The 72,089-nt window shown below is 43.4% G+C and overlaps 1 protein-coding gene across 2 annotated transcripts; it reads right to left on the bottom strand.

Annotated features, from left to right (window-relative positions):
* Nucleotides 1-15,121: 15,121 nt before the first annotated feature.
* On the bottom strand, nt 15,122-69,250 carry LOC147447827 (protein LOL2-like). 2 transcript variants are annotated; one of them, XM_086523547.1, is made up of 8 exons: nt 69,004-69,250; nt 68,607-68,772; nt 67,978-68,091; nt 17,671-17,784; nt 17,466-17,575; nt 15,737-15,823; nt 15,569-15,634; nt 15,122-15,494 (listed from the first exon to the last, which is right to left on the bottom strand). In XM_086523547.1, the coding sequence occupies exons 2-8, from the start codon at nt 68,665-68,667 to the stop codon at nt 15,453-15,455; spliced, it is 594 nt and encodes a 197-aa protein (XP_086379673.1). In that variant the 5' UTR covers nt 68,668-68,772; nt 69,004-69,250; the 3' UTR covers nt 15,122-15,452. The 2 variants fall into 2 exon arrangements, with proteins under 2 accessions (XP_086379673.1, XP_086379672.1); XM_086523546.1 differs by having other exon boundaries at nt 68,607-68,756; nt 69,004-69,246.
* Between the last annotated feature and the right edge of the window lie 2,839 nt (nt 69,251-72,089).

Raw genomic sequence — 72,089 nt, 5'->3', positions numbered from 1 at the left:
CAACTGATTTGCCCGCAGGTGAGTAGTGCCTTTTTTAACCACAACTGTGAAGTCCAATTTGAGTAAGATGATAAACCATCTTACTATCCTACCTGTATTGCATGGTTTATTCACCAAATAGAGTAAGGCTTGATGGTCTACAAAAAAGATGAACTTACAATGTGTCTTCTTACGATGTAAAGGTCTCATTATAGGTGTATAGTCTCTGTCTTCTTGGCTTAACATCATCTCTCATAGGGATAGTGTGCTGACATATGGCAGGATTTCCCCCATTAAGATCCTTGTATGAACAAGCAAAAACATCCTTGTATTCTTTTAAGGTTCTTATGAAAATCTCCTTTCTTCTTGCAACCGATCCTTAGCTATGTATGCAGGCAATGGCTCTTGTCCAGGATCTGCAAGGTCAATTTGTTTGGCGTTCTCCGGCCCTTCATAGGACTTGCCTGATCTTGCGGTCTTGCAAAGGGTATTTTTTATAATAAGTTGAAATAGTGATTTTTCCCGGTTTGTCACTATTCGATTCCATTTCTGTGGTCTACACTTCTTTCAAAGTCCATTTCAGCTCTTTGTATTTTTCTTTTTGCTCTATTTTTGTCATTAGAGGTTCTTTCCCTTTGGTTTTATCTGGCTTAATTAACTTTGGTTTTGTTTGGTTTTGTCTCTTTGCATGCTCTACATTTAGATACCTTCTAGTTATCTTGTCTTTTATACAGTCTGCTACATTCACTTTCATCAAGAATTAAGTTTTGGTTTCCAATGGCCATTTTGTAGTTTTATTTCTTAAGTTATGATCTTGTTTCTTTTGGTATCTTTGTTGGAATCTTTGATGTTGGTTTGGAAACTCAAAAAATATTTCTTTCCCTCCTCTGAGTAGAAGCTTGGCACTTACCTGCTCTTTTTCAGGATCCGATCCCTCTGTTGTAATTGGTGCTTCTGCCCACTCATCCGTAGCATCATAATTGTGATCAGAGGAGACATGTTGCTGCTCGATCATCTCAATAGATACCATTTGGGTTGGGACTATATCATAGTCCTCTTCATCACAAAAGTGAGTAGGTGTAGATTCATTAACACATACATCCATGGTGGCCAGGATCTAAGTCCATTCAAAGGGTTTGAACAAGTGTTGAGGGAATGGTTCTGGTATATAATATGCATCATTCACATCTCTGTCTAAAACGTAGTCTTCCCTTAGTAAAATACCCGACTGAGAAGCCCCACACATTCAAATTGGAGTTTCTTTATGTATCCATGACGGCAGTTCAGTCTCTGCATAACTTTTCGAGTCCAATTCCTGTATTGGTGTCCTCAAGAAATCCTTGTAAGAATGGTCTTTCAAGTTCATTCGAAGTGATTGTCCCTACTTGTTTTAGGTAGAGATAATCATTGCCCCAATCTTGGATTAATTGTAATTGTCTCATGAACGGTCTTCCCAAGATGATTTCATAATTAAGTTTCTTCCCAAAGTCTACAATGGCAAAAGTGTGTTGGTAGTCAATCCCACAGATGGAGACTATCACATTGTTGGCTTTCCCCACGCTTCCCAGACAGCTTTGGTTTCTATGGCAATGTATGCTCCACTATCTTAAATAGCCCTAGTTGTTCCATCATTGTATTGTACTAGAAGGGCTGTGTTTCCCTCATTCCCTTCACAATATTCCTGACCTTATTCATAGGTATCAACTTGACAAGTCTAGTTTGTATCTCCTCGTTTTGCAATTTTTATAGGTTCATTTGAGATGCTCCTTTGAATCCCATCTTTCCCATGGTGGTTTGTATATCTCCCCATAGATGTGGTCTCAACTTCAATAGCTCACCCAAAGTCATTGTGCATTGAATTGGAGATTAGCCACATACAAGGTCTGTTTTGGCCTTTCTAGTTTTATTGTTTTACAGACCATTGACTTCTCTTCACTCTTGCCTAAGTAAGACGATAGTGTTTGCAAGGTTTTAGCTTTTGTAGAGCCTGACTGCTCCGATCCCCAATCTTCGTACAATGAATGTTCATCTAGTTTCATGGGTGGTCTGTCAAACCAAAATCCTTTGATGGGTGCTAATTTTAGAGTCAAGCTCCCATCTTTTGCTTCCCTTACTCATTCCCACAGATAGTTTGGCCAATCGTCTTCAACTATTGGCACCCCATCCCATCCTTCTTCTCTATCAGGAGCTTCCAATTTAGGTGGTTGTGTTCCATTATTTTTCCAATTTTTTGACCCACCCTTTTCTTGAGATTTTCTCTCATAGTTTTGGTCTCAACTTCTGCTCGTTTTCTTGTAATTTCCTGCTGAGGATTTTGGTTTTCCATCACGATTTACGTGATTTGCGCCATGTTTCTATAAGCTTTTAATTTAGCTGCTTCCATTTCAGGTGTTGGATAGTTTTTCCATTGGTTTTCCAATGTTTGCCCGTCTTTTAACCCATCTTAGAAAGCTTACAAATTTGTGTTGATTGGTTCAAAAATTTTATCAACCAAAACATATCCAGCCGACTTTGGTTCGGGTTCCTTGAAATTTGTTAAAAGAGTCTGCATTTTTTCTTCTATTTCCTTTCGGATCTTCCCTTTGATCTTCTTTCGCTGTTTTCTCCTCTTGATTTTGTATCTTTGGCGTCTTTCTTTTGAAGGAATTGTTGGATTTATTAGACCCATTTCCGTTTTTCTGTTTATTCTGCTTGGCATGTGCTCTAGTCATCAATCAAACATGAATCCTTGGTTCCCCTTCTAAGGAACTACTTGGCACCACTTGAACTATATTTATGACAGTTTTTCCTTTGTTTGCTTGATTCCTAGGGTAGTCTTCAGGAAAGTGTCCACCCTTGCATCCGCACGCTCCAAAATATGCTTGTATAGGTCTTACGTTCTTATCCGGTTCAGGACATTCATTTTTTTAATGGTCATCCGCTCCACAGTTATGACAATTCCATTTTTTGGTTTGGGCATTGGCTTTGACCATAGGTGGTCTTGCCCCCTAGTTTGCAATAAAGTAAACTGGTGATGTATCAGTGGGCTGGCTCCATAGGGACTAGAATAGGTTGGTTATACCACTCTTCTATCCCCATTGTTACTGAACTAGTTTCAAGGTATGGGGTAACGAGCACTAGTGCTTGTTCCTCCCCTTGTTCCTCAAAAACCATGTACTTGATCGATATAGATCTACTCCCTAGAAGGGGCGGTTGATAACCCAATACCGGTTGTGGTCTCTCCACGTTCATGGGTGATCTTTGCATGGGTGCCATATTTGGCGGGCACCTATACTTGGGTTGCCCTTGTGGCCTCATGGCACATATTGGACATTTCCATCATATGTAGGCTTGTTGTAGCACTCGTTTGTCTCATGGTTTGTCCATTTTCCTTTGATGGGACACCATTTTAAATGCCTTTGTTGTCCCATAGGTTGTCCCTGATTTGGTTCCTGCATTGGGCCTCGCATTGGCATCCTTTGCATGTTGATCATTGTATCGTTCATGCATTTTAGCATGTCCACTATTACATTGGCAGGAGCTGACCTACTTGTGTTGGCACAGTGGATGTGTTTCACTTGCTCTGTGTATCTTTAGCTTTGCTTTCCTCATTGAAGATCTCGCAATTATCACTCAAGTTGATGATAACATCTAGATTGCATGCTTCCCAAGTCATGTGTTATTTGCTATACAAAATAGCATGCAAATATTTGTTTAATAGCCCCTCTAGAAACAGTGAGACTAGTCTTTCCTCGGTTGGAATCTCCAGCTCTGGGCATCTGTCTATGTACTGTCTCTTTCGACTCACGCTATCTCTGACAGTTTCTCCTTTTTTTTTTGAAACTATAGATTTGTGCCACAGTACTATGCTTTATTCCCATTTTAGAACAAGTAGCAACAAATCTCATGGCTAAAGTCAGCAAGTCGGTTATCGATCCAGGAGGTATGGTTTGGAACCAAGTCAAAGCTTTATCCTCCAAGGTCATCCCAAATCCCTAAAATTATGTATGGAAATTGGTTATGTGCTCAACTCTCAAAACATGTCTAAAGTTGGCCAAATGGTCATACGGATCTCCTGACCCGCTATATTCTTTAACCCACTTTTGAAAATATGCTAGTTTGACTCTATGATTGTGTTCAGCGCTCGCTCTTTCTTTTGTAGCCGGCGTTTCTTCCATCAATCCCTCAAACCAGCTGTTGGTAAGTGTGACTCATGTGGACCTCTTCTCGCCCTCATGTCACTCATTCCTCCCCTATTATTATAGGTGTTTTATGCCTTTGTTTCTCTGTTGGCATCATTGAGGTGGCTACTCTTTGCTGTATCTCCTCTTTGATTGGCCATGCTATCATAAGTTCTAGCATTTGGATCAATATCCCAATCGGTTTCCTGTACGGTTCCCATAATCACTTCACAGATTGATTGTCCTTGGTACTTACTTTGTTCAATCTCTTTCGAAGTCATCATAACAAAATGTTGTAACAATCCCTAAAGATATAAGCAGGAAGTTTTGCTAATCCCTTTTCCTTGATCTAGAAAATGTGCACAATTTTCAAGGGTGGCGATTGTCCTAATCTGGCATGGGTAGTCCATACCAAATACGTAATATTGTTTTCTTCCCAGCAATAAACTCTAGGTCTTGAGTTATCAGTGGGGATGTGTTTCAATGGTTTAGCATCTATTAACTCATACCCTTCTAATTCAAACACCAGAGCTCCCTCCTTTACAGCCTTATCTGGTATTAGAGTATCAACCTCTAATCCCCATTTATCCATAGAATTAGGGTCTTGTATCTTGCGATGTTGTACTCCATTTTGGTCTACATAAAGGCCGTCTTGTTTGTTTGCCCTAACCTCCCCTTTGAAATCAATGGTATGGTCGTCTATCCTCACTGAAAACTCCTCATTTGGGTCCAAATACATCTGGGCTTCGTACTTGTTGGTCTTGAAAAAAGTCAAGATGTGCTTGAACTTGAGAGAGGTCTCGGTTCCTGATTGAGTTGAAAAAGAAGACATATATGAGCTTGAACCAGAATAAGTGTCTGGCACTTCTTCCGCAATAGTTTCTAATGGTCTCCCTTGATTTACACTCTCTTTTGTGGACGCTTTGCTCCTATTCTGTCCTAAGTTAATCAAGTTTCCTAAAATTCTACCAGATCTTAGGTTCATATATGGATTTACACAATTTGATTGAACTAATACTTCAAACCTGGAAGGTTGCCTTTGTTTTCAAATGCAATGCTTTTGTTGTTTGCTCTCATATCCTTCACAAAGTCGCAATTCCCTGCACGACAACACTTAAAGCCAGATGTGATCCCACAATTTGTCAATCCTGAGTCACAAAATATACAAAAATTCTTATTCCAGTGCCTAACAAACCCTACGTGCAAAAAGGGTGAAATATCTTAGGCACACGTAAGATGGTTGCACCTATTTGTGGGGTCTACTTCAACTTTTATCACACAAATGGAGTCTCCACAGCTTGTCAAAGTCAATCCTAGTGTCAAAATGACAAAATTGCCTTTCTGGTGAGAAATTTATCTTTTGCGCGCTTAAGATAAATCTTCTCTATTTCATCATATTTTTTGCGAATGTAGCTTGGATTGAATTCTACATGTGATTTCAAGCTTATACAATGAATTTCACAAAGTTTGGACAATTCACCAATGTTTGATCACTCTTTTTTATCATGTAGCATGGTATTCCAGTTTTCCTAATATTTTACTCTTACACAGCTCCAAATTTGATGAAACTTAGAGTTGTATTATGTTATAAATAGACCCTGTGAGTTGAAATTTTGGCAAAATTCCCCCTCTGGAGAGATTTCTATCTTCGACACGCTGAAGATAAATTTCTATCAGGTTTTGATATTTTTCACCTTTTACTTACAAATTGATTGTCCCACAAGTTTTAGGATTTATCCACACCCTGGTTTCAAGTTTGAGCTTCATTTGACTTTTCCATGTTGATTTTCTCTAAAGTCTACGTGTTTTTCGATTTTGGACTTAACCAAGTGTTTTAGTGATCCAAATGTTTCCAAAATCACAAGGAGTAGCCTACTCAAGTTGGTCTACCACCTTGCAAGTTGAATTTCTCAGTCTCAGAAACCTCCTGTCTATCGTAGGTGCGTCTAAGATATATTTGAGATTTTTTTTTATTTTTCCAATGCATCTCAGATCAGATGCACTCCTGATGGTTTTCTACTTACCCTACTCCTACTGAACATGAAAAAAGAGTATTGAAAGTAAAAAGTTCAACCTTCAGTCTCAAATCCCTACTCTCTACTTAGGTGACCCACTTACCGACCACTAGCTTGTCTCAAGGACCCTCTACCTAATCAGTCCTACTAAACTAAAGCTCCCGAGGTCCTTACCAAGTATCCCTACTCTCAAGCACCTCTCAACCGTGACAAAGTCAAAAAATGTGGTGCTCTAGCCAAAACTAGAAAAAATAATGAAAATTCAAGTAAATGCTTTGGGTTTTTTCTAGTTTAGGTTGCCTCGTCCCCGACAGCCGTGTCAAAATGTCGGCCAGCTGTCAAGCCTCACCATATCAATGCTAGCAAAGCAAGAACCACAAACATACAAATTGTCAATCCGTGGGACGTAGCTGACTTGACTAGTGCATGGAGGCTACAAGAGATAGCTAATGTCTCGAAAAACCCAAGTCTAAGCCGCTTCTACCTTACTCAATCTCAAATGTGTGTCAGACATCAAAAGCTACTTTTCTTACCACAAGCTTGATCCGATGATATGGCATAGCTACGAGTCTTCGAATGCAACGAAACTTAATGCTAGCATGGGTAGAGTTTTCTTAACGCTCTCATGTACTCAAATGTCATTTCTAACACTCGAACAAATCGCGCATAAGATAAACAATCTATTCTAGGTCAGTCGGTTTTGACACCCGCAGCAGTCTGCGGCTTCCTCTAGACGTGATCTACCTAGAGTGACAACTTCTACTTGGTGTTTGGGAGACGTCGCCATCACAAACATGATTCTAAGCATGCATACTACTTAAATTTTTGCACAATAAAAAGAGAACTAGTCTTATAAGACAAAAATAATGGTCATTTAAAAACATTTACATTTGCTTATTACTCTAGTGTAGCATTGTAAGCATTGACAAGGTTCATACTATCCTTAAGTTGTGTTCCTTGCATCCATCTAGCATCTTGAAAAGGATAATTTTTTAACTCAATAAGATACCATCAGATAATCTTACCATGTCTTAGACCTTGTCTTCATGTCGAAGGATGGATTCGGGTTGAAGCACCTCTTCTTGATCTTTGATCTCGGGCAGGTCGTCAATTATTGGTTCTCTTGATGGCTCTCCTTTGTAAGGTTTAAGTAAGCTCACATAAGAACCATTGTGTATGAGCCAATGATAGGCCATCTCGTTGATTGGCTTTAAGATTTGAAAAGGACTATAGTATCTTTTCGCTCGCTTAGCATAATACTTTTGGTGGCCTATAGGATTTTTGTCCATAGTTTGCCTCAATCGAGCCTTGGGAAACTTGAGTAGGACCCAATCAGTTTTCTTGAAAGTTAAGGCCCTTTTGTGCTTGTTAGCGTCAGTTTTTTGTCTTTGTTGTGAGATGGGTACAGCCTCCTTAATCTTTTGAAAAGATTCCTGTAGGTCTCAGCTATACTCATCAGTAGCGAAGATCTTCCCATGTACCTTAAATAGCAAGGTACTTTTAGGTCTTCCCTCAATGATCTCAAAAGGTGCCTTTCGTGTAGAAGTATGGACAGTATTATTGTGCTCATACTCTACAAGGGATAGGTACTTCTCCCATTGTGAGCGTTGATCTACTTCCCTAACATAGGTCTTGAGTAGATTTAGAATCCTAAGGTTAGCTATTTCACTTTGGCCATCCGTTTGTGGGTAATAGGCCGAAGAGAAATTTAACCTTGTTCCTAGATTTTCAAAGAGACCTTTCTCGAACATACTGGTCATTCTAGAATCTCTATCTGACATTATTGATGTTGGCAAGCCATGGTTCTTAAAAATCTGAGATATGGAGAGAGTTCCATTTGATGTGCCTTAATAGTCTTTTTGACAGGTACAAAATCTCCTTGTTTACTAAGCTTGTCAACTATTGTCCATATTCCTGAATTCCCATGGATAGACTTGGATAATCCAAAGATAAAATCCATGGATATACTCTCCCATGGTGAATTAGAAATTGGCAATGGTTGGAGTAGTCCAGGTTACTTCCCTCTATCATACTCTGTCTTTTGGCATACCACGCATTTTGAAACATACTCTTGTATGTCTACTTTCCCTGCAACCCTATTTCCAACAGTGAGGTCCCAGTGGACGGTTAATCTCATGTGAGACTCGTTCCAACCTCACAGGGCAGGTCGAGCCCGAAACCAAATTAGTGGAAGTTTAAAATTAGCATAATGTTTGCCTATCTTACTGAGTGCAAAATGTACAATCAACTTTCTAAATAATTACCCTTATGATGCACACTTACTTTGCTTTGATTGTGTTTTGATTGGTAAGGAGAAGTGCGAGTAACTCATACAAAATGCAAGTCCTAAAGATTTAAATGAATCCTAGAACCCAAATCCCAACCAACATGTTCTATTGGATCTAACTATTGATAGGTAAAGATGTAGATTGGCAAGGAACCTCAAGTAGCAAAGTGGAATGTGAACGTGAGAGGGTGTCGATTAAGTAGGTTAATACATATCTAGATCATGTAATGTTCCCATCTATTGAGGATAGTATGTCAAGTCGTTTTTCAACACCTACTTGAGGAGACAATAGTATTTTTTAATCTATTTAGGCGTATACATCCAAGCAGGCTATGTCAAAATATCTTCAATGAATTATCTTTGCAAACAACATTTTTGCAATGCATGCCATGTGTAATGTTGGAAATACAACTGTAGGAATGCATGTATGACAGAGAAGATGAAGGAGAAGAGAAAGAGCACACAACACAAGAAGAAGTATTCTTGACTGTGCTAATACAAAATAAGGCTTGCTCTAAAGTGATGGACGTATATACAAGTCGGGGGAAAACAATCTCCTAATGAGGGAAAGTGCTCAAACTATCTTAAGTGTGTTCATGCACATCACTACCATAATATGGTAACAAATCCCCCCTATGAGTGATGCGGCACATGACTTGGACTCATGTATGACACGTGGGAACAAAAGCCTCTCGAAAATCAATGCCCTTCTCTTGACCGTACCCTTTTGTCTCACAAGTCTAGCCTTGTAGCATGCAACACTATCATTAGGCTTACATTTCAATTTAACAACCCACTTAGTACCAATGGTCTTCTTTCCATGAGGCAAATGACACAAAGACCACATTCCATCTTCACAATAGCATCATATTTAAATTTCATTGCATTCAAGTAATTTTTTAATTTTTTGCTTCATTAAATGACAAAGGTTCTTCTTCATCAAACATACTAAACACAACCTAATGCATATGAGACATGCTAAAAATGTGAACGAGTACAACTAAACAATTGTGCATCTAATTTACTATCACACAAGGTTTGCACTAGCCATCTTGGCATACCTCTACCTTGCTAATTCTCATTGTTGTCCTCTTCAGTACATCTTGTAAATCTACATCATGAAATGGTTGATTTGAAACCTTATTTGAAACCCGCATGGACAAGACAATCACCTCATTAGCACAATTGCCTCATGAGGATTTACACTCGTACTCTTATGATTAAATAGAGCCGACAATGGATCATATGCACTGTGTAGCTTATATTTGTCTCCTTGGTACATGCTAACAAGGGCTGAATTGTAGCTTCTACAAAAAGAACATTGTGGCTAATGAAGATGTGCTTGGTTTGCAAATGATACAACATGTAACCTTTGCTTTCTAAACTATGAACAACAAAAATACATTCTATAGCCTTATCAACCAATTTTCTATGTTGTTGCTTGGGCACAAAAGGACAAGCCAAGCAACCAAACACATGCAAATGACCAATGGATGGCTTCTTGTCATGTCAAGCCTCATATGGAGTGATAGATTGCGATGCTTTACTGGGAAAATTGTTTAATACATATTAGCACGCATGACAACCTCAAGTCAAAAGGCATGTGGCAAAGCTTGGCTTTTGACCATACATCATGCCATTTCCATAAGTGACTCATTTTTTTGAGCCTCTTTAGCCTACACCTTAGGATACTGCTTGATAAAATCATCATTTGCTCTACAATAATAACATTTCAACTTCTTCTTTTCTTTATCATGATACTTGTCATACTTATTGATGTTTGAAGAAGCAACAACTGCAGGGTAGGCCCGATACCTACAGAAGCAATGGAGGTGGAAATAGTGCTTTTGTTGTTTTGTTGTGCAGCCACAAATGTGTATTTATTGGCAAAGTTGTTTGGCCCTATTTTTCTAGATTGAGCTTCTTGCAACAATACAAAGACAACACCATCAAACTTTACATCATGAGATTTAGTCTTTGTCAAAATCTAAATAGAGGGAAATTTCTTATAAGAATATAACAAAGCATCAAGCATCATGTGCACAAGAGTATTGTCACGAATGACCTCACCGAAGGTAATTAGCTACTCATTGAAATTGTTAATCTCCACAACAGATAAATCCATATCATCCTCCTTGTACATAACCTTGGCCTCTAACTTCTTATGCAAACAAGCAATTTTAGCTAGCTTTGTACTTGCATACAAAGAAGCTAGTCTATCCCATGCTTGTTTTTCAGTTCTCGTTGAGTGAATGTGTAGAGCGATGGAATGCTTAGCAAAAAGCACCATTGATGCATGCTCCCGTGCATCCTTAGCATCCCAAAGTGTCTGATCAACAAGGAAAAATAATTGTAGCAACAAAACTGCTAGAACGTGCATCATCTATAGAAGTTATATCCACACAGCTTGGTCTTACATCAAAACCACGCACAATGTTCCCAACACCCTTTGCAACAAGGATGTGTTACATAATGTATTCCCAAAATGGGTAGTTGTCACCATTCAATGTTTCCTCAATAGATAGCATGCAAAAAACATCATTGGTTTCAGCCATAGCCGGCAATTGCACCTGATGAAAAAGTTGCCTATATAGGAGAAATATTGCACAAAACCAACCCATAGTATATAGCAAAACCCACATTAGACTACAAAGTGTATATTTTGTAAAAATATGCTCTATCAAAAAACTTGCACAAATGGATGAAAATCCCTACAATGTATTGCCAATAGTGAAAAATAGAGGTCGAAATGAGTCTGAATCAAAAATTTTGGTAATCGTGGCATCAAAGATCTTTCGTGCCTCGGGAACACTTACCAAAAGTCACCTCCATTGGAGAGCGTGGGCTACGAGGGTGCCAACAATGCTGCCCCGAATGTCAAAGCCTCCTTGACACCGATGGTTGGCAATACGGGTACATATATGTGCAATAAGATGAAAGAAAATGAAAGAGAAGCTCAAGAGCGCACACACCACAAGAAGAACTATTTATGATTGTGCTATTACAAAGACTAAGACTTTTCTCGAGTGATGGGTGTATATACAAGCGGAGGGAGGAACACCCTAACAAGGAAAAAGAGTGCCTCGGTGTTCCTAAATGTGTTCGCACACATCACTACCATAATATGGTAGCATGTAGCTTTATTTGTAATTTAAAATGACCTTAATTGATACGCATGATTTTCTTTATGTTGAGGTGTTTGACCACTTGTTTGCAGTTTGTGCATGTGTGTCAGTATAAACAATGAAATCATACATAAATAGAGCGGGTAGTCAGCAAATTCCTTCCCAAAGCTACAAACTACCAAAGAAATGGGCATGCACAAATTTAGGAATGTCACAAGCTACAACTTCTATTTCTAAAATAACGATGATCTTGATTGGCATAATGATTTCCATACGTCTTGGTATGTGACCACATATTTGCAATTAGTGCATGTGTGCGTGTGTGAAAAGAAAAATAACAGCATACATAAGTATGCCCAATAGTTGACACAATTCTCCAAAACTTACATAATCATACAAAAACGTGCCATTGTCCCATTTCCAATACGCCTCTCGTGTTGAAGGTGACAAATGGTCAATTTTCAAATAAAACGAATATGCCGACAAATCCCTCTACAGTAGGAACTCACTCAAGCAAAGTATGATCATTGTTTATGTACAAATAGTTGCTAACTACTTTTCATGTCCTAAGATATGAGATATATTCAAGGATTTACACTAACCCCATCGTGTAGATGGATATGAATCACAAATGTGGGCGGGTGTTGATAATTATACTTAGAGGAAATTACCAAAATACTCTTGAGATTTGTGGAAATTCCCAAAATACCCCTCCAATTTCAAACATTCCTAAGATATCCTTAATTCATTTTGCGATCAATTTGCCCCAATATACCCTTACATCATTTTGGGATGGATTTGCCCCAATGTTTGCATAGTCTAATGTTTATGACTATGGAGATTTATCTTTTAGCGTCTTTAGACAATTATTCACCAATGCCCTCACAAATAGACGCATTTGTGTTCAAAAATGATGATGAATTTCATATGAAGAGGCCTCAATACCATCTACAATCCTACTTCTATCATCTTTTATTGAGGACAACCAATCTTCCTGTAAAGAGTTGCAAAAAAATTGTTTTTAGAGATGTTTGCAAGGTTAATTAGGGGTATTTTGGGACTTCTAGCTAAATTGAAGGGCATTTTGGGAATTCTTGGCCAAATATGAGGGGTACATTGGAAATATTTGAAATGAGGGGTATTTTGGTAATTTTCCCTTATATCTACTTGTAGTCCAAAACAATCAAGTTTGCACATCTACTCAAGTATCCTCACTTGCTTTAGCTTTTACTCGTCAGATTGCCAGTACTATAGTACACCCTCACATTGAAATCCATGATACACCTTGATAATAGAGAAGTCACAATATTTCTAGCTTCCTTTATCACTAACCCCTCAAATGTTTTGAATGCATTCATCTTAGAAATCAAAGCGTTTTATTTGTCTCTAATTTGGCCTTGTTGAATTTCAAACGCCTGCCTTAATATACACAATTGTGCGCTGGTTCTATAACTTGGTTCAACTTGGCTTAGCCAGCTTGTTTAGATCTTCCTAAAAGATTCTCTTGATAGGTCAACAGCTTGAAGAAGATCAACATGCTACCTTGAAAGTTCGAAAGCTCAAGAATTGGCCAAAAAGATTTGATAAAGTGATTAGAGCATTGCTGCATCGGCAATCGACTTCACACCTATCAAGTTCACAATGAGATAGGGAATTTTAAGCGGTATCAAGAGCTAATGAGCAGATACCATCAGTGGTTGGGGCGTTTGGTTCATCAGCCAAGGCATGCCTGAGACATACGTAGACACCGCTACAAGAAATCAATACGCTCTGAGGACTTCCTTGTTCCTAATTTTTAATCATAGCAACAAATGCCAATCGTATTTCTACCATATTTAAGGCCTCGTAGACCTTGATTCTCTTCAAGTCTTAGGCCACCTGTGTAATATTAGAAGAATTAAATCCAGTTAGCAGCAATCCACAAAGTTTTGCATGCACGTATCCCTGACTCTGACTTCAACATTGCAACGTCTTAGTTCCTTTGAGTTGTTACACTAGCACTTTGCCTTGCGTAGTTCTTTTGAGAAATCTGGTACTCTCATTGGTTACCCCCATTATAAATTGCAAGCAAGAGCAATTAGCTCTATCCAATCAACCCTAACCCTCCTTCATCTAGTTTGTACATACCTACTCAAATGGTTAATTGGAATTCCCTTTTCCCCTATGCATGGAAATGAGAGGACATTGCCCGAAGAGCATCAGCCTTGTAAAACAAGAGATGAGTGAACATCCTCGAACCTGTTTACTTCCAGAACGCTGCTGCAAAATTCTTTGCCCTCCAATTTTTTCAAGTGTGGATAACCCTGTGTGAAAACTCACTGTTAGCATTCCAAAGGGCAGTAGCCTTCCTCCTGTCCACCAATACAAAAAAGAAAACAGAAAACGCGTCCCCCAAATGCAAAGCTAAAGCTGCTTGCGGGAACTCTCGCAACCACTCTAGCTTCTGCATTATCTCTAGGTCTTAACCACTACACTAAGCCATAAGAAGACTGCCACTACAAGCAGACGAGGGCTCTTATCGCATCAAATAAGACTTGCAGACACTGCACTGCAATTTTCCAGAGAAGAACGTGTGCAAAAGGGAGAAGTAGCTGTATCAAGTGCTTCCTCTAGGCAAACAGACCAACCATATAAAATGTGCATCAGCCTCACCAGCACTGCAGCAGCTAAACATCAGGCCTCATGTTAAATCTCAAGCAAAAACAAGAGGCCCCAGACATCAGCCTTGCTTTTAATATGTGACCTGCATCAAGAGCAGGCCACTCGGTCTCTGTGGTTTTTGATTACAACTGGGGCAAGGTGCACCGGACGTTACGGATCCAGGTCCTGCGATCCGGCCTGAGCCCTCGCAGATCAATTGTTTGGCAGCTAGTTCACATCGTTTCTTGATTTTTCACAAAAGTCAAAACTGTATTTTTTTATATAGCTTCCATAATCCAACGAGAACCCAAGGTTCTTAACGGTTTTGGGCAATAATCTTGGGTACATTACAAGTATGGCTGGATACAAACTAAACCTATGCCTACCCATCACTTTTGGGGTGGACAGGCATGATTTACACACCAACCAATTACTTCTTATATGTAGAAAGTGATTATCTTTTCAGCTGCTGTCAGTAGCCTGTTGGTTCAACTGCCCATCTCAAATGGGCTGGCATGAGCTCAACCCCACCAGAGCTTGGGTAGGGGGTCACCACTGTCTAAATTATTGTCCGCTGCCCATTTTGTGCTGAGCGTCCGCACACCCAAGCTTGGGAAGGCAGTGTGTAAGCAGCCTAAGCTTACTAATCACTTGAACCTGCCACTTGGAGAATAATTTAGGCCACCAAAGCAGCCTTCAATTCATACAGTACATTAACCGACATACACTAATATCTAGCCTACAGTTCACATGCAGCCATCACTCCACTACTCGTCCATACAACTTATCACCTAGATACAGCGAACGCTTTTAAAACCATAACTTCAGTAAGAAATCAATCAAGCTCATTTGGACCAACCCAACTTCCCTTCAACACATGTATAGAATCCAGGATCAATAGCATACAGATCCACATATTCAAAATCGCACTCTTTTGGTAAATGTTTTTTAGCAAATACAATTATTTACGTCGGATTGATGTCAGGCAAATTACATGAGGCAAAACAAAATTTGTTACAATGGAATACTCTTTTGGACGTGGCATACAACCTTTTGAGAGTGTCAATCTTCTCAAAATATCACGTGACAGCAAACAAAAAAGAGCAAAAAAAGCTTTGCATGTCTTCTCAGCAGATAGTACGCCCTAGCATGTAGTTGGTTTTTAACGTTTATGATAACAGGCACAGGACTCCTTCCGAACCCAAGCTTAAGCATTCCTGGTCTTTCTATATAGGAAACCATACGTTTATTTTCTCTCAGTTGTAACCCCAACCGCAACATTGCTCACCTGCACCAGATACACGTTTGGAATTTGTGTTCTAGATCAGCAAAGCTCCAAATAGGAGATTAACAAGAATTTACCAGCTTTCCACTCTCGTCCAAAGTCATTGGATTTTCCACGACAACTGTCTGTGTGCTAGATGGGGGCTGGTTGCAAAAAGGTCCAGTAACTATGCTCAGCTATTGCGAGTTGTCCAAACATGTTCTAGACAAGAAATTACCAGGTTACAGAATAATTTTTACACTCACCATGACCTGTTGGGAAGCTGGAGGTTGGGAAGACGATGCATTTGATGAAGTCCTTTGCATTGGAAGAGGCATCCTCATATTATTCACCTTGGCAAAACAAAAGATAGCAGGCCCTCATGATCCTCAGAAACTGAATTACATTATTATGAAGGGAAACAGCAAAATTGATCAACCGAGTAAACAATGAAAACACCGGCGATGTGAAAATTTTGACGCTAGAGAATTTGAGGCCATCCAAGCATATAGCCAAAAGGGATGGGGAACTGGGACCAGGACGACACCAAATTGTCTCGCCCCTTGGTGACATCAAATGCAGACAGGGACGGCAGAAGGAAGTATGGTGGTGTCAAAAGCCCCCAAACCAGCCATCCCGTGGGACCATGCACCCATGTTTAAATTAATCTATAGATAGTAATCTAATATAGTAGTAAAATAATAAAATACAGTGGTGAGATCATAGTTAAAAGTTGATTTGGGAAGTTCAAGAACTTAATTATTGAACCTATTATTTAAAGTCCATTTCAATCAATTAAAACCCAACTAGAACCTGATGCAGCTTCTTCTCCTGTTCAGAGAAAACTTATGTTAGGGGAGTATTACAACTTACATGAAATTACAACTTACATGAAACGGCTAACTATGCACAATGACGGGAGTTTTGTCATATTCCAAAGGATTACAAGTGTGGACCATTGGTGTTCATGGGTAAGAGTGTCCCATCTCAATGGCGAGATACAGCAATTTGGACCTCTTCTCAGGTTAAGTGAACTGACAACAAGGTATCTCAACTGTAGCAAACTCGTGAAATTGGGAAAGAATGAATAAATAAAACTATGAAAGGTAACACTAGCTGCTTAAATCTAGCCATAATCAAATAGACAAGCTAAGAATGAAAATAAATATAAAGGCACCATCATTTCAGCTCCTTTCCATACTGCACATCCATGTTAAGAATTTTATATCCTACAACCAACAGCTTTAACCTCCAAACCAACATGATGTCCTGTTTGCTCACCATGTTACATTGCCAGATGCAAATTTTAAAAGCATATTTACACTCAGAATGCCCCTTGCCAGCTGCTTTTTGCAGCTTAAGATTCCTATAAAATGTAGATCCCCTACCTAGAAAAGAAATTACGTAACACATTTGCTATGGAGATCCGCCTGTACTAAACCTAGCTTATGTTATGCAAGAAGCAAAGACAAGAAACAAATAGATTATGGAATTGAAGAAGTATGACATTTGCTATGGAGATCCGTCTGCAGTAAACCTAGCTTACGTTACACATACTTCCATTAGTGCACGTAACAAGCACAAATATAGAAAAAGAGACAAGAAACAAATAGAACGTGGAATTTGAGAAGTTCCAAATAACTGGAGAAACACAAAAAATAGAGCAAAAACAGAAACAGAACATCAGTAGTGAGATTAGAAAACACCAATATATGAGGAAAAATCTTTTACGGTTCTTATTCCTTAACAACCTAATCTCTCCTCCATGCTGTAGCAACACCTATTCTCTCCTGCTGATCTCCTTTCAAGTTCCTCCCCATGCTGCATTACTGCTAGGCATTCACAAGTCTATATCAAGTTCCACTTGCCCTCCTATCCTCATTAAGACAGGCTACACAAATACTTACTCTCCTTAAAGTCTTATAATGAAGCCAAAGATACCTCAAATACCATTGAACAACTTAAATAAGTGTCACGTTAAGAAACGGGGCATACCCCTGTTGGAGTTACAAATTGACAAACTGCACACTTCACAGACTGCGCTCCGTAAGGGTACATGAGCATCGTTCCACATCCTCCACACGTGACATGCGCTGCTTGATTGGCTACAAGAGGACAGAAGCAGTAGTAGTTTGGGCCACTCATATCCGAAGCCATCCCTCAGTGTTACAACCACTATTCTTTGAAGTTAAGAAAATACCTTCCATGGCAAGATTGACTGTATGGCAGCACGAGCAATGCACACTGGTGGCACCACGGATGTACATAAGCAAAGTGCGACAACCACCACAAATCAGCTGAGCCATTTCCGTTCCTGAAAATATACAGAAAACATGCACTATCAATGTAGTGGCAGAGGAGGTTATTACTGAGGTACACAGATTACATGCCCCTTGCCAACTGTATGGCGCCAGCAAGAAATTTGTTCAATTATAGAGAATGATTACGTGATATGTTTTTTTAATTAAGAACCCCCCCCCCCCCCCCCCCGCTAGTGTCAGCACAGCACCGTTGCTAGCCATCGTCACTTTGTGACACGCTTTAGGTACGAGGACAATGCACTCTGCATTTCACAATACAAACACACTAACCACTTAGCCTGCTCCGGCTTCTGCAAAATGCAAGTTCTTAATTTGTACGTGTTCATTTTGGAGCCTCTTCAGAAAGAAAATCCATAAAACCCTCCTATCTTTTTTACCTTCTCAGACCACTAAAGATTGATAATGCACCGAAGCTAGACAGTTTCCATAAAGTTGTCCTCTTCCTGACATACTCATGATACCTTACAAAACGCCCAGTCCGAGTTACTGAAAGGTATATGAAACCAACTGCATAAAAACTCATAGTATTTTCCTGTACTAAATGCCTTTCATCTATATGCAGGAGCACCCCCCCCCCCCCCCCCCCCCCCCCCCAAAAAAAAAAAGAACAATAATAAAAATAAGAATCTCTTACACACAACAATATTGATATGTATTCTTTTGAAAAATCCAAAATATGGAACAAACCAACTAAATCAATTGTAGTATCTTGGAACTAAAAATTCAATAATGAACACTAGCCACTGAAAGCCTTATTGTAAATCTGAGTTCACTAAATCAATCTTGCTGATCACAGTGCCGGTGTTTATATCCTCCGCCCCCTACGCACCCCCCTGCAGTGTGTACTACTATAAGCTGCAACACTTTAATGAGTGGTACTACACACACACAAAAGAAAAGCAAAAGAAGAAAGTGAAGGTAGATTGAGAACATGGTGGAGTGGGATGCCCCTACAAGAGAATAGATGCCATGATGCCTAGGCCCATGAGAGAGTTCATGAACATCTCAAATCTTCCCACATGAAAAAACGTTCACGTATCTCATAATATACTTGGGAGCCCCATACAGAGTTACCCGGAACGCAGAACGGGAACGGCGACGGGCCTTCCTGAGGAACGGGGGGACAGGAATGGGTCCGGAACGGGAACCGCGCGGAACGGGAGGCTAAAAAAACGCCCAAATATTGTTTCTTTTAGCGTTATGTGTTTAAATACAAGTAGTACTAGAGTCCTTTGACTCTAATACCCACAAAAAACACGATTCGAAGACCAATCAACCTTATTATGACTTGTTTGGGATGTGCGGCGCCCAGAGTACATAGCACATACACAACATTGAACAATTGCAAGAGTAGAAGTCAGAGATAACACTTTTCCCTTATTTATGGCTAACAAGGCGCACCAAGGCGCTACAAAAAAACCAAAGGTGACATACCATAATGAGAGTCGAGACTACAAGGGGGCCAAACCAATCACCACAATACCAAAAGACTGAAGGTGACAAATACCATAAAGATGCTAGTAGCTACAAATGTCAAAGAGGGCAAGCCGCAATGCTCAAGCAACCATACAATAAGGTAAGGATAATGGAAGTCCTAAAGTCACAACGCTCGAGCCTCAAGACTCGAGACTCAAGAGCCACTAGCCTGAGAGGCCTCCCAATTCGTAGTAGCCGACTATAAATCATGCTCATCCTCCCATTCCTCATCATCGAGCTCTAGGCCCGGCTCGATCTCAACCACGGATGAAGTACCTGGTGTTGGTGAATGTGCATCTCCACCTGCCTGAAGAGCCTCTTGCTCCATCTCCCACTGTGTAAAAGGATCTACCTATTTGTCTGTACTCTTGCAAAGCATTTTCAAATTTGCGCTAACAAAAACAAGATCATTAGCCTTCTCCACTCCAAGCCGATTCCTCTTCTTGAAAGCAATGTGGCTAAAGGTACTCCACAATTGCTCCAAGCATGAGGTACTAACTGACTTGCTGAGAATACGGATCGCCAATCTCTGATGCTTAGGGCCATCATAACCATAGTCCTCCCACCATAGCATTGAACCTATCTTCCTGCCATCAATCTGAGCATCTGGACTGCGAAATGATCCCCGCATCACTCTGTACTGTCTCAACTGATCTTTGACAATGCGTCGCCCATCTTTGTCTAGAACCATCTTGTTTAAGATCTCTCTAAATTGGTTCATGACTTCTCTATCTAGCTCTTGCTCTGCACCTTGGAACTCTGGATCCACCATGTACGATGCCCCATGTAAAGGAGAGGCATATGAATTCCACCTCGAGCTGCAAAGCGCATGGATCTCCTCATGTCGCTCTACTTTCGGCTCAAGCTGTGCAAGCCGCTCAATCATGCGGTCCATAAATCTTGCCAATGCAAGGATCCACGTCATCCGAAGCAAATGAACCACCGGTTTTACCTGTGCGTCTAGACTCTTGAGCTCCATCAAGAACTCAAGATCCTCTGTCTTGTCCTTGCACAAAATCCCTGCAACTGTCTTTGCATAGGGGGAGGTGGTGAACTCATCATTGATGAAGAACTCTCGGACCGCATTTTGACATTCAGACAGCCTGCGCACAAGAAGAAAGTTGAATGCAAGCGGGTGTCTGAATACTTTAGAAGCATTTTGCCGCCCGCCCTCTTAAGGTGCTCACTCCGAACCAAGTTGTGATTGTTGATAAAAGTAACAATCTTCAATGCATCAGCAATGACTGGAGCGATCCAATCTAGCTTGACGATGTCTTTTAAAAGGTTGTTCAGGCAGTGTGCCATGCAAAAGCACACTGTCACATGCGGATAGTAGCCCTCTATAATAGCTATCGCTACCCTGTTTGATGCCTCCCCATCTGTGACAAAGGCCACCACGTGTTGGTCATCATTCGTTTCTATGGCCGTTGTCCACTCTGCAGAGAGAACATCGGCGAACTTGCCACTCTCGGTGGCATCATGAAAGTGCACAAAGTACATCTCTCCACTCGAGTATCCGACGAGACCATGGATAGATCTCTTCCTTGTATCGCTCCACCTGTTGGCAATGAGGGAAACGCCATGTTTTGCCCAAAGACGCTGAATATTGAGCGTTGCTTGCTCCACAATAGCCTTCTCTCGATCGAGCAAAGTGGTTCGGAGAGCCTCTGAAGATTGCAGCACGTAGCCTTTGTCATACTCTCCTATCCGTTGCACGATGACTTTCCAATACTCCGACCTATTTCGATCAAACATAGAAGAGGTTAGTATCAAAAAGGCGGAAATGACGATAACGCAAGAAATGAGAGAGAAGATTGAGAAATCATAAAACATACCTTGCCGCGACAAATAGGAATGGTCGTGATAGAAGAATCGGACCACGGCCGCATCCACCTCTTCCTTCTTCTTTGGGTCCCAAGAGGTGGCAAGGGTCCTTTGGCGACGAATCGGACCCGATGAAGATGCACCGGCACCTAAACCGGGTAGAGAGAAAGAAGGGAAAATGAGGGTCTTTGGATCGATACCTTTGCGTGCGGGCTTGGCTTTATGGTAAATTGCCGATCCTTTTCCTCGAGCTCCTTCCTCTTCTCGATGGTTACGTTGGTGCAAAATCTCACCTCATGTCCCGGCACTCGAAGAAAGTGTGCCCTCACTTTGTCATACCCCCTTTCCGCGTATAAGAGCATAGCTTGCATGCCCATGCACGAGAACCTCCCGCCGCCGACAAGGTGCCCTCTAAGACACTTCATCCCACCATGACCATTCCTTTGCCGTTTGAGTGTTGCCCGCATGAACGGAGGGGGTTGTACGAGAAGAAGAGGCCGTGGATTATTCGTGAAAGAGAGAAAGCTTGATCTTTGAGGGCTTTAGAGAGAGAGAGAGAGAGAGAGAGAGAGAGAGAGAGAGAGAGAGAGAGAGAGAGAGAGAGAGAGGCTTGATTCCGTGGGAGCTTGAGCAATGAGAAGTTGAGATAGAGAGCTTGAGAGAGAGGCCTCACCTCTTGAAACTTGAGACCGAGAGAAAGAGAGCTTGAGCCTTGAGGGTTAGCCCAAGAGAGAGAGAGGTTGAGACTCGAGAGCTTGAGCCTTGAGGCCCTATGGCTTGAGAGTTGAGAGCAAGGGAGAGAGGGCCTTCAACCTTCACCTTGATGCATTTGTGAAGAATGGGGGAAGAGGGGGAATTATAAGCTCTTGCTGGCTGTAAATGGCCGTTGGCTGCCCCAAACGGTCATTTTTTTAAACTTCAAAAACTGCCCGTTTTTCCGTTTTTTGACCGTTGGGAACGTTCCGGCCTGCCCATTCCGGTCACAACATGCCCGCCGAAACGCCTGTCCATTCCAGAGCGTTCCACAAAATTCCGACCGGCAGGAACGCTGGAATGGCGTTCCAGGGCCCCAAAACACCGTTCCCCAGTAACTCTGGTCCCATACCCGTATCTACATGAACACGTTTTGCAGGAGGTTGGACAACGAAAAGTCATAGAAGACTCATGTGAAAAGCATTTTGGATTTTTCGAGTGTGAGCAAGATCGAGTTTTGATCTGTAATCTTAAACGAGCCATAATATGTTTCCCTTCCTGGTTGGCATGTTTCTTAAGTCTATCTTTGTCAAATTTTAGAAGAACAAATTGTCCTTCAACTAGTTTGAGATCACGACGGTGTTTATCTGTTGCTTTCTTATGCTTTCTTGAGATCTAATGATAGCTCAAGTTACATAAGTGTAAGCAGTATCTTGGCACATACTAGATCTCGAGCAAATTCGTCAACTGCAAATATCTTACCCTTGGTGAAAAGAATTGGGGGAAGATGCGGTTTGTCGTAAATAACCTCAAAAGAAGTTTTTCTTGTAGAGGAATGTATAGTCTTATTATAGGCAAATTTTGCTAGAGGTCAATTATTCTCTTGGGTATCTAAAACCTAGCACTTTAAGATGTCTAGTACTGTAGAGTTACCGATTTCGCTTTGTCTATCAGTCTGAGAATGATAAGCTGAGGAAAAAGTCGGCTTAGTTCCTAGATTCGTAAAAAGTGCTCTCTAAAATTACTAGTCATTCAAGGATCACGATCACTTATAATCGTTTTGGGCATTCCATAATGTTTAGAAAATATGTGCCACAAAGACCTTGGCCATGTGACAAGCTTTGATGGTTTTTCTTACTGAAATGAAATGAGCTTGCTTACTAGATCTATCTATAATGGTCCAAATTGCATCCATTTTATTCAAAGTTCATGGCAAATACATTAAAAAATCCATGGCAATGTGGGGGAGCAGCAGAGAGAGCCCACTTGCTGTCCTATGCAATGAGAGTGAAGGAGAAGAGGAGATTGGCGCAGAAAGAGCACACGCAGAGAAAACGTGAGAGAGAGAGAGAGCTCGTTGAATTTGGGAGAAGTCACGCTATTTCTTTTGGGCTTCACATTTGAGTATATGAGTAAGTGACTAGGGGGCCATTCACACTTGGGCCCCCTCACTTATAAGTCTTTTAACTTATAAGTTAGTAAATACAAGGCACTTAGGCCTTTATTCCCTAACAACCTCCCACCTAAAGGCAATGTACCTTGGGAGATCAAAGAATCAGCTAACTATGATACAACAGCTGATCATGCACTTACTCATCCAACACCCATCATCTGACGGCAATATGCAAACCGCTCTGCTGGAAGACTCTTGGTCAAAAGATCTGCAGGATTGTCATCTGTGTGCACCTTGACAAGTGTAATGCTCTTGTCATCAAGCACACTCCTGATAAAATGATACTTCACCTCTATGTGCTTTGTCTTGGCATGAAAAACAGGATTCCTTGCAAGCATAATAGCACTCTGACTATCACAGTGTAGCACAGGAACCGGTGACTTAATGCCAAGCTCTTCTACCAAACGCATGAGCCACAAAGCTTCTTTGCATGCCTCAGTGGCAGCCACATACTAAGCCTCAGTGGTAGACAAAGCAACGCATTTTTGCAGTCTAGAAATCCAAGAAACTGCACCTCCTGTGAATGTAAACACATATCCAGAGGTAGACTTCCTGCAATCTGGATGTCCAGCAAAATCTGCATCTGTAAAGCCATGCACAGATGTCTCACTCTTCCCAAAACAAATGCACAAGTCTTTAGTGCCTTTCAAGTATCTCAAGATACACTTCACTGCTTCCCAATGCTTTTTGCCAGGATTGCTCATGTACCTGCTTACCACTCCCACCGCAAATGCAATGTCCGGACGTGTAGCAACCATAGCATACATCAAACTGCCAACGGCTGATGCATAAGGAATCTTGGCCATTTCAGCCCGCATATCATCTGTGTTTGGGCAGTCATGTGCAGTCAGTTTTACATATGGAGGCAGCGGAGTACCAAGTGCCTTTCCCCCATCCATATGAAAACGATGTAGCACCTTATTAACATAATCTCGTTGAGATAGATACAGACGCATGTTGAGTCTATCTCGAGAGATACGCATGCCCAAAATATGATTAGCATTACCAAGATCCTTCATGTCAAAGCGATTCTTTAAGCTTTGTTGTAGTGCATCCAACTCCGTGACATTGTTACCCGCAATAAGCATGTCATCAACATACAAAATCAGCAATAGAAGAGATCCATCACTTGCCGTTTTGATATACAAACAGTGATCAGAATTACTTCTTTTGTATCCTTGAGACCTCATGAATGTATCAAACTTGTGATACCATGCACGGGGAGACTGTTTCAAACCATACAAGCTCTTCAAGAGTCTACATACTTTCTTCTCTTGCCCCTTTGACACAAAACCTTCTGGCTGCATCATATAGATCATCTCAAGCAAATCGCCATGCAAAAACGCTGTTTTGACATCCATTTGCTTTAACTCCATATCTTCAGAAGCAACCAGGCCTAAAACAAGACGTAATGTGGCAAGCTTTACAACAGGAGAAAAAATCTCATCAAAATCCACACCATGCTTTTGCTTGTACCCTTTAGCAACCAAACGTGCCTTGTACTTAGAAGAAGCATCAGATGTGACCTTGGTCTTGTAAACCCATTTACATGGCAGAGCCTTATGCCCTTTAGGCAAATCAACCAAGTCCCATGTATGGTTTTTCTCCAAAGACTGCATTTCCGAAACCATTGCTTTGAACCATTTCTTACTGTCTTCACGTTGCATAGCCTCTTTATAGCAAGACGGCTCACCACAATCAGTAAGCATGACATAGTCCAAAGACGGTTCATATCTATCGGGGGGCCTTGTCACCCGAGTAGACCTACGCATCCAATGATCCATAACAGGTGGATTTTCAGCCTGTAAACCATCAAAAACAGCAGGCTGTTCAGCCGGTTGCATCGCAACAACGGGCGGTCTAGGAGCATCAACCTGTTCCTCTACCTGTGGTGCATCAATAGCAACTTGTTGGGGCTGATTTTCAGCAGCTAATGGCTGATTTTCAGCACCATTTTCAGCATGTAAAGGCTGCTGAACATTGGGCCTTCTTGGCTGTCCATATGTAACATCTTCACGAAAAACAACCCGGCGCACTTCTTCGACCTTTGTGGGCTGTTTGTGCATGCAACTCTCATTGAAGATGACATCATTGCTGCGTATGATTTTCTGTAATGCGGGATCCCATAATCTATACCCCATTTCACCATCCTCACCATATCCTAGGAAAATGCATTTATGAGACTTTGGTTCTAGTTTGGTGCGCAGTTCACTCCGGATGTGAACATAGGCCTCACAACCAAACACTCTTAAATGTGCATATGAGGGTGGCTTGCCAGACCACACCTCCTCAGGCACCTTTCCACCCAAAGCCTTGCTAGGTGAGCGATTAATCAAGTGAATAGCTGTTTGCACAGCTTCTGCCCAAAAACCATGGGGTAATGCAGCATGTGACAGCATACTCCGAGCTTTCTCTTGGATAGTCCGGTTCAACCTCTCTGCAACTCCTATCTGAGAGGGATTAAAAGGAGCCGTGAGCTCTCTTTTAATACCTTTAGTAGCACAAAAGTCAATAAATGCTTTTGATACATACTCCCCCCCATTGTCTGAGCGCAAAGACCTAAGCTTCTTGTCAGTTTGATTCTCAACAAACGCAAGAAACTTCTTGAAAGTATCCAAAACATCGCTTTTAGCACGTATTGGATACACCCACACCTTACGTGTAGCATCATCGATAAACGAGACAAAATATTTCTTTCCCCCTAAGGACAACTGTGGCATTTCACATACATCTGAATGCACTAAGTCTAACCTGTCAGACTCCATTCCTCTTTTACTCATGTGTCCCAACCGGCCATGCCACAAAGAAACACTTGGCTGCTCGGTTACGGCGACAACATGGTCACGCACACTAGATACATGCAAAGGATACAAAGTGTCCGATTTACAACCCTTGGCTACAATCCGGGCCCCTTTACAAATTTTCCACTTGCTATCACCAAAAGTGGTGTGATAGCCTGCATCATCTAGCTGCCCTGTACTAATCAAACTCTTCTTGAGTTGTGGCACATGACGCACTTTGTGCAAAACAAAAGTCATACCATCAGCAAAAGAAAACTGGACACTGCCAATACCTGCAATGTCACATGCATAGTTGTCTCCCAAATAAACAGTGCCCTGCACCTCACCTGAGTACTGTGTAAACCAATCCCTATGAGGTGTTACATGAAAGGAGGCACCTGAATCAAGAATCCAAGTATGCATGTCCACATCAGAACCCATAGCAAGGGTATGTGCATCCACAGAAGAGGCATTGAGTACATCAGTGCTGCTGTCACTGTCACAACTACTAGCAACATTGATTTCCTCAATCAACACAGTGCTCTTCTTGGCATTTCCCTTGTCCTTTGCATCAGTTTCAGCACCCTTGTTCTTCTCTTTCTTCCACTCATAGCATTCCCGTTTATAATGCCCTTTCTTTCCACAATGATGACACACAACATCTTTCCTACGAGATTTTCTACGTGCCCTGTCCTTACTGTCAGATTTCTCCCTCTGTTGAGACCTGCCTCTCAAGTGCAATGCATTAGAAGACCCACCTGTGGTGTTCTTCCTGTTCATCTCTTCCATCAAGAGAGAACTCTCTACATCTGCATACTTTTGAGTTACTAAGAGCTGTCCGGAATACATCCCAACTCTCGGACAATGTGCATAGCAGAAAAGTAGCTTTGAACTCCTCATCAATCGTGAATTTCAGCTCTGTCAATTGGCTGAAAATAGAATTGAATTCATTGAGGTGCACCGACATGTGCGTGCCCTCCTTCATGCGGAGATCCATAAGCTTCTTAAGCCAATACACTTTACTGGCAGCACTCTGCTGTGCATACAACTCGTCTAAACGCTTCCACATGCCCCATGCTGTCTGCTCATTCTCTACATTGAAGAGTAAATTGTCAGACACCGAAAGCATGATCGTGGAGCGAGCCAACTCGTCCACTTCTTCCCATTCTTCAACCTCCATATCAACCGGTTTCACACCCTGTAACTTAATAGGTTTCGCCTGTTTCTTCTGCAACATCACATTATAACATTGCTTCTTCCATATAGCAAAGTTATGGGCACCTTCAAGCTTGCGAATGTGCAACAAATTGCCACTTTCACTGCTAGAAGCCATTCTGAGTGATTGCAAACACTGAAACCCTGTTTTGCCGACCTAAACACGCCCAAATGTGCGCAATCGGGCAAAAAACAGCGAGCAAATTTCACGCGAAATCACCCCAAAACGGCGTACATTCACTGCCAAACCCTTACCAAAGGTTTCCACAAGGTGTATACATCATTTGCTTGCTGAAATTCCCTGTTTTAGGGCAAAAATCAGACCTGTAAACACCTGTTTTGCTGAATTTTCAGAACCTCGTTGGTGGAAACACCTGTAAGATTGACCTGTGAGACTTGCCCTAATGAAATTGCATCAAATTGACCCCGAAATTGGTCAATTTCAGCAGAAATAGGCTGCTGTTCGCCAGTTTTTGAAACCCTAATTTTGGGGAAACTGTCACCGGAGGTCGATTCTACACGGTGAGAGGATCCCTTCGCGACAGAGTTGATCGAAAACGGTTGAATATCCTTCCCGCAACGAGCAAGAACAGAATTCTGATCTGTGTTGCGAAGATGGCTCTCTTGGAAACCCTAAAGCTCTGATACCATGTGTGGGGGAGCAGGAGAGAGAGCCCACTTGCTGTCCTATGCAATGAGAGTGAAGGAGAAGAGGAGATTGGCGCAGAAAGAGCACACGCAGAGAAAACGTGAGAGAGAGAGAGAGCTCGTTGAATTTGGGAGAAGTCACGCTATTTCTTTTGGGCTTCACATTTGAGTATATGAGTAAGTGACTAGGGGGCCATTCACACTTGGGCCCCCTCACTTATAAGTCTTTTAACTTATAAGTTAGTAAATACAAGGCACTTAGGCCTTTATTCCCTAACAGGCAATACTTTCCCAGAGTACTCAAGGTATCAGTTGGAGTTAAAGTAAGCCATGAGTTTTATGGAAATCGTACTTAGCTTTTGGTATGCTACACAATCTTCAACATTATTATCTATGTCAGCCCATAGTGTTGGCTAGTAGAAATATCCTTCTAGGGCTTGTGTTATGGACATTATACCTCTATGTCCCGCGTAAGGGGAATTCATCCATCACCTTTGCTCTAAGTGGACGTGCCACCCAAAGAGCATGATGAAAATAAAGAGATTCCATTCTTAATAGAGTAAGGAAATATTTCACTACCAATTTGTAGGCTTGCCAGATTTCGCCAAAGTTGAAGTCGTCACGATACATCTCCGGTAGAGATTCTAACTCATGATGATGTATGCTCACTATAGCATTTACTTGAGGCTGTCGAGAAAGAGCATCTCCAACTACATTTTCACTTCCAAGAAGTGTGTAGGAAATGGAAGTGAAACATAGAGAGAAAAGTGGCCCATCACATTTGTTTCTCAAACAACTTTCGTTGGGAAAGAAAATATCGAAGTCTTTGATGATCGGTCTTGACGATAAATCTGCTCCAAGAAGGTAATGCTTTCAAATTGAGAGAGCATATAACACTTCCATGAGTTCCTTCTTATAAATGGAAGCATGAAGCTCCGCATCACAAAGTCGCCTATTTTTATAAGCTATTGTGTTGCCTTCTCGATTAAGAATTGAACCAATGCAATCGCCTAAAGCATCACATTGTACTTCAATGGTTTTCATAGATCAGGTCAAAGTGATGATGTAGCATGCCCAACTGGAGGAGAAATGGCCGAGTGCACAAGAGGAACTGAAACCCAGAAGAACGGAAGAAGTTGGGGCCGAGGGGCCTTTAAAGGGGTTGGGAGCGCGTTTTGCGGATTTCCATACGGCAAGCCACGTCAACACTATTTGCAAGATTCTATACAGCCAGCCACCAGCCCCTTCGTTCATTTAATGTCCCTAGGGCCCCATCAAACGGAACCCTATAAGTTAGAACCATAGTTACCCGGAACGCGGAACGGGAACGGCGACGGGATCCACACGGAACGGGGGAACGGCTAGGGGTCCGGACCGGGAACGGCGCGGAACGGGAGGTATAAGAAACACCCAAATAGTGCATTTTTAAGCTCCTCGTGTTTAAATACAAGGAGTATTAGAGTGCTTTAACTCTAATACTCACAAAAAACTCGTTTTGAAGACCATTCAACCTTGCTATGACTAGATGATGAGAGAGAGAGAGAGAGAGAGAGAGAGGGAGAGAGATTTGAGAGAGTGAGAGGGAGAGGGAGAGATTTGAGAGAGTGGGAGGGAGAGGAAGAGAGCTTGAAGGCTTGAAGCCTTGAGCCTTGAGAGAGTGAGTCTTGAGAGGGAGAGATCTTGAAAGTGTGAGAGGGAGAAAGCTTGAGCCTTGAGGATTACCTTGTGGAGAGAAAGGGGGAGGGGGGTGCATTTTATGAGTCCTTGAGGCCTTGCACACTTCAAAAAGAAGCCCAAACATTTACTTCAACTTTTTCAATTTTTGCCAAATTTGTTTGTAGCCGTTGGCCTTTCCAGGGGCATTCTGGAACGTTCCAGAACGGCCGTTCCGGTTTGCACTGGCCACCCGGAACGTCTGACGTTCCGGGACGTTTCTGAACGTTCGGGAAGGGAATTGCCCCCCGGAACGCCGGAACGGGGGCTAGGGGGCGTTCCCCGGTAACTCTGGTTAGAACAACTTATACTCTGAGCCTCTTTTTGGGACCCTCTTTTTGGAGTCACATATGGCCGGACATTGTGTGGCCAGTGTAAAACACCCACGGCCGAGAGTTTCACCCGCAATCGAGAAGGGCACGTCGCCATGAGATAGTCAGGCCAGTCGGCACTAGAATCCGAGTAGTAAAAGGGTGCCTAGGCCCAATTCAAAGTCATTTAGGCCCCTCGCTACACATCATAAGTTGGTGGGTACTAGGAAATTAACTCAAAAGAGGCAAACTGGACACATGGAAGTAGGAGAGCAACCTGCAGGCCACACACACTCTCCAGAAGCCTCATCCATAAGAGGGAGTCCATTTTGAGTGGGTGCAGGTGATCACAGCTTTAATAGAATTATAGAAGGCTTGCCTTCTCCCTTGTCTCATGTAGCACGACGATTTGCTCTCACATGTCTCTCTCCCCCCTTTGCACATATAGTAATGCCCCACTAGTTGGGCTTCACAATTGACCATGTATAGTTCTGCGGGTTTGCCAAGTCAAGAACCTTCTGTATAGAAGCAAAATTAGCTAATTGCTAATTGCTTATAGGTGCACAGCTCCATTGCAAAGGATTGCAAAAACGGAGAGTTTTCTCGCGTGAAAACTCATCCATTTCAAAGGGGAATTGTCCCATTGCGTGCGGGAGCACTTGAGACGCATAGACGTGCTTGCTCCGACCAAAACGATCCAAAACAGAAAATTACAGCAGCCTGCTGTGTTTTTCTGCAAGTTTAGGGTTTCGTACCTAAACTGCAAGACATCACCAAGGGAGTCTCGGGAAAGCCCTGGGATGCTTAAACAGGGCTTTGGGCACCTTTAAGTGATAAAACAAGGAATTACAGCACGCAGAACGAGACAGAATCACTTTTCCCTTAACAAGTGAGCCTTGGTTGGTTTGCGGCGAAGACACAAAGCGCAGGAACTTGGACTTACACTATGGCTGACCAGACAAACGACACCAAGAAAGAGGGTTCCTCTTCACAAGACAGACAGGCTATTCCTCCTCGAGTGTTCGAGCGTGGCGAGAGTTCACAGCCTACTCCTGTCTGTACCTTTTGTTGATTTGAATGCTCCACAAGGTCAAGGGTTTATGACTAGGAAGCTAGACGAGGATGCGTTCAGGACACAGTTGGTTGTTGCTGTGAATGTGTACTCTCTCTGTTGGTGCAAAATCCTAGTTTTATGGAATATCTGCTAGCGTCGCGGCCCGCCAATGTCACAACAAACAAGGCAACCATCTCATGCAGTAGAGCCTGTTGAGGCTCAAGCCCAGGTCCCTTGTGCGTCCCAGTAGGGCGGGCAGCACTCACAAGCAAAGGAAGGCAACTACCTCTGCATGAGAAGAGCACCGTGTGGAAATATAGACAAATTAGCCCAAAGGGTTCCATACCCTATAGATCCACAAATCTGAGAGTTGTAGGCTTTGGAGTCTAGATCAGGGAGTTGAGATTGTCATGGCTTCTTCCCGTATCTTCCCAGTCGTCGTCTTGTCCAAAGAAAGAGAGGATACCTTGCTCTCATACCTGTGTCACAAACAAGAAAACACAATTAAATATACTTAGATAAAAAGACTTTACCACTTATATAAAAGCCAACTGAGAGAGAGAGAGAGAGAGAGAGAGAGAGAGAGAGAGAGAGAGACCAGAAGATGCCCCCCCTAAAATCCACCCCTTGAAGAGTACCTTTATTATTGGGGAGACATCATCATACAAGCACATGAACCAAACATGGGGCACTATTCCCATAATTCGTTCTAGCTCTCAAACTCGTTGGTACTCAAAAACCTTTTGCTTCCTAATCTCAGGATAAAAGCCTAATCTTAGGAATCTTTGTTCCTTAGAATCCTCCAGAGTCGATGCTCTTAACACTCGATGGATGTCCAATCTTGAGCATGTCATTCCTATAACTCTATTGCGACTCTATACGCAACGTCTTCCTCACTAAAATCTTAGCATCTACCCTTATATCTTGGACAAGGGGTCCCTCCTCAGGAAGAGGGAGGAGGTTCAGGACTTGCGAAGAAAGCTCACAGAGGTGATAAATTTTTCTCCCTGCAAGAAGTCGACAAGCCATGCTCGAGAATCAAGAGAATTCGAGGAGCCAATTGCTCGAGATCACTCAAAACCCACAGCTCATGCAAATTCTCTATATCTATTCAAAGAAACCTAAAAGAGCTTTATCATTTACAATTTCACCTCACTTCTTCTTCAGAATACCAAGTCTAGAACCATAGCCAAAAAATCCCGCCATTCTTGGAAGGATGTGTAGAAGGTCTTTAGACCTGAGAACAAATTGCTGGAGGAAAGTAAGAGCCTTTGCCTTATCCTCAAAGCCATTGAAAGTATCAAACTTTACATTTGCACCACCTTCTTTGTATACTTTTGGATTTTCCAGTGCTCCCAAATTGTCATAGGGAATCGTCTGCAACATGCGCACTGTAATAGGGATCATCAACGCCCCTTGGCCATTGACATTTTGCGTCATTGGTGCCATATGTGTCTACTGGTCGGAAAAACTAGCCATGCTCCAACTCCCTCGAGCGAAGGGAGAACACTTGCAAACAAAACACTCATAGATCAAACAATCTAAACATGAAAAGCATTGCCTGTCAAGACTGGAAAACTTGGAAAGCAACTCTATGTAGAGAACCTTCCGTTCGAATTCTACACACCGGAATGGTGTGCTCTTGGGTTTCTTCTTGTAAATCAGCCCAACGGCGAAATCAATGGGCTGAAAACAGAGAAAACAACTTGTCGCGATGGAAACAATCTTGAGTGGTACTTCTTTACAATGGAACTCTCTTACTTGGTCATGGCGACATCCTGTACACTTGGGGCACCCATAGGAATCCTCCTAACATCATCTTCGTGGCTGAAATTTACAGCAGCATAAGGAGAGCTATCACGTGACACATCCAACCCTATGTGTCCGTGGACAAGCTACAGCATGACTAGGGTTCAGTTCAGTCAAGTCAGTCTAGGATAGGAAGTGATCTTGCACTTTTGTGAGTCTGTTCGCAGACCGTGCATGTCCAGACACTTAGATTAGATGCCTATCCTCCGGTTGCACACAGCATGATCATCAGCATTACCATCAAAATCCATCAGGGGAATTTTCCAGTGCATTAAACCTATTTTCCCTATTTTTGACATTTTTCACTTATTTCTTAAGTGACTTTTGTTGGGAACCAGGTAGGGCAATTTTGCTAAGATAATATATAAGCAAACCAAAGCTAGCACTTTTTGGCAGAAGAGGCAGAGGAGCACACACTCAACAGGCCAATTCTCAACAAGAACATGAACCTCTCTCAAGCAAAACTTCCCCCTTGGTGGCGTTTTTCCCCAGTAATTCCAGTGTTTCACTTACAAGCTCCCTAGCGTTTCCAGCCTTGAGCCTTGGGCAATTTCAGCCAGCAAAGGGAAAGCCCTGCTAGCGCGTTTTTGGGGACAATTCCATCTGGCGTTTTTCAGCCTAGATCATAGCAATTTACAGCCAGCATGCAGAGCGTTTTTCAGCAGTGCAGGCAGCATTTTTGACATGCTGCCAGCGTTTCAGAAAACAGCCAGCCACTTAAGCGTTTTGCTAACTTGCATCAGTGTTTTTGCATGGCCAAACCTGCGTTTTCAGCAAGGCAAATTCAGCAGTACACAGAGTTTGAAGGCAGCAGAATCCAGCCATAGTCAGCATCGAAGCACCCAGTTTTCAGCCGTAGTCTAGTCCTCGTCGTCCACACCGTCAACATCGACATAGCCATTAGATTTGCATCAGCATCATTGTATCAGATTGTGCAATCAATAGTAGACCATTCTCGCCATCGAGACTAGGGCCTTGGAGGAGGGTTTTACAACGGCTCTGGTGTCGTATTCTCTTCTCTCTCTCTCAGTCTCATGCACCTTCACTCACAGTGTCCATTCACTTTGTTTGTATCCATTGCACTCTCTCAATAAGAACCGAAGGCTCTCCCTTCCACCAGTAAAAGGAACCTTGAGCACAGTTTGGAGCACTCATCTTGAGCAAAGTTCAACATTCACTTCCGATGCACCTTACATTGGTATCAGAGCTTTGGCAGTGTTCTGTATCACTAAAGGAAAGAACCACAAGAACCACATAATTTTTTTTGCTTGTTGAGGTCACACATAACCCAAGTTCTCTTGGGCGTGTCGATTCCTGATCGTGTTTTTGAAGAGTGACAAGAAATGTCACAAGACGGGCACCACGTGCCAATAGAAAAGAACAGACTGAATAACTTTAAGCACTTCAAATAACAACTGAAATAGAGAGACGACACGCGACACGGAGTGGCGGAATTCCATCCTAGAGAGTCCTTCCGGTATTTCTTTATATTGCATCAACACAGTACAAGAGGGTGCTCCAAACTCTGCACCTTCTCCAGGAAGCATGCTAGAGAATGAGCTTTACCCTCATATTTAAAGGCCCTTCGCCTGAAAAGCACTTACAGTGAAAAGCCTTCAAACTCAAAAGCTTTTGGTCCAAAAAGCAAAGCCAAAAGCTGCCAACGTAAATCACGGAAATCCGTACAGCCTGCCACGTTATCAACCAACGCAAAACGTGGAAATCCGTACAGCCTGCAACGTCATTATGCCAACGCAATTTTCGGAAATCTGCCACATCATCAATATTTGCATGTTTGTGGGTCCTGCTTTATTTTAATCTTTATGTCACTTGGGGCCCCATCGGACGGGGTCCCCATAAGTTGGTAGGACTTCTTCTGTTCTTCTTAGGGTTTAGGCCCCTCGGCCGGCATCTGTAAGTTGGCTCCATTCTTTAGGCTTTGACACGTCAGCAGTTTGTTACAGGAAACCCAAGAAAGAAGGGCTTGTCCAGCCTCCCCTTGTGCCTCTTTTCACTCATTGAGAGAGGACCGTGCACTTAGCGACCGGCCAATTGACGTGAGGTGAGAAAAAGCAACCTTGGTGTGAGCGCAAGGCTACCAAGGGGTCCACCCGCAGAAAAGAGCATAGCTCGGTTGAAGAGAAGATCCTTCTCTTACACAGCTTGCAAGCTAAAGAAGAATCTCAAGAATCGCAAGAACCTCCCGAACTCAAGAACCTCAAGAACCCAAGACCCACAAGAACCAAGTTCCTCGTGAACTTAAGAACCCAAGACCACAAGAATCCACGACTTCAGTGGATGGTCATCACTCGAAGCGGAATGGATATTTCGCTTGGAGATGGTGAGTATGGGAGTAGCGAAGAAGAATTTTCCCCACCACGAGATTTTTCTGACCCTCCCCCTTCCCCATCTACGCCAAGGATTGCACCAAATCCTATGGAGGCTTGGTGCAAGACGATGATGGACATGATGAGAACGTGGCACGAAGTAAGAATGGCAGCCATGGAGCGAGAGCGCGAGCAATTACGCTTGGAGGCCAAAGAATTTGATTGCAAGTACGCACAAAGAAAAACAGAATTGGATCGCAAGAACGTTGTTCATTCTCCATCTCTCATTTCTAATGTGCAGGCGAAGATTGAAAGGATTCGGGAGAAGGAGACTCTCTCAATCTCTTCTTCTCCAAAGCATGACACACAGGATTTGCATGATGATAAGCATGATGAATTGAATGATAATGATAAGCATGATGATTTGAATGACAATGACAAGGTATTAAAACCAAAGTCAGACAATTCAAATCGGCACCAAGACAGGATTAAATCAGATACCATCCATTTCAAACAATACTTTCTCAAACAAAGTTCAAAAGTATCTAACTATAAAACAACTAAAGAGTTCATTCAGAGTTTTGTTCGAACAACCGAACTTTGAGGACGACTGGGTTGCACTTCTGAATCACAATGATGGTTCGTTTCCAACCCGGAGAGTCGCATCATTCTTGTCATGTCAAGGCATGCCCAATAGAACGTCACAATCGCCCAACTTTATAATGTGGAAATCGGCTTTTCCATAATAATCTTCGATAGTCACTGGAAGAGCACCAATGTGCGATACCACTTTCTAAGTTTGCCATGTGGCTAGCTCAGCTTCAATTTCTCCACCCTCTGCAATGGATGAAGTTCTTTGTAGCTCCTGGGTCAAAGAAAATTAGGGCTTTCGAATTGTTCACTTTGCCATACGCTCGACACAATTCATTTGTACTTTCGAGGCGTATGCCATAGATGTCAGGTACTAATCCAATGGTCAGTTTAGCTCGTTTGGTTGGAGATGGTCCTGGGTTTCTTTCGATCGTCGGCATGGGAGTCAGCTCCGTTGGTCTGTCTGTGCGTTGGGGACAACCAAAATAGTTATGTCCTGTTTGGAAGCATCCAAAACATCCGCCTTCTTGTAGGAAGATGTCTCGTTGTTGAGGTGTCAAACAACGCCTTTGTGGTTGACTTTCACGAGACTCTCGAGAATTTGTTCTTTGTTGGCGAGAGTTGTGGTTAGTGACCCGAGGTTCTTTTGTGGTAAACTCTAGCTTTCCCTTCATCAGTTTGTAGCCGATCGTGGCATGGTCCATAAGCTCTTGCATGGTAGAGACTTGCTTGGAGAGACAATATTCCTACAATGGTGATGGTAGTCCAATGGTGTAGCGCTCGCATTGGTCCTCCAAGGAAATGAACTTGAAGGACAGCGGAAGGTATACGTCGAGAAACCTTTGGTTATAGTCGTCCATGGTTTCGGTGGCAAGCATTTTCAAGTTGCCCCACTCTGCCAAAATCCGGACTTCAAACATGGAAGTCATGTAACTACGTGCAAAAACTGTCTTGAAAGCTTGCCAGGTTCGTGGAGCATACGGTTGTGTCGCGATTGAACTCCACCATTGCATAGTATTATCTTTAAGAAATCCCGCTGCTCGAGAAATCTTGGATTCTTCTGTATAGTTCCCCAGACCATAGATGTTGTCGAATTACTGTAGGATCTGAATGCTTTCTTCCGATCTTTCTGTCACGAGGACGTGGCAATTGCTAACATTAGTTGTTGGTTTCTTTCCAATGATTTTTGTTTAAGTTTTGAGACCCTCTTTTTGAAGTTGCAAAATGGTCGGAAATTGTATGGCCAATGTGAACAGTAGTTTCACACGCAGACGGTGAAACTACCTTTCACTGGAACTCGTAAAGTAAAAGGATGTCTAGGCTCAGTTCAAGATCATGTAGGTCCCCCCGTCGCACTTAGTAAGTTGGTGGATACTAGGAAGTGAACTCAATAAAGGCATAAAGTCAAGGTGGGATCACCAATAGAAAGTATCGGACAGTTGGGCCACATTGCACTTTTGGATGCGGTCCCAATGGGGATAGATGGTCAGAACACCAATGGGAGCCCAACGGAAGCATCTCCTAAAAATTAGGGAGCTGCTATTTTGGGTCGTGAAATGTGTTCGCGTCATTACCTTCAAAATGACAAGAGGAACATTTTATTACTCTGCTGTAAAGTCAACTGATACACCAGTTAAGAGATTTTTAAACGGGAAGCCCAATGCGGAAAAATTGCATGTATGAACTGACTTTTTGGAGCAGTTTTGGAGGCTAATAACTCTGATTTTTAGTCATTTCTTTGCATTTTTGAGCTTCCCATGACTTTATCTAGGACCAAGGAGCTCATTTTCAGCAGTGGAAGGCATCAGATGCGTGTTTACAGGGCTGTTTTGCTGCGTTTTCAGCGATACGCATGTTTTGGCAGCCATGGAACTCTTCCCCTTTTGCATCTATTTGTTCACACATGCATTACAGGTCAAGGGCAGAAGAGGGGACGCTCGATTTATGGGGGGATGCTTCATTGAGAACCTATCACAGGTTAAGAGCAATGGAGTGCATGCATTCCTCTCTATGTATAGTGTGGTGCTAGGAGTAATGACATGGACACTACACACTGCTCTCTCTCCCCTACGTGTAGTTATGTGATGCCCCACAAGAGGGCTCTTCATTTGACTGATGTACAACTGTGTGGTTTCATGCTTTTGTGCTGAGGCAAGAGCCTCCTTGAGCAGGAACAAGAGTAGCTACTCCAGAAGCAGGCACCGGTCAGGCTGATAACCTCACCGTACAGGTGCAATTTCAGTGCTGGTTATGCGCTGTATTTTGACTGTTTTTCAGCCGTACGGCCGCTAGAACCATTGACTAACAGAAGACAGTTCGGGACTGTTTAGGGCTGAAAACAGGGCAAAAACAAGTAAATACAGCAAGCTGAATTTACCGTTTTTGGGCAGAAATCAAAGGGTTTATGCCAGTGGAAGTGAGTTCCAACAGGGAATTGGTTTCGCGCAAATTTTGGGGCTGTTATGCTGCCGAAATTTGGCCAAAACAGGTGGTATCTAGCTAGATACAAGTAAAGGACTCCTAGGACTCTACTTTGTAATTTACCCTCTCAAAGAATAAAAAAATACCGAAAGGGGCGCCAATTTTGGGGCCTACAGGTTGTCGGCGTCTGCTAGGAGCATTCTAGCTTCCGAGCCGTGTGTGTGCTTAAGTGTTAATTCCCGTCGCACGTTTCCTTTGCTCGTTCTCTGTGTGTGTGTGTCTAAAGTAAAGAATTTCGGGTGAAAGCCAAAGCCTACCACCGTATGGGCCGGTTTCACTTTCACCCCAAAAAAAGTGAAAAATTTGATTGTCATGCCACCATCCTTGAAATCTTTGGGTTGATTAGGCGCATATCCCGGGTATGGATCATAAGGATATCCAGATGGGCTCCAACCATTGTAGCATAGTGGTGGTGGTGGTGGTGGTGGTGGTGGGGGCAATGGTGGTGGCAAAGACAATTGTACTAAATTAGGGTCAGATGGTTGCACCATATTCCTGAAGACTCCCCCGATCGGAACAGACGATTGAGAAGGTTGACGGATGGAAGCTCTCGTACTTTTTGGTGCTGGAGGAGGGGGTAACACCTGGGCATCAAAGGGGGTAGCATGTAGTTCAAAAATTGTTGAAAACTTTACAGCATCGGAAGATTCTGCTGAGGATGCCGCGAAAGAATGCCGTGAAGGTGGTCGAGCAAAAACTGCAAATATTCTGTTGAATCCATGAATGCCGTGTCTTGGGTTCTTTATGGCTTATGCCCTGTAAGACAGAGCGATGAAAACAGGAGCGCGTCCGTTGTGCGATGAAGTAAGGTGGGAGTGGCTAATAAGTCTGGGATCGAGACCCCAAGATACTTCAAATAAAATTCCAGTTGGCAGTAGTCTCTGGTTTTCTCTGTCTGCTCTTTTGTAGGACCGGTATGCTTTCAGAAAAGCACACGCTTGACGCTCTGATACCACTGTCACAAGACGACAGAACAGACTAAACAACCTTTTAGCACTTCAATAACAACTAAACTGAAAGAGAGAGAGAGAGAGAGCACACGCGACACCGAGTGGCGGAATTCCATCCCAGAGAGTATTGGCCCCAACTTGGCGCCCCTTTCGGTATTTCTTTATATTGCATCAACACAGTACAAGCCGGTACTCCACACTCTGCACCTTCGTCTAGAAGCATGCCCGAGAATGAGCCCATCGCCTCATATTTAAAGGCCCTAGGCCCAAAAGCAGTTTACATGAAAAGCCTTCAAACTCAAAAGCATCTGGTCAAAGAGCAATGCCCAAAAGTTGCCTCGGTGATTTACGAAAATCCATACAACTGCCACGTCAGCAACGCAAATCGCAGAAATCGTACAGGCTGCCGCGTCAGCATGTCAGCGCAATTTTCGGGATGTCCGTACAACTACCATGTCATCAGTTTCTACGTTGTCTTATGTGTGTGTGTGTTTGTGTGTGTGAGGGTCCAGCTTTATTTTAATTCATTTATGTGACTTGGGTCCCATCGTACGGGGTCCCATAAGTTGGTAAAACTTCTTCTTCTGCTGTTGCTTGTTCTTCTAGGGTTTAAGCCCCTCGACCAGTAGCTCCGTTCTTTAGTGACTTGACACGTCAGCCGTTTGTGACAGCATCTGCGTGGTTATCAAATGAATTTGAAGCCGATGTCATGACGGATTGGCACCAACTCACTACGGCTACTTGCAAGAGCCTACAAGAGTACAAGGGGAGGTTTTGTAAAGCGGTGCTCTCAGTAACCTCCTACAGGTTTGTGCCATTGATAGAGCAAATTGATAAGTATTATTGTGGGCTGCCAAAAGGGCTTCGAGATTACTATACAAAGAACAGAGTGGCTACCCTTACTCAACTTATGGAAGTTGCCAACAGTGGTCATACCTTGTTGAAGAGAAGACAGTGGGTTTCACGGCAACGTGAAAGGGGGTAAATCAAAGAAAAGACAAGCAAAAGGTCCTTCGCAAAAGCGGCTCCTGAAGCTTCCCAGGAGTCTGAAAGAGAAGAGAAAGCTGAAGATTCAGCCGAGTCTTCTGGAGCACAGGTCAAAAGAAAGAAAAGTTAAGGGAAAAGTTGTACGACGGTATTTCGTGAAGTTCAAGAACTATCCACCTATGGATGCAAAGTGATGGAAGAGTGAATTGTTACAGAATGTATTGCAACTTTACCTTGAGGCCTTTGCGTTACAACCTACGTATGCCCCAACCCAACGTGTTTGAAAGAGGGGTAATGATGCAACTAGCACATCAAATGTACACATGGATTCAGTGCAATAAAAGTGGACATTGCTCTACAAATGCTAAAGGTATTATGCTCACTTCTATCGTAGATGCAATGACAAAAGTAAAAAGGTCTCATTAAGTCATTTGTGTAACCGGCTTGGACACTCCGAGCGAGAAATCAATAGCAACACACGAACAGAAACTTCATAATCACTAAACATTAATGGGGGGGGGGAGAGAGAGTCGGCACGGCTCGGCGGAGTTCGAGCCCAGAGGTATTGGCCCCAAAGACTAGCCCCCCTTTCGGTATTTCTTTTTATATTAATCTTTGAGCAAAGTATAACTCCCGTGGGTGCTCGCTCTCAAACTGTGCGACCAGATGCTCTGAGAAGTGAGCCACTTGGGTCACTTGTAAACATTACAAAGGGATGCCAAAAGCAAAGCCCCCAAATGCAGTAAATCAAAAGCAATTAGGCCCCAAAAGCATCTTGGCTAAATCAGCCATTAAAAAGCACTCAACGCCAATTGCGAAATCCGTACAGCCATGCCACATCAGCAACTAGCGTGAAACGTGGAAAATCCGTACGATGCCACGTCAGCCAGTCAACACGTTTTCGGAGAGTCCATACAATCAACCACGTCAACAAGTCAGTGCATTTGTCGGACGTTCGTACAGTCAACCACGTCATCAGTCTACTGTGTCCGGGTTCCACGTGCCACGTCATCAATTTGTGACATACCCCCCTCTTGAAAGAATTGTAATTGCCCTCGATTAAGCCTGCAAAACAGACAGAGGCCATAAACTGTCTCAGTAGACATTGATTGTTAGTACCGGGCAGTAGACACGACACATCTAGCACTTGTACGGAAACGACAGTCACATCGCAGGACATCACATGACAAATCACAGAAAATTCATTCCAAATCTCAAACCATGACTGCCAGCAACTTATGTAATAATCGTATCTAGATCCATTCCGGACCTCACTGATGCCCGATTAACTAATCCTTATTACAATCATGTCTACAGAGATTTATGAGACCGAAATGTTGCAGTCATTTCGTCAAACGTCATTCAACAGAATACTGTCAGCCCATTAGTATCCCTGAAACCCAAAGGGAACATAAGTGACCTTATTCAAATCAAGGTAATTTGTTGACAAAAGAGCAGAGTGAGTCCCCTCTTGTGCAAACCCGCTGCACCAGATTTACCCTTGTTGTTTCGGGGTGTTGTCGAAGTAGACTATGCTAAACCGAATGCTTCAAGGTAAAGTTCAAAATCTGAGGAGTATCTGCTAGGTCCTCCTCTTCGCATCTAATGCCGGATAGTTCTTGAATTTAACCAAGAACCGTCAAATCACTTTACCTTTCATCTTTCTTTCCTTGTGTGCCAAAATCTGTTCACGAACGAGTATCTCCTTGCTTTCTTCCACTTCGGGTTGCTCATCAGGCTCCCCATTAACTGGCACATCACCTTTGAAAGGTTTCAAGAGACTCACATGGAATGCATTGTGAATCTTCAAAGTGTCGCGCAGCTTGAGTCGAAAGGAGACATCATTTATCTTTTGTTTAATTTGGAAAGAGCCATAATACCTCATGCTAAGCTTTGGGAAAAAGCTGCTCCTTTCCCTTTCGTTTCCTTAGGCGTGCCTTCTCAAAACGTAAGAGCACCCAATCGTCTTCCTTTAATTTCAAGTCTCGACGATGTCAATCTGCTACCTTCTCATGTTGTTCTTGAGACTTCTCTAAAGCCTCGCGGACCTTGGCAAAAGCAGTGTCCAAGTCCCTCGTGTATTGGTCGGCCTTAAAAATCTTATCCTGGGTCTGGGGAATTTTCTGATCTACCACTTGATTCCCTTTTTCCTTTCTTTCCTTGTGCCCTAAAACCTACGGAGAGCGTCTTTCGCTACCCCTATCCATTGACACGTCGAAGTCAATCATCGGAACCCTAAGACGCACTATCATTTGATTCCTCTTTCTTTGGAATCCGTTGATGAACTTGCATCTGGTTCCCTAGTTCGACGGAACCCTTTGATTCTCCAAAATTCAGTGATGAGCTGTCATCTGGTTCCCTTGATTCATTCTCTTCACTGGCAAACTCTTGCCTTTTTGAGGTGGATACTATCCTGCCCGTCGCATAAGTCAATGAGCCAGCATGCATTCCAAATCGTTGCTTAGTCATGTCCCATAAGTCTCTGAATGGAGTCAGACTTCTGATTTAAAGTATAGTCTTGAATTTCTTTAGCAAATCATAGCAAAACCACTCAATTTGATCTTTCAAAACAATCTTCCAAAACAAAGACACTCATGATGACATCTCTTGCATATTCATCTAATATTCAAATTGGCGTGAAAAAAAAAACAGAATTTTAACCACGTAACATGTGTTTCTCTGTGTAACAACAAAGTAAATCACCATGCATGCACCGTTCCTTTCAAGTAAGATGCAATCTTTCGCTCCCTGGAATGTTGAGAGAACCGCTCTCTCCAGAGACGGTGACGTCAAACAGTAGTACAAACTCACGGCTCGATGGGTGTCGTGTCCTGACCCCTTCCTTGAACTCTTGAGATTTTTTGTTGATCTGGTCATTGTCAAAAAAAGACGAGCTCTCCTCCTATAAACGGCTAGATGGCCTTCCATGCCTTCTAGACTTTGTTTCAAAAAACTTCTTCAAAAGAATCTTGTCTTAGGTGCTTGGGAACTGAGAAGCTTCTTCACATCCTCGAACACTTCAAATGGCGCCTTCCCCATGTGTCGTTGTAGGCAAACTATGACTTCTGGAGATCAAAGATGAAATCCATTGCAATACTTTCCTAGGGGTGGGTGTAATGTGTAAAGGCTCTAGTAATCCTATTGTCACCAGCGTGTGACTACTATCTATCCTTTTTGTTGATTTCTTTCTTATTATCTATTTACTTTCACTTTTTGGAAACACCCCTCGGGAAATCTAACTGCCCTGCATTGCATAGCTAGTGTGGAACTGTCCAGAGGGAGTCCAGGCCTGAGGGCAAGAGAGCACTAAGGTTGGACAAGGACTATGGTTAGCCAAGTGGGGTCATTGACTAGCCAAAGTGGAATCCTTTGCTACAGAGGCTACATTTCAGTTCTGGATGTGGCCGCAGTGTACAAAGAGGGTCGGATGACCTAGAAAGATACAATGGCAGCATCTCCTAAAATTTAGGGAACTGCTATTTTGGGACCTGAAAATGTGTTGACGTCATTACCTCCGGAATGACAAGGGGAACATTTTCTTACTCTGCCGTAAAGTCAACTGGGCAACCGGTTGGGATATTTTTAGACGGCAACCCCGAAACGGGAAAATGCTTATAAATGTGCCAAGTGGCACCTTCTGGTGCACTTGCCTCATGCAACAAGAAGTGGCGCTGAATTTAAAAGGGGGAGAGCCTCATTTTCAGATTTGTCACACGTTAAGAGCTATGGAGTGCTTGCTTTCCCTCTTATGCACAGTGCGGTGCCAGGAGTGATGCCCTGCACGCTACGCACTGCCCCCTCTCTCCCCTTTGGCAGTATGTTATGCCCCTCTAGTGGGCTCTTCATTTGACCAATGTACAGTTGTGTGGGTTCATGCGCGATTGCCGAGGCAAGAGCCTCTTGTACAGGTACTGGATTAGCTAGCGGCTAATCCCCCCGCTGGTACAAGTGAATTCGGAGAGGTTTCACGCCAGAAATCTCGTCCGATTCAAAGGGCAAGTAGCCCTACAGGTGCGGGAGCTCGAGGACTTGCTAAGGATGCGACCGGCACGCGAAACGGAGCCCGAAACAGTAAATTACAGCCTGCTGTGTATTTTTGCAGGTTTAGGGTTTTGGCCCTAAACGGACCCTTATACCCCCAGGAGGTTCGGGGACGCAAGGGGACCGTTGTACAGGTGAGCTGGCGCATTTTCAGGGCTGAAAACAGAGAATTCAGCGTGCTGCAGATTCTCGCCAGGTTTTACAAAGTGCCCGTATGCGTCGGGAAAGTCAGTCAATGCGTGGGAATACTGACTGTGAAGGGTTCTAGTGTAACAGACTTGGACACTCCAAGTCAAGAATCAACCGCGACAGCACCAAATAACCACTTCAAAACAATTCACGGATCACAATAGATTTGCACTGGCCCGGCGGAGTTCCGTGCCTAGAGATATTGGCCCCAAAGACTGGCGCCCCTTTCGGTATTTCTTTTTATATTAATCAATCATCAAAGTACAAGAGAGCGGTTAGGGTTTCACTCTCAGACTCTGCGTCCAGATGCCTTGAGAAGTGAGGCCCTCACCACTAATTTAAAGGTTACAAGGGATGCCCAAAAGCGGATGCCCAAAAGCAGAGCCCCAAAAGCTTTTAAAATCAAAAGCATCAGTTTTCTCTCTCTCCTAGAGAGTCTTTTCTCTTTTTTTTATAAAAAAAAGCAAAAGCAAAATTCGCGTCGCTCATCCTTTTTTTTTTTTTAAATTTAATAATCCGCCTCCGCGATTTCCGGAATTTAGGGTTTTTGGCAAAAATTAGGGTTTACAAGAATTTTAGGGTTTCTGGCAACCGCCACGTCATCACTTTGTGACATACCCCCCTCTTGAAAGCATTGTAATCGACCGCGATTACGCTTGCAAAACCGACAAAAGCCATAAACCGTCTTAGCAGACACTGACTGTTAGTACCTACGTACTAGGAACACACATCTAGCACATGTACAAAATCGTCAGTCACATCACACGACATCACAGGACATCCCCAGACATCATAGGACATCACATGACATTCAACATTCATTCGGATCTTAGACCATGATTTATCGGCAATGTAGCCAACAATCACATCTAGGTCCAATCGGGACCTCATCGATGTCCGATTGACTAACCCCTATTGCAACCATGTCTATTCGAGATCAATCAAACCAAAATGCTGCAGTCATTTCGGCTATCAGTTCCTGCACTCACAAGAAGTCAAGAACAAATCAGTATCGTAATCAGGAATTCCATTTCATAAAGTCATCCAGCAGAATACTGTCAGCTCTCAGTATCCCTGAAGCTCAAAGAGACATCAGTGACTTTAGTATCAAAATCGAGGCATCTGTTGACAAGGGAGCGGAGTAACTCCCCTCTTGTGCATCCCACTGCACCAGATCTTCGGCCAAGCTGAGTTCTGGGTTCCGTTTAGAGTAGACTATGCTAAACCAAAACATCGAGGTAAAGTTTCACAATCCGAGGAGTATCTGCTAGGTCCTCCTCCTCCATCCACTTCGCATCAAATGCAGGAAAGTTCTTGAACTAAACCAAGAACCGCCTTCGGACTTTACCTTTCTTCGTATCATTATGTGCCAAAATCTTTTCAAGAACAAGGATCTCCTCGTTTTCTTCCACTTTGGGTTGCTCATCAGGCTCCCCATCATTAGGCACATCACCCTTAACAGGTTTCAAGAGACTCACATGCAATGCATTCTGAATCCTCCAAGTATCTGGCAGTTCCAATCGGAAGGAGACGTCATTTATCTTGTCAGTAATCTGGAAAGGTCCGTAGTATCACATACTAAGCTTTGCAAAAAGCCTCTCCTTTCCCTTTTTCTTTCTTAGGCGTGCCTTCTCAAAAGTAAGAGCACCCAATCATCCTCCTTCAGTTTCCAGTCGCGACGATGGCGATCCGCTACCTTTTTCTGTCGTTCTTGAGACTTCTGTAAAGTCTCGCGAACCTTGGCAAAAGCCGTATCCAAATCTCGAGAATATTCATCCGCTTCAAATATCTAATCTTTCGTGCTCAGGAAGGATGGAACCTTCGCAGCAGTTTCAACAATCTCTCATGGCGTCTTCCCCATCGAAGAGTGTATCGTGTTATTGTAGGCAAATTCCACCAAAGGTAAGTTCTTTTCCCATTGAGTCTTCTGATGCGAGATACAAGACTTCAATAAATCTAAAATCACTGAATTGGCAATCTCAGATTGCCCGTCAGTCTGCAAGTGGAACGATGACGAGAACTGCAACCACGTGCCAATGTTCTCCCAAATTGCCTTCCAAAACAAACTCATAAATCTGGGGTCTCTGTCGGAGACAATCGTCTCTGGCGTGCCATGTTATCGGAAAATCATCGTGATCATTCTGTATTCTCGGGAGATCAAAAAAATGAAATCCATTTCAATATTTTCCCAGGGGCGGGTGGGTATGGGTAAAGGCTGTAACAATCCCTGTGCCTTATGCCTGTCAAACTTCACCTTCTGGCATACCAAGCAACTGCGCACAAACTCTTCCACATCCTTCTTCAGTCTCCGCCAAAAGAAATCTCTCTCTACCCCTTTCATGGTGGTAGCAATGCCGCGATGACCCGTAAAAGGTGGACAGTGGCAATCAATCATAACCTTTTCCCTCAACGGCTGTGTAACGCACAACATAGTCTTTTTCATCAAGTAGCCTTCCCGAAGGGAGTATCCAGCTACTGTCTCCCCATCCCGTATCCGTGTGAAAATATCTGCAAAATCTGTATCTGTGGCACACTGATCGACCATATCCTCGAAGCTCCTATGATGTATCGCGGAAATAGCCAGAACCAACGGTTTCCGAGACAAAGCATCTGCCACCACATTCTTCTGTCCCTGCACATGGACAATCTGGAAGTGGAACTGTGACAAGATGTTCACCCACCGCATCTGCTTTTCCGAAAGCTGCTTCTGTGACAAGAAGTAGCGCAAACTCTGATGGTCTGTAAAGACAGTAAAATCCGCTCCGAGTAGGTAATGCCGCTACTGAGTAAGAGCGTGGATAACCGCCAAAAGCTCTTTCCCATAGATCTGTGCTGTCATCTGCGGCATAGAGAACAAACGGCTCTCGTAAGCTATGACATGGCCTTCTTGCATCAAGACCGCACCCAGACTACGACCACAAGCATCACAATACACTTCAAATGACTTCTGCAAGTCCGGCAAAGTCAAAATAGGTCCCGTAGTCAATTTCTCTTTCAATGTCCGAAAGGCAATCACCTTTGTGGGTCCCCACGAAAAAGGTACTCCTTTCTGTGTCAAGGTATGCAAAGGGGAAGCAACCTCTGCAAACTTTCATATGAACCGCCTGTAGTACGAACACAGTCCCAAGAAGCTTCTAACTTGATGGACATTCCTCAAATCGGGCCAATCACGGATAGTCTCTATCTTGGCCGGGTCCATTTGCACTCCTACTGCGGACACAATGTGTCCCAAAAAGTGTATCTCTGGTAGGAAAAATTCACTTTTCTTTGCATTAATCACTAACGTGTGATCTCGTAATGCCTGAAAGACTTGAAGCAGATGATCTTTGTGTTCTGCCTCATTCTTGGAGAAAACAATGATGTCGTCAAAGAAAGTGCCAACAAATAGCCTGTACTCTCGAAAAATCGAGTCCATCATCCGGTTAAATGTCGCAGGAGCATTGGTTAAGCCAAAAGGCATCACCAGAAACTCAACTAACCCAAAAGTCGTCCGAAAAGCTGTCTTGTAGACATCTCCTAGCGCTATCCTGATCTGATGATATCCACTCTTCAAGTCAATCCTGCTAAAGCACGAGGATCCCTGTAACCTGTCGAGTATATCATCGATCCTAGGAATCGGAAATCTGTTCTTGATGGTGATTTCGTTGAGAGTGCTATAATCGATGCACATTCTCCAAGATCTGTCTTTCTTCAAAACCAACAACACTGGAGAGCAATACGGTGAAGTACTAGGCTGGACAAGACCCTTTTCCAAGAGGTCTTTCACTGAGTTCATAATCTTTTCATTTTGTACTCGGCTCACACGATAAGGTGGCCGATTCAGTGGCGTGCTTCCACATATCAGATCAATGGTATGATCTTCAGGCCCTCTCAAAAGCAATCGGCATGAGCGTGGAGAAAAAAAATATTGGCGTTCTTTTCTTCAGGTCAAAACATATTCAACCTTTATCCATCGTTCGGTTCTCCCAAAAGAATGAGTAAGAAAACTGAAGTTCATCAAGTACAATCTCTAAACCCTTCATTTATCAAAGTCGCTTTCTCGGCCCAGTAGTCAACCACGGCGTAGTTCTTGTGGTACCAAGGGATCCCGAGTAGAACGTCACTCACGTGCCCTGAAAACCCCTGTCATTGCAAACGAAGTTTTCCAATGCTCGGTGTAATGGCAACATCCCATCCGGGTGCCAGTCGAACTACCTCCGCCTGTGGCGTCAGTCTGTCGGGCGTAGTTCCAAATCGAGCCGCCAATTCCAAGTGTAAAGAAGTTGGCCTTGGCTCCTTCAAAAGAGCTTCCTGATCCTTCGCTTTGCCCCGAAAGCGGCAAAGTTTGTACTTTCATTCATTAGATTCGGTGCAGGTCCCACGCCATGTGGTACCAAGTCTGCTTTTCTATCTGCCTTTTCTGCCACATTCCTCAGCTGCTCTCGAACTCTCAGGCCTGTTGTCGTCTTTATTATTCTGTTCTTTCTGTGCCTTATCAAGGCACTTTGCGGAAATATGTCCATGTTCCCCGCATCCAAAGCACTTCCCCTCTCTGATGAAGCGAGCTCTCTCCTCAGGAGTAAGCTTGGGTCGTGCATCCTTTTTTTTCTCTGGGTTGCTCTTTTTCATTCTACTTTCATTCCCAGAAGTCTGTTCGGCTCGTTGTGTCATGGCCTCATCTGTGGGGTAGGTCAGACTGCCAGAGTGAATGGCAAAGCCCCGCTTCGCATGACTCATCAACTCCTGAATAGAAGCTGACTTCTATTCCAAGCAGTGATCTCGGATCTCTGTAGGTAGACCCAAGGTAAACCGCTCAATCTGTTCTCTGAATGAGATCTTCTTGAATGAAGAGGCGGGTAGAAAAGAGCTCCAGAATCTTTCACAATAAGAATTCACTGTATCGCTCTTGGTCATCCGGAGGTGGTTCCAAGCAGCTCGTATATCTCGCTCAAACTCTTGAGTCAACCAAGAATAAAAAGCCTCTTGAATTTCAGCCATGTAACTGGCACAGTCTTGCTTAATAGAAGCGTGGACCACCAAGTACGAGCATTCCCCTTAAAGTAAGAGGCAGCTCTCCGAATCTTGGAGTGCTCTGAATAGCGTCCTCCCGCGAAAGCGATGTCAAACTGCTGTATAAAAGACAAAGCCTTCGAAGCATCTGAGTATCCTGAAAAGTATCAAACTTGATCGAGTGGCCACCTTCCTTAAACTCTCGGACTTTCTTGCTTTTATCTTCGAGAAAGTCATACTGGTTGGCTTTGTAAAAATTCTTCTTGTTCGCATAAAACTTTCCGTCATCGGAACCTGAGTTGTCTGTAGACGAGTCCTCAATAGAACTGTGAGTCTCTGGGCGAGATTTAGCCTTCTTTGCCTTTCTCTTGCCCTTTCCAAAGCGTTGCTTCTTGCTTCGCTTTTTACCTTTTCTGTCTTCTTCGCTCGAATCCGTAGGTCTTCAAACTTGACGCGCTTCTTCAATTTCTTTGCCTTGTCAAATGTCGACCGACGACCTGAATATCTCGGGAAGTCAGTGCCTTTCTTCTGCTTTTTGCCGTGCTTTTTGGCTTTCTTTTGCGTGTCAAAAAGCTGAGCAATCCGTGCATCAACCACGTTCTCCAGTTCCTTCTCCGTATATTTCTTGGAGGCAGAAGGTTTCTTGAGAGCGGGTTTCGGGAGTGGTGTTGTGGTTCTCTGCCACTCCATCTGTACCTCTTCCAAAGAGGTCTGGTTCATATATTTTGCCATCTTCGGGTCCTTGGCAAAATTGAGCATCATCATTGTTGCATCGCTGATCAACTGGCGACGCTCTATCTCTCGCCGCTCCGCCTAAGTAGGCCAAGGCGGGCCATACTCTCTGCCTGAATCTTCGTTGTGATCCCAGCCCGCATCTCCAGATGCAGAGGGAGTCGACTGATCATTGCCTGAAGCCATAGGTGCCGTGGAAAAAAAATTCGGAGATCGGATTTCCCGTAGAAGAGAAATCGGTCGTGCTCTGATACCACTGTAACAGACTTGGACACTCCAAGTCAAGAATCAACCGCGACAGCACCAAATAACCACTTCAAAACAATTCACAGATCACAATAGATTTGCACTGGCCCGGCGGAGTTCCGTGCCTAGAGATATTGGCCCCAAAGACTAGCGCCCCTTTCGGTATTTCTTTTTATATTAATCAATCATCAAAGTACAAGAGAGCGGTTAGGGTTTCACTCTCAGACTCTGCGTCCAGATGCCCTGAGAAGTGAGGCCCTCACCACTAATTTAAAGGTTACAAGGGATGCCCAAAAGTAGAGCCCCAAAAGCTTTTAAAATCAAAAGCATCAGTTCTCTCTCTCCTAGAGAGTCTTTTCTCTTTTTTTTATAAAAAAAAGCAAAAGCAAAATTCGCGTCGCTCATCATTTTCAACAAAAAAAAAATTAATAATCCGCCTCCGCGATTTCCGGAATTTAGGGTTTTTGGCAAAAATTAGGGTTTGCAGGAATTTTAGGGTTTCTGGCAGCCGCCACATCATCACTTTGTGACATCTAGTACAATTATGCTGCTGAAATCAGGCTGGAACAGTGGAAATTCAGCCGAGTTTGTGCGGGGCAGCTTGTAGGGAACCACAACGTTTATTCCCTCTTTTGAACAATAAAGAAATACCGATAGGGGCGCCTAAATTAGGGGCCAATCTGGTGTCCGTCTACTCATACAGGTGCAATCTAGCAGCCTGTATCCCTCTCCCCTTTGTTGTGTCTTGAAAGTACAGGTAAAATAGACGACTAATAATGGGTGAAAGCTAAATCAAGGTTTAAAGTAAAGTCTACCGCCCTTTTTGGATTGAACAGGCCGGTTTCACCTACTGCCTTATGCCCGTCAAACTTGACCTTCTGGCATACGAAACAACTACGAACAAAGTCGTCCACATCCCTTCTTGAGTCTCGGTCTAAAGCAAAATAACGCTCCACACCTTTCAAGGTGGTATCAATGCCACGGTGACCCGTAATAGGTGGACAATGGTAGTCAATCAAAACCTGTTTCCTCAACGGTTGTGTAGCACACAACATTGTTTTCTTCATCAAGTAGCCCTCCCGTATGGAATATCCTGGCACTATCTCTCCATTCTGTATCCGAGTAAAAACATCGATAAAATCCACATTGATGGCGTACTGGTCAACCATATCCTCGAAGCTTCTATGGTGGATCGCAGAAATAGCCAAGACGAGGGGCCTCCTAGACAAAGCGTCAGCCACTAAGTTTTTTATGTCCCTGAACATGGACAATCTGAAAGTGAAACTGTGACAAGATGTTAGCCCACCGCATCTGCTTTTCCGAAAGCTGCTTCTGTGACAAGAAGTAGCGTAGACTCTAATGATCAGTAAAGACCGTGAAATCAATTTCGAGTAGATAATGTCGCCCCTCAGTAAGAGCATGGATTACTACCAATAGCTCTTTCTCATAAATCTGTACTACCAATTCTGGCCTTGAAAACATTCTGCTATCATAAGCAATCACATGGCCTTCTTGCATCAAGACCGCTCCCAAACTACGACCACAAGCATCACAATATACTTCGAATGGCTTTTGCAGGTCTGGTAAAGCCAACACGGGTGCAGTAGTCAATTTTTCCTTAAGTGTCTGAAAGGTAGTCACCTCTGTCGCTCCCCACAAGAAAGGGACTCCTTTCTGAGTCAATAAGTGCAAAGAAGAAGCTATCTCTACAAACTTCTGAATGAACCGCTGGTAGTAAGAACACAAGCCCAAAAAGCTTCCAACTTCATGAACATTCTTCAAGTCGGGCCAATCGCAGATAGTGTCTCTTTTGGCCGGATCTATTTGTACCTTTCTGCTGAGACAATGTGTCCCAAGAAATGTATCTCAGGCAAAAAAAAACTCGTTCTTTTTCACATTTATAAGCAGTATCAATGTCTGGAAAAACCCACAAATGATCAATACTCTCTGAAAATCCAAAAAGTCAACCTGAAAGCTGTCTTGTAGACGTCTCTAGGAGCAATACAGATCTGAATATAATCACTCTTCAGATCAATTCGGCAAGTAGAATTATGAAGTATGTCGAGTATATCGTCGATCCTCGTAATGTGAAAATCTGTTATGGTTCATTGTTTCTTTATTTTGGCCTCAGCTACCTCTGTAAGGTGGTCGGTTCGGTGGTGTACTACCAAGAATCAATCGGGTGATCTTCACAACGTAAAGGAGGCAACTCGCTTTGTACGCCTTCAGAGAAACAGTCAACCCCTATTGCAAAAAATCTTGTCGTTCTTTTCAAGGTCAAATATATTCGACCTTCAATCATCATTCAATTCTCTCAAGAAAATCGAGTAAAGAAACTGAATTTCATCAAGTACAATCTCCTTGCCCTTCATTTGTCAAAGTTGCTTTCTTAGCTCGATAGTCAACCACGGTATTGTTCTTGTGGTACCAAGGGATTCCTCGAAGAACATCACACCCTTCCAAGGTCATGGTATAAAAGTCCTCGTGCCCTAGACACCCCTGACATTGCCAACGAAGTTTTCCAATGATCAGTGTAATGGCAATATCTCGTCCGAGTGCCGCTAGAACTGCCTCCGCCTATGGCCTCAGCCTGTAGGGCATAATTCCAAGTCAAGCCGCCAATTCAAGTAAAAAGAAGTTGGCCTTGGCTCCTCCATCGAGAAAATGAGGACTTCCTGATCGTTCACTTGGCCCCATGTGCGGCAAAGTTTTGTACTTTCGATCATTTAATTCAGGTCGATCCCCACGCAATGTGGTACCAGTTTTGCTTTCATCTTTCCTTTTTTACTTCCACACTCGGTTGCTGCTTTGTAACTCTCAAGTTTATCTTCCGGTGGTCCTTTGGTTCAACTTCTTTTCAAGAGTTTTTGTTCATCTCCTTTCTGCGAGTACAGGTTCCGCTTTTCTGCACTCATTTGTCCTTTCGGCTTTCCTCCCGACCTGAGAGGAGAAGCAATGGCCACACGCCATCTCGAGTAAATCTTATCGATCAAGTAATTCTTCAAGTGTTTCGCAAGTCTCTGGTCTATGGAGTACTTGATCAATCTTTTCACAGATGTGTCAACCTGCAGTTGACGTTTGTACTCCGTTTTGGCAAAATTTTCCACCAAGAATCTGTCCAAATCTTCATTCTTTTCTTCCGTTCCCGTGCCGGATTCCAACTTTTCTTTGCCCCCCCCTCCTTTTTAAAGGTATTATCTTTGTCAGATTCTCCGAAAAAAAACCCATGTGAAATCTAGGATTCTTTATGGCTTTATGCCCTGTAAGACAGAGCGACGAAGATGAGAGCGCGCCCGATGCGCGTTGTATGAAGGGTGGGAGTGGCTAATAAGTCTGAGGTTGGAACACGAAGACTCTTTCACAAAAACCTGCGTGTGCTACGAAAAGGATCGCATCCTTTGTAGAAGCAGAATCTTTCTGAGCTCTAATGCCACTGTAATCAGCTTGGACACTCCAAGCAAGAAATCAATAGCAACACACAAACAGAAACTTCATAATCACTAAACTTTAATAGGGGGGGGGGGGGGGGAGAGAGAGAGACGGCTCAGCGGAGTTCCGTGCCCAGAGGTATTGGCCCCAAAGACTGGCGCCCCTTTCGGTATTTCTTTTTATCTGGCGCCCCTTTCGGTATTTCTTGTAATCAGCTTGGACACTCCAAGCAAGAAATCAATAGCAACACACAAACAGAAACTTCATAATCACTAAACTTTAATAGGGGGGGGGGGGGGGGAGAGAGAGAGACGGCTCAGCGGAGTTCCGTGCCCAGAGGTATTGGCCCCAAAGACTGGCGCCCCTTTCGGTATTTCTTTTTATAATAATCTTTGAGCAAAGTACAACTCCCGCGGGTGCTCGCTCTCAGACTCTGCATCCAGATGCTCTTAGAAGTGAGCCCCTTGGGTCACTTATAAACATTACAAAGGGATGCCAAAAGCAAAGCCCCCAAAAGCAGTAAATCAAAAGCAATTAGGCCCCAAAAGCATCTTGGCTAAAATCTGCGAGTAAAAAAGCACAACGCTAATTGCGAAAATCTGTACAATGCCAAGTCAACAACCAATGTGAAACGCGGAAATCCTGTACGCTGCCACGTCAGCCAGTCAACGCGTTTTCCGGGCGTCCGTACAGTCAGCCACATCCATCAATTAGCGCGTTTGTTGAACGTCCCTACAGTCAACCACGTCATCAGTCTGTTGTGTCCGGGTTGCACGTGCCATGTCATCAATTTGTATCTATGTTTCATGACCTTTCATGTAGATACATGTGATGATAGAAGGATGCTAATCACATTGAATCCTCTATGGCATGTAAATTTGGCATGCAATCGAGGATGTTTGCGATTTCAAGAGGGGGGTATGTCACGAGGTTGTGGCAACCACTAACCTTAGTTATTGGTTTCTTTCCCTTGATTTTTCTTTAATTTTTGGGACCCTCTTTGTGAAGTCACAAATGGCAGGACATTGTGTGGCCAGTGTGAAACTGCCGACGACCGAGAGTTTCACCAGCAAACGGGAAGGGAAGGTCGCTACGAGATAGTCAGCACTGGAATCCGACTAGTAAAAGGGTGTCTAGGCTCAGTTCAAAGTCATTTAGGCCCCTCGCTACACTTTATAAGTCGGTGACTACAAGGAATTTAACTCAAAAGAGGCAAGGTGGACACTTAGCGCCTCCAAGCTAATTTTGCCAGACCTGCATGAAGAGGGGGCGCCCAAATTGAGAGGGGCTGATTTGACTTCACAAGTGAACTACTGTGTGTGAGTTGTGGGTGCAGATGATCACAGCTTTAATGGAAAGCTTGCCTTCTCCCTTGTCTTATGTAGCGCAATCCTCTCTCCCCCTTTGAAGGAAGCCTCTTGTCTAGGTACTAGATTAGCTAATTGCTAATCCCCCGCAAGTATAGGTGAATTTGGAGAGATCTCATGCGAGAAATCTCGTCCGATTCAAAGGGCAAGTAGCCCTACAGGTTTCGGAGCTCGAGGGCTTGCTACGGATGCGACTGCCATGCAAAACGGAGCCCAAACAGTGAATTACAGCCTGCTGTGTATTTTTGCAGGTTTAGAGTTTCGACCCTACTTGATCCCTAATGCCCCCAGGAGCTTCGGGGAAGTCATGGAATCACTATACACGTGATCTGGTGCATTTTCAGGGTATCTGGTAGGTTCTTGGTTAAGTTCAAGAACTATCCTGCATTGGATGCGAAGTGGATGGAGGAGGAGGAGGACCTAGCAGATACTCCTCAGATTGTGAAACTTTACCTCGAGGCTTTTGGTTTAGCATAGTCTACTCCAAATGGAACCCAGAATTCAGCTTGGCCGGAGATCTGGTGCAGTGGGATGCACGAGAGGGGAGTTACTCCGCTCCTTTGTCAACAGATGCCTCGATTTTGATACTTGAGTCACTGATGTCTCTTTGAGCTTCAAGGATACTGAGAGCTGACAGTATTCTGCTGTATGACTACATGAAATGGAATTCCTGAATATGATACTGATTTGTTCTTGACTTCTTTTTAAGTGCAGAAACTGATAGACGAAATGACTGCAACATTTTGGTCTAATTGATCTCGAATAGACATGGTTGCAATAGGGGTTAGTCAATCGGACATCAATGAGGTCCCGACTGGATCTAGATGCGATTGCTAGCTACATTGCCGATAAATCATGGTCTAAGATCCGAATGAATGTTGAATGTCATGTGATGTCCTGTGATGTCCTGTGATGTCCTGTGACGTCGTGTGATGTGAATGTCGATTGGTACATATGCTAGATGTGTGTTCCTAGTGCGTAGGTACTAACAGTCAGTGTCTGCTAAGACGGTTTATGGCCTCTGTCTGTTTTGCAGGCGTAATCGAGGGCGATTACAATGCTTTCAAGAGGGGGGTATGTCACAAAGTGATGACATGGCTACCCGTCTGCAGAAACTCTAAAAACCTGCAAACCCTAAACCCTAAAACTTGCAAACCCTAATTTTGCTGCCAGAAAACATAAACTGCAGAAACCCTAACCCTAAAGGCAGCATGGGAAGATCCCGAAAAATGTGCAGATATGATGACGTGGCATCGTACGGCCAATCCCGGATTTTGAGGCGCATTTCACGGGACTGTACGGCCGATTTTCGGATTTTGCACTGGAAAAAGCACAAAAAAAATCTACGCAAAGGACGGGAGAGAGAAGAAACTTTTGCTTTAATTTGATAAGCTCAAGAGAGATTGTGAGAGAAAGAGCCTTTGCTTTATTTTAGGCTTTTGATTTTAAGCTTTTCGGGCTCTGCTTCTGGCATCCCTTGTAAATAAATAAGTGGATTGGGCTCCCACTCTGCAGAGGATCTGGACGCAGAGTCTGGGAGTGAGACCCAACCACTCTTGTACTTTGAACTCAGATTAATACAAAAAGAAATATCGAAAGGGGCGCCAATCTTTGGGGCGAATATCTCTAGGCATGGAACTCCGTTGGGTCAATGCAAATCTATTGTGAACTGTGAACTGTTTTGAAGTGGTTATTTGGTGTTGTCGCGGTCGATTCTTGAGTTGGAGTGTCCAAGTCTGTTACAGTGGTATCAAAGCACGGCCGATTTCTCTTCTACAGGAAATCCGATCCCAAATTTTTTTTCGACGGCACCTATGGCTTTGCGCAAGGATCAGTCGACTCCCTCTGCATCCTGAGATGCGGGAAGGGATCACAACGAAGATTCCAGCAAAGAGTATGGCCCGCCTCGCCCTACTCAGGTGGAACGACGAGAGATGAAGCGTCGTCAATTGATCGGCGATGCAACAAAGATGATGCTCAATTTTGCGAAGGACCCAAAATTTGCAAAATATATGAGCGAGACTTCTTTTCAGGAAGTGCACGAGTAGTGGCAGAAAACCACAACACCACCCTCGAAACCTGCTCACAAGAAATATTCAGAGAAGCAATTAGAAGAGGTGGTTGATGCACAGATTGCTCAGCTTTTTGACGCGCAGAACAAAGCTAAAAAGCACGGCAAAAAGCAGAAGAAAGGCACTTACTTCGCGGGATATTTGGGCTGTCAGTCGACATTTGATAAGGCAAAGAAACAGAAGAAGCGTGTTCGATTTGAAGGAGTACCCAGTTCTTCTTCTTCTTCTTCTTCTGACAGTTCTTCTAGCTTTTCTGACTCGAGCGAAGAAGACAGAAAAGGTAAAAAGCGAAGCAAGAAACAACGGTTCGGAAAGGGCAAGAAAAAGGCAAAGAAGTCTAAATCTCGCCCAGTGAGTGACAGCTCTACAGAGGACTCGTCTACAGACAGTTCAGACTCTGATGACGGCAACTTTTATGCAAACAAGAAGAATTTTTATAAAGCCAACCAGTATGACTTTCTGGAAGACAAAAGCAAGAAAGTCCGAGAGTTTAAGGAAGGTGGACAGTCAATTAAATTTGACACTTTTTCAAGATATAAAGATGCTTCTAAGGCTTTGTCTTTTATACAGAAGTTTGACATCGCTTTCGCGGGAGGACGCTACTCAGAGCACTCCAAGATTCGGAGAGCTGCCTCTTATTATACGGGGAATGCTCGAACTTGGTGGTCCACGCTTCTTTTAAACAAGACTGCACCAATTAAATGGCTGAAATTTAAGAAACTTTTTATTTCTTCTTGGCTAACTCGAGTATGAACGCGATATACGAGATGCTTGGAACCATCTTCGGATGACCAAGAGAGATACAGTGGATGCTTATTGCGAGAGACTCTGGAGCTCTTTTCTACCCGCCTCTTCATTCAAGAAGATCTCGTTCAGAGAACAGATTGAGCGGTTTACCTTGGGTCTACCTATAGAGATCCGAGATCACTGCTTGGAAAAGAAACTCATCTTCTATTCAGGAGTTGATGAGTCATGCCAAACGGGGTTTTGCAATTCACTTTGGCAGTCTGACCTACCCCACCGATGAGGTCATGACACAACGAGCCGAACAGACTTCAACGAATGAAAGTAGAAAGAGAAAGAGTAACCCAGAAAAGAAGGATGCACGACCCAAGGTTACTCCTCAGGAGAGAGCTTGCTTCATCAGGGAGGGGAAGTGCTTTGGATGCGGGGAACATGGACATATCTCCGCGAAGTGTCCTAAAAAGGCACAGAAAGAACAGAATGACAAGGACAACGAAAGGCCTGAGAGTTCGAGAGCAGTTAAGGAACGTGGAAGAAAAGGCAAGATGAAAACAGGACTAGTTCCAAATTGTGTGGGTACCGATCCCAACACCATGGACGAGGGTACAAAACTTTGTCGAGCTTGGGGCAAAGTAAAAGACCAAGAGGCCCTTATCTTCTTTAATGGAGGAGCCAAGGCCAACTTAATTTCACCAGAATTGGCGGCGCGGCTCGAGATCACTCCCAATCGGATGGGACCACTTACGGAGGCTGTTCTAGCGGCACCCGACAGGGACGTAGCCATTACACCTGTCATTGGCAAACTTCGGTTGCATTGTCAGGGGTATTTGGGGCATGAGGACTTTTACATAATGCCTTTGGAAGGTTGTGATGTTCTCTTGGGAATTCCCTAGTACCACAAGAACAACGCCGTGGTCGATTATCGAGCAATGAAAGCGACATTGACTACAGAGAAGGGCAGAACCATTGTACTTGACATTAAACTGAAGGGCGAGTCTGTCCCTATTGTATCAGCTTCGGCCATTTCTAAATTAATGAAATCCAGTCTGTTTGTTCACTCGATCTTTATGGAAGAATTTGAGTGATAAGGATAGGACAAATATGTCTAAACTTGATAAAGAACGCCAAGATTTTCTCCACTCTCACGTCGATTGCTTCTCAGAGGGCCTACCAGGCGAGTCACCACCTTCTCGTCCTAAAGATCATACCATTGATCTGATACCTGGAAGCACACCACCGAACCGGCCACCTTACCGTGTGAGCAGAGCACAGAATGAAGAGATTATGAACCAAGTGAAAGACCTCTTGGAAAAGGGTCTTGTCCAGCCTAGTACTCCACCGTATTGCTCTTCAGTGTTGTCGGCTTTGAAGAAAGACGGATCTTGAAGAATGTGCATCGATTATAGAGCTCTCAACAAAATCACCATCAAGAACAGATTTCCGATTCCTAGGATCGATGATATACTCAACAGATTACAGGGATCCTCGTGCTTTAGCAGGATTGATTTGAAGAGCGGATATCATTAAATCAGAATCGCGCCGGGAGACGTCTACAAGTCAGCTTTTCGGACGACTTTTGGGTTATTTGAGTTTTTGGTGATGCCTTTTGGCTTAACCAATGCTCCTGCGACATTTAACCGGATGATGGACAGGAGTTTTCGAGAGTACAGGCTATTTGTTGGCACTTTCTTTGACGATATCATTGTTTTCTCCAAGAATGAGGCAAAACATAGAGATCATCTGCTTCAGGTTTTTCAAGCATTACGAGATCACAAGTTAGTGATTAATGCAAAGAAAAGTGAATTTTTCCTACCAGAGATACACTTTTTGGGACACATTGTGTCCGCAGCAGGAGTGCAAATGGATCCGGCCAAGATAGAGACTATCCGTGATTGACCCGATTTGAAGAATGTCCATGAAGGTAGAAGCTTCTTGGGACCGTGTTCGTACTACAGGCGGTTCACTCGAAAGTTTGCAGAGGTTGCTTCCCCTTTGCATATCTTGCCACAGAAAGGAGTCCCTTTCTCGTGGGAACCCACAGAGGTGACTGCCGTTTAGACATTGAAAGAGAAATTGACTATGGGACCAGTTTTGACTTTGCCGGACTTACAGAATTCATTTGAAGTATATTTTGATGCTTGTGGTCGTAGTCTGGGTTAATCTTTGTTTTCGTTTTGTTTTCGGAGTCGAGCGGGGCAAGCCCGGCCGCTCCCCTTAACCACCATAAAAGTGGACAAGAAGAATGACCAGGACTATGCCCCGAGAAACCGAAGGCAGACGCTTTTGTCACTAGTTTCCTCTAGACTCGGGATGCCAGAATTATCTACACTCTTAGGGCGATGACTTTTCCCTTGAGAGACCCATTTCAGTGGCCATGTCATTGCTTACGAGAGCCGATTGTTCTCAAGGCCGGAAATGACAGCACAGATTTATGAGAGAGCTTTTGGCGGTTATCCATGCTCTTACTCGGTGGCGATATTACCTACTCGGAGCGGATTTTACTGTCTTTACAGACCATCAAAGTTTGCGCTAGCAGCTCTCGAAAAAGCAGATGCGGTGGGCGAACATCTTGTCACAGTTTTACTTCCAGATTGTCCATGTGCAGGGACACAAAAATATGGTGGTAGATGCTTTGTCTCGGAAGCCGTTGGTTCTGGCTATTTCCACGATACATTATAGGAGCTTCGAGGATATGGTCGACCAGTATGCCACAGATACAGATTTTGCAGACGTTTTCACACGGATCGGGATAGGGAGACAATAGCGGGATATTCCATTCGGGATGGCTACTTGATGAGCAAAACCATGTTGTGCGTTACACAGCCGTTGAGGGAAAAGGTAATGACTGAATGCCACTATCCACCTTTTACGGGTCACCGCGGCATTGCTACCACCATGAAAGGGGTAGAGAGATACTTCTTTTGGCCGAGACTCAAGAAGGATGTGGAGGAATTTGTGCGCACTTGCTTGGTATGCCAAAAGGTCAAGTTTGACACGCATAAAGCAGAGGGATTGTTACAGCCTTTACCCATACACACCCGCGCCTTGGCAAGTATTGCAATGGATTTCATTTTTGATCTCCCAAGAGCACAGAGTGGTCACAATGGTATATGGACTGTTATTGACAAATTTAGCAAGCAGACTCATTTCATTCCAGTAAAGAAAACAGTCAAGCCGGATCACTTAGCGAGACTGTTTGTGGCCCGATCTTCAAATTACATGGCATGCCTGAGACGATTGTCTTCGACAAGGACCCCAGAATTACAAGTTTGTTTTGGAAGGCAATTTGGGAGAACATTGACACGCGGTTGCAGTTCTTGTCATCGTTCCACCCGCAGACTGATAGGCAATCTGAGATTGCCAATTCAGTGGTTTTAGATTTATTGAAGTCTTATATCCGGACCAGAAGACTCAATGGGAAAAGTACTTACCTTTGGTGGAATTTGCCTACAATAACACAATACACTCTTCGGCGGGGAAGGTGCCATTTCAGATTGTTGAAGGTGCTGCGAAGGTTCCACCCTTCCTAAGCACGAAAGATAAGATTTTTGAAGCGGATGAGTATACGCGAGACTTAGACACGGCCTTTGCCAAGGTCCGCGAGGCTTTGCAGAAATCTCAAGAACGACAGAAAAAGGTAGCGGATCGCCATCGTCGCAATTTGAAATTGAAGGAGGATGATTGGATGCTCTTACGTTTTGAAATGCACGCCTGAGAAAGAAAGGGAAAGGAGAGGCTTTTTCCAAAGCTTAGTATGCGATACTACGGACCTTTCCAAATCTCTGAAAAGATAAATGATGTCTCCTTCCGACTGAAACAGCCTTACAGTTGGAGGATTCACAACGCATTTCATGTGAGTCTCTTGAAACCTTTCAAAGGTGCTGTGCCTATTGATGGGGAGCCTGATGAGCAACCCGTAGTGGAAGAAAACGAGGAGATCGTTGTTCCTGAACAGATTTTGGCACATAAGGATACGAAGAATAAAGGTAAAGTCCGAAGGCGATTCTTGGTTAAGTTCCAGAACTATCCTACATTGGATGCGAAGTGGATGGAGGAGGAGGACCTAGCAGATACTCCTCAGATTATGAAACTTTACCTCGAGGCTTTTGGTTTAGCATAGTCTACTCCAAATGGAACCCAGAATTCAGCTTGGTCGGAGATCTGGTGCAGTGGGATTCACAAGAGGGGAATTACTCCGCTCCTTTGTCAACAGATGCCTCGATTTTGATACTTGAGTCACTGATATCTCTTTGAGCTTCAAGGATACTGAGAGCTGACAGTATTCTGCTGTATGGCTTTATGAAGTGGAATTCCTGAATATGATACTGATTTGTTCTTGACTTCTTTTTAAGTGGAAGAACTGATAGACGAAATGAATGCAGCATTTTGGTCTAATTGATCTCGAATAGACATGGTTGCAATAGGGGTTAGTCAATCGGACATGATGAGGTGACTGGATCTAGATGCGATTGCTAGCTACATTGCCGATAAATCATGGTCTAAGATCCAAATGAATGTTGAATGTCATGTGATGTCCTGTGATGTCGAGTGATGTCCTGTGATGTCGTGTGATGTGACTGTCGATTGGTAATTTGGTACATGTGCTAGATGTGTGTTCCTAGTGCGTAGGTACTAACAATCAATGTCTTCTAAGACGGTTTATGGCCTCTGTCTATTTTGCAGGCGTAATCGAGGACGATTACAATGCTTTCAAGAGGGAGGTATGTCACAAGTGATGACGTGGCTACCCGTCTGCAAAAACCCTAAAAACCTGCAAACCCTAATTCTGGAAACCCTAACTCTAAAACTTGCAAACCCTAATTTTGCTGCCAAAAACCCTAAACTGCAAAAACCCTAACCCTAACCCTAAATGCAGCAAGGGAAGATCCCGAAAAATGCGCAGACATGATGATGTGGCACCGTACGGCAGATCCCGGATTTTGTGACGCGTTTCACGGGACTCTACGACAGATTTCCGGATCTTGTGCTGGAAAAAGCAATGTTTTTTTTTCTACGCAAAGGATGGGAGAGAGAAGAAACTTTTGCTTTAATTTGATAAGCTCAAGAGAGCTTGTGAGAGAAAGAGCCTTTGCTTTATTTTAGGCTTTTGATATTAAGCTTTTGGGGCTCTGCTTTTGCATCCCTTGTAAATAAATAAGTGGATTGGGCTCCCACTCTGCAGAGCATCTAGACGCAGAGTCTGAGATTGAGACCCAACCACTCTTGTACTTTGAACTCAGATTAATACAAAAAGAAATACCGAAAGGGCCGCTAGTCTTTGGGGCCAATATCTGTAGGCACGGAACTCCGCCAGGCCAGTGCAAATCTATTGTGAACTGTGAACTGTTTTGAAGTGGTTATTTGGTGCTGTCGCGATCGATTCTTGACTTGGAGTGTCCAAGTCCGTTACAGCAAGCAAGAAATCAATACCAACACACAAACAAAAACTTCAAAATCACCAAACTTAACTAGAGAGAGAGAGAGAGAGAGTCGACACGGCACAACAGAGTTCGGCACCCAAAAGCACTGGCCCCAAAGACTTGCGTCCCTTTTGATATTTAATTGTTATTGCTCACAGCAAAGTACAACTCCCGAGGGTCCTCTGCTCTCAAACTCTACGTCCAGATGCCCTGCAGAGTGAGGTTCTTTATAAACAATACAAGGGTTGCCTAATAGTAGAGCCACAAAAGCAATCACTTTAAAAGCATATGCTCTCGACAACACAAAACACGAAAATTCTGTATTGTCCTACCATATCATCATCGTACGAACTACGACGTTTGCATGTCAACGCATTTTACAAAAATCCTCCTCAGAGTTCAAGCTTTGGGATTTTTAGGGTTAGGCCCCTTTGCATGTTCTCATAAGTTCTTTAAGTTGGTCACTTCATAAGTTCTTTAAGTTGGTCGGTGCAGTCTTTCTTGTCCACTCGGCCATTTCTCTTACAATTAGGCATGCCACATCATCACTTTGTGGCATGCTCCGACAACGGAACCCCACCCAACACTTGACCCTGGTGAGGAGATTCTCTTTTCACTTCAAAGGAGATTCAGAGAAAGATGAGCGCAAACCGCCGCTGTCACAAGACCGGCAGCACATGCCAATAGAAAAGAACAGACTGAACAAACTTTTAGCACTTCAATAACAATTGAACTGAGAGAGAGACGACACGTGACAAGGAGTGGCGGAATTCCACCCCAAAGAGTATTGGCCCCAAACCTTGGCGCCCCTTCCGGTATTTCTTTATATTGCATCAACACAGTACAAGCCGGTACTCCAGACTCTGCACCTTCTCCAGGATACATGCCAGAGAATGAGCCCTAAGCTCATATTTAAAGGCCCTTGGCCTAAAAAGCAATTACAATGAAAAGCCTTCAAAACTCAAAAGCTTCTTGTCCCAAAAGCAATGCCAAAAGCAATGCCAAAAGCTGCCAGCGCAATTTACGGAAATCCGTACAGCCTTCCACGTCATCAACAAGTGCAAAACACAGAAATCCATACAGCATGCCACGTCCATCAGCCAGCCTGATTTTCGGCAATCGTCATCAACTTCGAATCTTGCTTTATTTTAATCCTTTATGTCACTTGGGGCCCCATCGAACGGGGTCCCCATAAGTTGGTAATACTTCTTCTTCTGTTACTTGTTCTTCTTAGGGTTTAGGCTCCTCGGCCGACATCTGCAAGTTGTCCCCCTTCTTCAAGGCTTTGACACGGCAACAGTTTGTTACATCTCCCCTTCTTGAAAGAGAGTAATCGTCTGCGATTACAGCATATCTGCAAAACAGCTCATGTTAGCTCAAAAATTTCCCAGGGTCATTCCCAGGGACAATCAGTTTGCTCTTTTTGTTAAGGGTTTAGCTTCTCCTTTCGGCTCTTTTGATCAGGGAGTTAGCTTGTCCTTTCGTCCAGATCGGAACTCTTCATATTCTAGCGTAGTAAAATTAGCCATTACACCCAAACCGTATTGATCTTCCACGGGTGTCTTGATGCACTAAAATTACATACCCAGGCAATCTCATCCAATTAGGAATATTCACTGGTTGGCACATCACAATGCAACACAAATGCTCACATATGCATGTTACAAGACATAGAAACATAAAGCCACCGATGAACACTCCCCCCGCAAATAACCATCCAGGTCCGCGCCATGAGCTGTTCAACGACTCCCTCATCACTCCTCCCGCACATAACCTAAAAAGGTCCAAGCCATGAGATATAGAGGCCTTTTACAACCAAACGCCCCCCAGACCGTAGCCTGCAGCGTTTGGAGGTGCTGAGAGTAGCCACTACTCTGACTTCTTAATACTCCCCCCGTAAATAACCACACAGGTCCGGGCCATAAGTAACAACAACAATACTCCCCCCATAAATAACCACAAGGGTCCAAGCCATGAGTAAAAACAACACTTTTCAATCATTCAATACTCCCCCCGCAAATAACCACAAGGGTCCAGGCCATGAGTATGAACAAGCATATACCTAGATAAATCAAGGATAAGCCCAGAATCACCCTTGAAGGAAAGCATTCTCAAACATAATTTCTCACCCTCCACTCGGGAGTAAAATCACCAATCAATGAAACCAGTATTAAAATCGGCACCAAGACACGTTCAAAACAGATACCATCCATTTCAAACAAATTCCAAACAGGATCACCAAACAAGTTCTCAAACATACTTCAAACTTAAAAAGCAATCTCTACATCAATCGAGCTCGAAAAGTCGACTGACTTTCCTTACTGGAACCTGCACCAAAAATTAAAGTTAGGTTCATTCCATAAGGTCGTAGCCGACCACAGCATAGTCCATCAACTCTTGGACAAACAATGTTTCTTTGGCGGTGATGGTAGTCCCAAGATAGCAATCGCACTGGACCTCCAAGGTTATCTGCTCGTGAAGAGACATGTACTGAGAGATGTCGAGAAATTTCAAGTTATAATCTGCTAGGGTTTCCATGGCAAGCATTTCAAGATACCCCACTCTGCCAGAAGTTGCACTTCGAAGGAAGATGTCAGAAACCATATAACTTCGGGCAAATTTTTTATTTTTTTTCTTGAAAGCTTGCCAAAGTCCTTGAAAGTGTGCGGCTTGGTAGCTATAGACATATGCATGGTACTGTCTCTGAGAAAAACAGCAGCTCAAAACAAATCTTGGATCCTTCTCTTGCAAGTGATCTTAATGGCTTATGCCCAGTAAGACATGAGCGGTGAAGACTCGAGCGCGCCCGATGCACGATGAAGTAAGGGTGGGAGTGGCTAATAAGTCCGGATTGGAACGCGAAGATACCTCGAATAAATTCGAGAAGTCTGTGGTTTGCTCTGTCTGCTCTTTTGTGGGACCCGTATGCTTTCAGAAAAGCACACGCCTGATGCTCTGATACCACAGTCACAAGACGGGAACCACGTGCCAATAGAAAAGAACAAATTGAACAGACTTTTAGCACTTCAATAACAGTTGAACTGAGAGAGAGAGAGAGAGAGAGACGACACGCGACATGGAGTGGCGGAATTCCATCCCAGAGAGTATTGGCCCCAAACCTTGGCGCCCCTTTCGATATTTCTTTATATTGCATCAGCGCGATACAAGCAGGTACTCCAAACTCTGTACCTTCTCCAAGAAGCATGCCAGAGAATAAGCCCTAATCTCATATTTAAAAGCCCTTGGCCTAAAAAGCAATTACAATAAAAAGTCTTCAAAACTCAAAAGCTTCTTGTCCCAAAAGCAATGCCAAAAGCTGCCAGTGCAATTTACGAAAATCCGTACAGTCTGCCACGTCATCAACCAGCGCAAAACGCAGAAATCCGTACAACATGCCACGTCCATCAACTAGCCTAATTTTCGAAAATCTGCCACATCATCAGTTGCCCTGCTTTATTTTAATCCTTTGTCACTTGGGACCCCATCGAATGGGGTCCCCATAAGTTGGTAGGACTTCTTCTTCTGTTACTTGTTCTTCTTAGGGTTTAGGCCCCTCGGCCGACATGTGTAAGTTGTTCCCCTTCTTCAAGGCTTTGGCTCGTCAGCAGTTTGTTACAGTCGCCAAGTGAGCCACCATTTGGCAAGTGTGGGACACTTATCTACTCACAAACAACACAAGTCGAGGTCTTTTCCAAGCAGCCTACTTTCCCTGATCTAGTGGAAAAGGGCACTAGAGGTCAAGCACATGATGCTCACAGAAAACCCAGTTGACGTGCCATTCACTTCGACAATAGAAAAGCAACATGTGAAGAGAAGGCACCATAGAGACAATTCTCATAGACAAAAACGGCTCTATGATTATCCTGAGGATGATGAGGATGAGAAAGATGAGGAGATGACAAACCTCCGTCTTTTGGTTTGATTTTTGGACAAAAACGAGCTACGCTCTTTGATCGACAATGTGTTATGATCTAGAGCTTGCAAGCCTAAGAAAGAATCAACGATGGCAGCCAAAGTATTAACTTTGATATTTTTTCGGAATTCAAAGGTATGAATAAGACGTTGGCCTTTATCCAACATTTTAAAATGGCTTTCCTAGAAAGGCAGCTTCTCATTTGAGATGGAATGCGTAAACATGGTGGTCAACTGAATTGTTAGAATCCATGGCGTATACTGCAAAAAGTCAGACCGGATTCTTCATAGAAGAAGAATCGATTGAAGCTCATATACCATCGTAACTGGCAAGCCACTACCTTTGGTTGTAAAAATCAATGTGTCATACTTGAGCTCATGGCTCTACCACATTGCATGCGAGAAGGAAAATTGAAACACAAGTCATAAGCATTGCATTGCAAATCAAATATCAACTTCGACATTGTTGTGTCAAACATTTGTGAAAGAGGGGACCCTCCTCATTGCTTGGTTTCATAGGTGACCTCTTGCTATGATTCAACTCTACTTAGAGCCTCACTTTAAAATGTTAAGTTCCAAGTTATTTTAATTAGACAAGTATTAGGTTCTCAAAAGAGAAAACAATCTGAAGCAAAAACAACTAAAAAAAATTTATACGGGCGTGCAATTTTTAGATAGTTGGAAACATATTTCATTTTTTAGTTAATTGGATGTGAGACACAAACATGCTTACCTGGAGGAGGAACTGCTGTAACTGTGCTGCAAAGTGCACATCGCACATTGGCAGCTCCTTGAGGATAGACAAGGAGAGTCCTACAACCACTACAAACAAGTTGTCCCTGGGATCCTGCACATTAGACCAAGTTCCTTGTGAGAAACATGCTTTGAATCACGCAATATCTCCCTCCCTGCATCGCTAGAAAGCATGACATAACTATTGAAATTATGGTACTAAAAAACATAAACATCCGATTTTTTCATTAGAAATATTGAACTACAAATTCTCCCCAAACGTACAGAATGAAATCTTGAGAGCTGGCATTATGAAGAACATCTCACGCATGCTGGCTAAGTTATTCAAAGAGTAATTCTCAAAAGCACGAGTGGTTCTCGTCACCTTTCCAAAATTTGAGTAACCTAAGGTGCCACATGTACATACTAGCTCTTAATAGTGCCAAGTAACTCACTGGGATCACATAACAAATTTCCCATTAAAATTACTCAGTGCATTATATATAAATTCTAACAAATATGGCCACCAATATTTATAACAGATTCAGGGATTCAAATGTTCCATAAATCCCTCTAACAGTATGAAAACTGAAACACCAAATGGGCCAATTCACCAAAAACTCAACTAACCAGATGGGGGAGCAGCTGCCATTTGCGGTTGAGGGGGATAGGGCACCAAAGGAACAGGCATGGCACAATATGTCTCTCTAGGCGCTTGTAAACTCGTCAATCAACCTATGTCGTCACTGTGGCAAATGTCACCTGGATAATGCCATGGCCCTGGGGCGAGGCAAATCTTTAACCAAAGAGAAATAAAAAAGTTTAAATTTAATGAAAAATGCAAGAGCAGCCCGTGTGGATGTATAGAGGTCAGTCTTTGGAGAATGGGTTGATCAGACCTTCTGTGCTCGGATGTTTCTATTCTCCAATTTATTGTTTGTGCGTGTCTCGTGAAGGCGTGAGTTGTCTAAGCGTATTTACGTGGAATGAATGAAACGCAAGAAAACCCTAAAAGGACAGAACAAACCTGTAGATCGAAGATAAAACCCTGGAAAAACCTTGTCTGGGTGACGCGTTGCGAAGCGAGTGGAACACGGAAACTTACGCAACCCTGAAACGCCCAGGACAAGAGCAGATTGCAAGGAAAGAATGGAGACCTGCAGCCTCTGCAGGTGAAGAGCCTGCCGGCAATCCTCCGCCCTTCTACCTCCCTCTCTATCTATCTATCTGCTCTTTTAATAAAAGTTACTTCTATCACTTGACAATTCCTCCATCCGCACGCCCAATTTGTCTAGAAGACCATTTCCATTTTTTGGCAATCCCTTTAAACGCAAAGTTGCATACATTCGCATCTCTCTCTCTCTCTCTCTCACACACACACACGCGTGCAAAAGATTAAGAGCCCTCCCCCCTTAAAAGGTTGTGGCACTGGTAGGAGTAGGTAAAAATGGCATTTCCGCTATGTGGGGGGTGGTTGAAGCACCCCCCAACGAAAAAGCTGCATTAAAGTGCCGGTTTCACATGTACACGCTTGCAGCTCTAGGGCTCTGCAGAAGCATTTTGGAGGGCCCTCCTCCGATGCCTTTAGAGGGCCTATGGGGGAGGCCTCTAAGTCCAAGAGGTCTTTAAGGACCTAGCAGTTGAATGTTTGAGTTCAAAAATATATACAAAATGTAAATTGAGTTTAAGTTCAATGCCCAATCACTTTCAAGACAAATCTAGATCCGTGTCCGTCTTTTGTGTATTGTGTTCCTCGTTGGCAGATTGTGTCTCTCAAGCTTTATTAGTAGACCTATGCCTTTTAAGGTTGGGTTCACATCGGGCGACGGAAGAGTTGAGCAAAATCTGCGAGCCAATCAGGAACTCTCTCTCTCTCTCTCCCTGTCCTATTCACAGAAGGCAATGGAAGTTGATGACAAGGCAACCATATCAAGGAAGAGAAAAGCTTTTTCTCTTCCACCCCCACCCCACCCGTCAGGACTTCCACCCTAACACCTTTTTCCTCCAACCTATCGAGCATTGCCATGCAAGCAAAGGGAGCATATGCAGCTATCACCTTGTATGAATACTAGGGAGGCGGAAGAGATGAGTGCACTTGTGTTCCGCCTGGAAGTGATAGTACTCCGCTTTTCATCCACCCCCGCACTGTGAACTCAGCCTAAGTTCAGGTGGGCACATTGATGTCTCTCTCTCTCTCTCTCTCTCTCACACACACACACACACACTTGCTTTGTATTCCACAAAGCAATTACAAAAAGCCGAAAGGCATACCGATGAGCCCATGGACATTATAAATAGCAAAGCTAGTATTTGAAAAACCCCTACATTATGGCATGATTACAAAACAATATGGGAAAAGCACCATTCATATAGAGGGATAACAAGGGATACATTGCAATGTAGAGACACGGGTGTAAAGGATGATTGAGGAGAGTTGCAGCGAAAACAAACCACCCAACTTACGCACAAGCACTCGAAAACTCTACCGAAGAATCTCTAGAAGCAAACTCCAAATCTCCAAGGCCAAAAGAGGTGCACTCCAATAGAGGACTGCATCTCCGCCGCAAAACAAGTCAACATCAAAAGATCTATACCTCTTGAAAGGAGAGAAAACCTAGAACATATGTGGCAACAATCAACAGGGCTATGATCTTCCACAATCTGAGAATGGAAAAAGGGAAGACAAGTCGTAAACAAGGTGACCAAACCACCTACCTGTTGACCACCACACCTCGACAAAACCTACTAGCCGCTACATGAAACATGCGCAAGCAACAATCATGCAACACCTCTCTCTCTCTCTCTCTCTCTCTCTCTCTCTCTCTCTCTCTCTCTCTCTCTCCATACTAGTGTGTATACCCATAGCTCTACTTGTAGTGCCTATAGCTCTCCTTGTAGGGCATATCATAGCAGTTTCAATGTGGCATATCTCATAACTCTCTCTCTCTCTCTCTCTATCTCTCTCTCCGTACTAGTGCATACACCCATAGCTCTACTTGTAGTGCCCACTCTCTCTCTTGTGTCTCCTTTGCAAAGAAGACATGCACTCTCTCTCTCTCACTTTCTTATCTCTCCTTTGCAAAGAAGACTCTCTCTTTCTCTCTCTCGCTTTCTCCTTTCTTTGTTATAGTCATTTATTTTTTATAAATTGTTAGCATTTCCTCTGTCTAGTTTTCTGTCATTTATTGTTCTTTCCTTGCCCCACAAGGCCTACATGCTCTAATGCATAAACCATGGCTCATGACTCATTGATGATCAATCATATGTATTGCGCAGGTCTCCTATATAAACTCACATAAAAAACACTTTTTAACCCCAAAGTAATAGTGGAATCCATATTTGCATATAATTTGTCTCTCAAATGCTTTGAATCACCTATTTTTGCAACCAATTTAGCTTTTATTACTATAAATAATATGATTCAATACGATACAACACATAGATTGTGCATCACGAAAAACCATCTCTTGGAACTTTTCTAGCCCTCCTATATTGTCAAGTATGCGAACATGTCTTTTTTTAGAATATACAATGGATAAGGATGCATATTTCAATCTCCTCTCCAGATTATTGTTCTCTAGTCTTTGTCTTGTTCTCTCTCTCAAACTCGTGTATTTTTTGCCTTTGTACAGAGAAAGTAGTTGTTTTTTTATTTTTCCAAGTTTGCTTGGTGCCTATGCACTAGTAGTAACGAGAAGAGGATGCATGAGTGGGTCTTGTATCTCTTATAGGTCAATTTAGTTTCCATATATGTTAACCTCTTCTCTCTCTCTCTCTCTCTCTCTCTCTCTCTCTCTCTCTCTCTCTCACACACACACACACACACACACACACACACCCAATCACATATAGGATAAGGAAATGGATGATTGCGGCACTCAAGAAGAACCTTTACAAGACTTGGAACTTAGAATTGTCTAAACTAAAGTAGTCCTCTACCATTTGTATTTTAACCTTTGCTACATTAGAAATTTGTCCGTCTACTACAAGCTTCTCAGTAGTAATTGAAGAACGACCATCTAGTAGGTGGGCCAAAGTGTTCTGTTAAGGGGAATCAACATAGATCCATACGTTTGAAGTGAAAAGAAAAAGGAAAGCTTTGCCACGTGGATG

The sequence above is a fragment of the Adiantum capillus-veneris genome, chromosome 11 (genome assembly GCF_014529385.1).
Source record: "Adiantum capillus-veneris isolate H3 chromosome 11, ASM1452938v2, whole genome shotgun sequence".
NCBI lineage: Eukaryota > Viridiplantae > Streptophyta > Polypodiopsida > Polypodiales > Pteridaceae > Adiantum > Adiantum capillus-veneris.
Note: the sequence above shows the minus strand (reverse complement) of the source record. Positions and strands in the feature narration are given on the sequence as shown.

Coding starts and splice junctions, on each gene's coding strand:
- LOC147447827 (XM_086523547.1), bottom strand. CDS start 68,667: ATGCCTGTTCCTTTGGTGCCCTATCCCCCTCAACCGCAAATGGCAGCT. Junction 68,092..68,606: donor GGCAGCTGCTCCCCCATCTG/GTTAGTTGAGTT, acceptor TCTAATGTGCAG/GATCCCAGGGACAACTTGTT. Junction 15,824..17,465: donor AATTTGTAACTCCAACAGGG/GTATGCCCCGTT, acceptor TGTTTTGCCAAG/GTGAATAATATGAGGATGCC.